Genomic DNA, 72089 nt, shown 5'->3' on the forward strand with positions numbered 1-72089 from the left:
GAAAAAAACCATGCAGAAAAGAGTATCTGTTTTGAAAATGTGAAGTTAGTTCATATCTTGCTTCATGTTGTAAATATATTGAGCTTGAATTTGCACAATGACTGGATTTGAAAGGAAAAGTTTAAAATTATTATTCCATTTCTTAGAATCAAATGAAAAGAAAAAATTTTTTTCTTGTACAATTGGGAGTGGGAGATGCATGAATGAACTCTTTCTAAATTCCTTTTTAAATAATTTTTCAATAAAATTTATGTAAAATTCACACTCAGGAAAAAATCAAACGTGAAACTGTGTGGAAAAATTAAGTGAAATGGGAAATATGGAAACCACGATTTCAAAGTTCTTTAGTGACACTGTATAGAAGGTGTATATAAACAAATAATGTGTAATGCTTTGTACTAGTATATAGCTCTAGGAGTATTTTGATCCAAAAAAGTCCTTGTTTTATAGAAATCCATGAAATTTTTACATTTGAGTTCTGCTTTAAGAAATTTACAGTGAAAACCTTGAAATTGCCTTGAGGATGAATTAAATTAATTCATTATGCCAAAATTTGAGGAAGAGATATCACAAATGAAACAGGAGAATTCATTTTACTTATTTTACTGGCTCAGAAGAACACACACATGAATTTTGAAAATTTGAATGACAAGAAAAATTGTTTCTTTGAGAACTCACTTGACCTCCTCTTTCTTTTTGATTACTTTGGAGACCTGATATAAATTCACAGACATATTTTCAACCGTAAAATCCATCTTTTGATAGATTTCTTAAAGTGGCTTCCAGTTTATGATGAATAATTTGTGCCTTAAAATGTAATGTGTGAAGAGACAGTTTTGGCCCCATGCAGGGCAGTGGAATTGGTTGTTTGGTAGACTTAGGGGTGAGCGGTGCAGAAGGGATGTTCAGAAAGATCTTGAAAGCTGTTGGTTGTCAAGTAAATGCACACATGGTCTCACCACCAGAGTATCACGTGCCTTGGTGATCCCTGACACCTGGAACTGGAGCTGGTGTTTCAGCCATTTTATTCTAATTCAATATTAATACATTTCTTCTTCTGTTAGTTTGATTTTTATGGAGTTGTGATTTTTTTTCATGCAGGACAGATTGATCAAGTAGATATGAGAGAAGGGCGGAGTCAAGATGGTGTACTAGGAGGACACAAAATTCGCGTCTCCTCACAACTAGGGCACCTACCAGGCACCGGTGGGGGCCACGGACACCTAAGGGGATGGGAGGAGCCCCCAGTGGCCGGGTAGGATGTGAGGCATGGAGGGAGTGAGGGAGGAGGAGAAGTGGAGGCGAGTCAGGGCTGTCGCCCCTGAGGGGTGGCTGGGGGAGGGGAAGGGATCCCATGCCCAAAGGGGGACATTGGAGGACCATTGGGAGGGAAGAAGATCAAAAGAGAGCATGGCCAGGTTTCCCCTGCCCACCGCCTGGGCCCCTCCAGTCACGCAGGTCCTGAGGGAGTGGGAAGGAGGGAAGGGGGAGCAAAAGTAAAGGCCGGACCTCTGGGACCGGCACCCCTGAGGGGCGGCTGGGGTAAAGGAGGAGTTCCTACACCCAGCGGGACCCACTCACAGTTAAGGGTCCAGCAGCGATGGGGGGAGACCCTGGGGGAGACAATGGGGAAGGGGCACGAAGGAAGGGAAGGGAACTCAGCTGGTGCTTTCCCTGTACACTTAAGCACCAGGAAGCCTGTTGGGCTCCCAGGCCTAATCCTCTGCCTTTGGAGCCTCCCTCCTGCGGCGCAGAGCCCAAGCCCTGCCCCTACACCCCCACCCAGGGCCATACCTCTACACTCAGAGACCTCCTCCAATGAGCTGGGCCTAAACCCCACCCACACACCCTCATTCAGGGGTCTACCTCCAAACTCCGGAAGCCCACAATCCAGAGGCCCTCCTTTCCACATGCTGCCTCTCCCCTTCTGCTCAGGTCCTAAGCAGAGGCCCCGCCCCACACTTGAAAGTCACCCCCCCCACCCGCCTGGCCCTGCCCCATGCTTGGACATCACCCCACCTAGGTCCCGCCCCACACTCAAATGTCACCCCCCCACCCTAAACACCGCCCCCTCCTAGAGTTCCCCCCCAAACTCCACCCACATAGCCAAGGTTGTTTTTCTTTTATTTTTTTTCTTTTCCTTTTTGCTCCATTAGATTGGGGTTATGTTTTACCTTGTTGATTCATTATTGTTGATTCTTTTATATTTTTATTTTTCGTAATAAACTTTTATTTTTCTAATTTTATTTTATTCTTTATACTTTGTTAGTGATCTCTCCTTTTGGCTTGTTCCCCCCCAATTTTTTTTTTCCTTTTTCTGTTGTGTATCTATTTTACCTTGTTGCAATTGTTTCAATTATAGTTTTATTTATCCTAATATATTTTTTATCTTTCTAATTTTATTTTGTTTTTTATTCTTTTATATTGTACTGCTCCTTTTTTTCTTTCTTTCTTCCTTTATTTTTTTTTTTACTGTGCCACAAAGCTTGGGGGATCTTGGTTCCCAGGCTGGAGGTCAGGCCCGAGCTCCAGTGGTGGGAGCTCTGAGTCCAAACTGCTGGACTAACAGACAACCTCAGAGCCCAGGGAATATCAATTGGAGTGAGGCCTCCCAGAAGTCCTCATCTCAGCACCAAGACCCAGCTCTATCCAAGTGCCTGCAAACTCCAGTGCTGGACGACTCAGGACAAACAACCTGTAAGACAGGAATACAAAACCACACACACACACACACACACACACACACACACACAAAAGAAATGACAAAAAAATATGTTACAGACAAAGGAGCAAGGTAAAAACCTACAAGACCAAATAAATGAAGATGAAATAGGCAACCTACCTGAAAAGAATTCAGAGTAATGATAGTAAAGATGATCCAAAATCTGGGAAACAGAATGGAGAAAATACAAGAAACATATAGCAAGGATCTAGAAGAACTAAAGAGCAAACAAACACTGATGAACAACACAATTACTGAAATTACAAATACTCTAGAAGGAATCAATAACAGAATAACTGAGGCAGAAGAATGGATAAGTGAGCTGGAAGATAAAATGGTGAAAATAACTGCCACAGAGCAGAATAAAGAAAAAAGAATGAAAAGAATTGAGGACAGTCTCAGAGACCTCTGGGACAACATTAAACAGACCGAATTATAGGGGTCCCAGAAGTGGAAGAGAAAAAGAAAGGGTCTGAGAAAATGTTTGAAGAGATTATAGTCAAAACTTCCCTAACATGGGAAAGGAAATAGTCAATCAAATCCAGGAAGCACAGAGTCCCATACAGGATAAACCCAAAGAGAAACACACCGAGACATATATTAATCAAACTATCAAAAATTAAATACAAAGAAAAAATATTACAAGCAGCAAGGGAAAAGCAACAAATAACATATAAGGGAATCCCCATAAGGTTAACAGCTGATTTTTCAGCAGAAACTCTGCAAGCCAGAAGGGTGTGGCAGGACATATTTAAAGTGATGAGAGGGAAAAACCTACAACCAAGATTACTCTATGCAGCAAGGATCTCATTCAGATTCTATGGAGAAATAAAAATCTTTACAGATAAGCAAAAGTTAATAGAATTCAGCAACACCAAACCATCTTTACAACAAATGCTAAAGGAACTTCTCTAGGCAGGAAACACTAGAAAAGCAAAAGACCCACAAATACAAAACCAAAACAATTAAGAAAAGGGTAATAGGAACATACATATTGACAATTACCTTAAATAAATGGATTAAATGCTCCAACCTAAAGACCTAGACTGGCTGAAGGGATACAAAAACTAGGTCTGTACATATGCTATCTACAAGAGACCCACGTCAGACCTAGGGAAACATACAGACTGAAAGTGAGGGGATGGAAAAAGATATTCCATGCGAATGGAATTCAAAAGAAAGCTGGAGTAGCAATTCTGATATCACACAAAATAGACTTTAAAATAAAGACTATTACAGGAGACAAAGAAGGACACTATATAATGATCAAGGGATCAATCCAAGAAGAAAATAAAATAAGTGTAAATATTTATGCCCCCAAAATAGGAACACCTCAATACATAAGGCAAATGCTAACAGCCATAAAAGGGAACATTGACAGTAACACAAAAATAGTTGGGGGCTTTAACACCCCACTTTCACCAATGGACAGGTCATCCAAAATGAAAGTAAATAAGGAAACACAAGTTTTAAATGACACATTAGACAAGATGGACTTAGTTGATATTTACAGGACATTCCATCCCAAAACAACAGAACACACTTTCTTCTCAAGTGCTCATGGAACATTCTCCAGGATAGACCATATCTTGAGTGACAAATCAAGTGTTGCTAAATTTAAGAAAATTGAAATCATATCAAGTATCTTTTCCTACCACAACGCTATAAGACAAGATATCAATTACAGGAGAAAAACTGTAAAAAATACAAGCATATGGAGGCTAAACAATACGCTACTAAATAACCAAGGGATCACTGAAGATATCAAAGAGGAAATCAAAAAATACCTAAAAACAAATGACAATGAAAACACGATGACCCAAAACCTATGGGATGCAGCAAAAGCAGTTCTAAGAGGAAAGTTTATAGCAATACAGTCCTACCTCAGGAAACAAGAAAAATCTCAAGTAAACAACCTTACCTTACACCTAAAGCAATTAGAGAAAGAAGAACACACACACAAAAAAACCCAAAGTTAGCAGAAAAGAAGAAATCATAAAGATCAGATCAGAAATAAATGAAAAAGAAATGAAAGAAACGAGCAAAGATCAATAAAACTAAAATCTGGGTTTTGAGAAGATAAACAAAGTTGACAAACCACTAGCTAGACTCATCAAGAAAAAAAAGGGAGAAGACTCAAATCAACAGAATGAGAAATGAAAAAGGAGAAGTAACAACTGACACTGCAGAAATACAAAGGATCATGAGAGATTACTACAAGCAACGATATACCAATAAAATGGACAACCTGGAAGAAGTGGACAAATACTTAAAAAAGCACAACCTTCTGAGACTGAATCAGGAAGAAATAGAAAAAATAAACAGACAAATCACAAACACTGAAATTGAAACTGTGATTAAAAATCTTCCAACAAACAAAATCCCAGTACCAGATGGCTTCAGAGATGAATTCTATCAAACAATTAGAGAAGAGCTAACACCTATCCTTCTCAAACTCTTCCAAAATATAGCAGAGGCAATAACACTCCCAAACTGATTCTATGAGGCCACCATTACCCTGATACCAAAACCAGACAAAGATGTTACAAAAAAAAAAAAACTACAGTCCAATATCTCTGATGAACATAGATGCAAAAATCTTCAACAAAATACTAGCAAACCGAATCCAACAGCACATTAAAAGGATAATACACCATGATCACGTGGGATTTATCCCAAGAATGCAAGGATTCAGTATACGCAAATCAATCAATGTGATACACCATGTTAACAAATTGAATAATAAAAACCATATGACCATCTCAATAGATGCAAAAAAAGCTTTTGACAAAATTCAACACCCATTTATGATAAAAACTCTCCATAAAGTAGACATAGAGGGAACCTACCTCAAAATAATAAAGGCCAAATATGAAAAACACACAGCCAACATCATTCTCAATGGTGAAAAACTGAAACCATTTCCACTAAGAAGAGGAACAAGACAAGGTTGCCCACTCTCACCACTATTATTCAACATAGTTTTAAAAGTTTTAGCCACAGCAATCAGAGAAAAAAAAAGAAATAAAAGGAATCCAAATTGGAAAAGAAGAAGTAAAGCTGTCACTATTTGCAGATGACATGATACTATGCATAGAGAATCCTAAAGATGCTACCAGAAAACTACTAGAGCTAATCAATGAATTTGGTAGAGTAGCAGGATACAAAATTAATGCACAGAAATCTCTTGCATTCCTATACACTAATGATGAAAAATCTGAAAGAGAAATTAAGGAAACACTCCCATTTACCACTGCAACAAAAAGAATAAAATACCTAGGAATAAAGCTACCTAAGGAGACAAAGGACCTGTATGCAGAAAACTATAAGACATTGATGAAAGAAATTAAAGATGATACAAACAGATGGAGAGATACACCATGTTCTTGGATTGGAAGAATCAACATTGTGAAAATGACTATACTATCCAAAGCAATCTACAGATTCAATGCAATCCCTATGAAACTACCAATGGCATTCTTCACAGAACTAGAACAAAAAATTTCACAATTTGTATAGAAACACAAAAGACCCCGAATAGCAAAAGCAATCTTGAGAAAGATAAACGGAGCTGGAGGAATCAGGCTTCCTGACTTCAGACTATACTGCAAAGCTGCAGTAATCAAGACAGTATGGTACTGGCACAAAAAAAAGAAATATAGATCAATGGAAAAGGATAGAAAGACCAGAGGCAAACCCACGCACCTATGGTCACCTTATCTGTGATAAAGGAGGGAAGAATATACAATGGAGAAAAGAGAGCCTCTTCAATAAGTGGTGCTGGGAAAACTGGGCAGCTACATGTAAAAGAATGAAATTAGAACATTCCTTAAAACCATACACAGAATAAACTCAAAATGGATTAAAGACCTAAATGTAAGGCCAGACACTATAAAACTCTTAAAGGAAAACATAGGCAGAACACTCTATGACATAAATCGCAGCAAGATCCTTTTTGACCCACCCCCTAGAGAAATGGAAATAAAAACAAAAATAAACAAATGGGACCTAATGAAACTTAAACGGTTTTGCACAGCAAAGGAAACCATAAACAAGACCAAAAGACAACCCTCAGAATGGGAGAGAATATATGCCAATGAAGCAACTGACAAACGATTAATCTCCAAAATAGACAAGCAACACATGCAGCTGAATATCAAAAAAACAAACAGCCCAATCCAAAAATGGGCAGAAGACCTAAATAGACATTTCTCCCAAGAAGTTATACAGGTTGCCAACAAACACATGAAAGGATGCTCAACATCACTAATCATCAGAGAAATGCAAGTCAAAACTACCATGCAGTATCACCTCACACTGGTCAGAATGGCCATCTTCAAAATATCTACAAACAAATAAATGCTGGAGAGATTGTGGATAAAAGGGAACCCTCTTGCACTGTTGGTGGGAACGTAAATTGATACAGCCACTATGGAGAACACTGTGGAGGTTCCTTAAAAAGCTAAAAGTAGAATTAGCATATGACCCAGCAATACCACTGCTGGGCATATACCCTGAGAAAACCATAATTCAAAAAGACACATGCACCCCAATGTTCATTGCAGCACTATTTACAATAGCCAGGACATGGAAGCAACCTAAGTGTCCACTGACAAATGAATAGATAAAAAAGATGTGGCACATATATACAATGGAATATTACTCAGCCATAAAAAGAAACAAAATTGAGTTATTTGTAGTGAGGTGGATGGCCCTAGAGTCTGTCATAGAGAGTGAAGTAAGTCAGAAAGAGAAAAACAAAGACCATATGCCAACACATATATATGGAATCTAAAAAGAAAAAAAAGATGGTTCTTATGAACCTAAGGGCAGGCCAGGAATCAAGACACAGACATAGAGAATGGTCTTGAGGACATGGCGTGGGGGAAGGGTAAACTGGGAGGAAGTGAGAGAGTAGCACTGACATATATACACTACCAAATGTAAAATAGATAGCTAGTGGGAAGCAGCTGCATGGCACAGGCAGATAAGCTTGGTGCTTTGCAAGCACCTAGAGGAGTGGGATAAGGAGGGTGCGAGGGAGACGCAAGAGGGAGGAGATATGGGGATATATGTATGTATATAGCTGATTCACTTTGTTATACAGCAGAAACTAACACAACACTGTAAACAATTATACTCCAGTAAAGATGTTAAAAAAGAAAAACATTAAAAAAAAAAAAGTAGGTTTCAAAAACTGCCTTTAAGGTAGGGATTTTCAAAAACTGCCTTTAAGGTAGGGATTAACATATACACACTACTATATATAAAATGGATAATCAGCAAGGACCTACTGTATTGCACAGGGAACTCTACTCAATATTCTGTAATAAGCTATATGGGAAAAGAATCTGAAAAATAATAGATATGTGTATATATATAAATGAATCACTTTGCTGTATACCTGAAACTAAACTGACACAACATTGTAAATCAACTATACTCCAAAAAAAAAGAAAAAACAAAAAAAAAACTACCTTTATACCTAACTGTTGCAATGATTTGTATAATTAGTTCAGTAAGATAATTTTTTTTCTTCCTCTTCAGAAGCTTAGTCATTAGATCCAAAGTCACATTTTTCTCACTCTTTTCTCCTCAAATGAGGAAGGTTTCATCTATAGTTTTTTCATGTTACCCTGTGTCTCACATTTGACCTAAATATTACCCTTACATTTTACCAGTTGGATTCTTTCAATCTGTCTTCTTCTGTAAATAATGCTGATTTTTCAGTCATGGTTCAGTCAGGAGATAAACCATGTGGTACGTGGGGTGCAGTTTATCAAAAGAATTCATACCTAGTAACAGGTGAATGGAGTAAAGAATGCAGTAATACCTAAAGAGAAAGCAGCCACTACTCTTAGGGGTGATATCAGTGCAAAAGTTCCTCCCTCACTCCCACCCCCAAAACGCCACCCCCCGCCCCAAACTGAGGCTCAGACCCCCCTGGTGGCGCATGGCTGTAGCCCAGCAGATAGTGGAGACGTTCACTGAAGTTCCATAGGAGGATGCCAGCAAGCAGGGAACTGCCTCCTATATGTAGCGGAAACTCATGGGGAGCTACATTTGGGGTGGGCGGGGTGGGTCCTGAACTCGCAGGGAAGTGGCTGGAACACCCATTGGGATGTTGCTTAACTGAGGTCCCACAGTACTTGCTGGGAAACTGCCTGCAGGATGCACTGAGGCTCACTCCAACTTTATTATTTAAAATTTTATTTTTGGTTACAAATGCAATATGAGGTCAATATTGGAAAAAAAATGGAATCAGAATAGGATAAAATAGGGAAAGACACAGCTCTCAAAAGTGTTTAAGAGTAACTTTTACAGAGTATATATATCCTACATGTAGATTGTATAGATTGTACAAAAATTGTATTTTAGAGGATGATAACACAATAGGTATTTATATTCAATAATGTAAGTCATTCCATTTTTTTTTTCTATTTAATAAGGTAGTCTTGGCTATGTTCGGCTACTTGATTTTTAATATAAATATTATATTCTACTTGTAAGTTTTCACACATACCAACACACAAACACAACTGGATTTTGAAATGTCTGGCACTTTTTGGTCATTTAACATTAAAGGAAATATATTTGATGGACTTTGTTTTTTTAAACACTCCTTACATATTACTTTAATAACATTATGGACTTTGTTTTTTTACACACTCCTTATATATTACTTTAATAGCATTAGAATAATATACTTTGTGAAATAAAAAATTACTAATTCCTAGTTTTGAAATTCTGTTTCCAGGTTTTCATTTTGTAGAACTATGATGAACAGTTCTATGCATAAAGGTGATCTGAACTGTTTTTAAGATTCTTCAATATAGTGTGTATAAAGTTGAACTGAGAGACAAAAGGCATGCATTATCAAAGCTCATAGAAAATTGCTGTCTTGTGTATCATTTAAAAATATTTTACATTTTAACCATCAGTATGTGTGAGTATACCACAGACTATCTCTAAGAGAGTATGCCTTAGCATTAATTTTTATTTTTTGTTGTTGTTTGAAAACATCATGTAAGTATAATCTTTCAGACTTTGAGTAAAAAAGGTATTGCAGTTGTGTGTGTGTGTGTGTGTGTGTGTGTGTGTGTTTTCTGTGCTTGTGAGAGCAAGAGAGACAGAGACAGAGACAAAGACAGAGAGATACTAAGGATTGTAAAGGCGGCACGACTCTATCTCATTTTCAGTTTTTAGCTATATAAAGAATCAAAATACTAATTATATTCTGAAAAATCAAAATTATGCCCTAAATGATACAAATTATAATTTCATAAATTTAATATAGTTTATTATTTTTACTGTTCTCAATTCACTCAGATAATGCACATATAATTATAGGGCTACTATGCAAGGTTCTTTTCAGAACAGCAAGGACTAGATGATTTCATATCAACTAATTGTAATGCAATAATTCGGGAAGTTTTTCTGAAAGCACAAATTTGAGTATGTTAAAATAGTTTCAAATTTTATTTTCCTTGGATGAAAGCTTCTTTTACAGTGCAAATGTATTTTAATTATAAATCTACACTTAAAAATCATATTAAAGGGAAGCTATTTTTACTGATACATGCCAGGGGGTAAATAATATTAATGCTAAATACATACCTTTTAAGAAAAGAATAAAATGGACTACCATATGTCTTTGTTTAAGCACAAAGTTCCAGTGCTCTCCAGCTGCCCTTTGGATGAAAGATGAATCACATTTTCTTTACTATAGAATCAAATCTGAGCATTTCAAGAGGTAAACAGTGATTCTTTGATGCTTTACTTCAAAGCATTCAGAGGAAATTAATCAAATTAATCCCTCCTTCTTTCCACTGGTAACAAAAATTATTCATTGCTTTGGACTCAGGGCATTTCACAAGACCCTAATGAGTATTGAGAAGGAAAACAAAAAGTATTAAATGGTGGCATTAAGGAGGAGATTGTAAAACATTCAAAATTCTTTTTTTTAAATGCCAGATTGGAAATGTAATTGAGTGAAGCAGGCCCCGGGTGGTTGGAAACATTGCAAAAAGTGCATGGCCCGCCTAAAGGTGGCAGCTGCTACCCAGCAACCGTGGGTCATTGCCACGTTGGAATTCAGAACCAGGTTTGGCAGATATTCCAGTGTTTGTGGAAAAGAAAGAAATTCATATTTTAATGTGAGCTCTCTGAATTTTTGAGTGTTGATGTTAACAAAAACAAGTCCTTGTGAGCTGAATCAAATAAGTCAAGAAGTTCCTTCTTATTAAATGAACGGAAAAAGCATTATGTACTTGACCTTGGTCTTGCCCCTCCCCAGTTTTAATCAAAGTCCTTAAAAGCATTTAGAAAATATTTAAGTGACAATTATTTCTTATGCCAATTTTTCCTTGAGGAGCATCAAGAGAAAAATTTATTTCCTTCCAAAAGCCATTGGTTGAAGACCAAGCAACTCTAATCATTTGGCTAATATGATTGTCTATATATTCCCAATAATCAAATAATTGTTTCTCAGTTGATAAAGGGGAAGAGTATTTAAAAGGTTATTTTTGAATTACAGCAATACAGGTATTTTTTGAAACAAAGGGATATTGCTTTCAATACATTTTTTGCCTAAAATAGATGGTCTCTTTCCATATCTCTTCCAAATCTCTGAACAAATTCTCACGGTTTTTCAAAATTGTCGCTGTAAGCATGGTTAAATTATATCACTTCTATAGCCAGATTCTCATATTCTGAATCCAGTTCTGATGTTACTAGCTACTTCACCTTGTGTGTCTTACCCAGATTTCTTGAGTCCCAGGTTCCTCGTCTAGAAAATAACGGTCATTTTGGGATCAACTTCAGAGGCTTACTATGAGGATTTTGTAAGGAAATCTTTAAAGCTATCAGGGATAGAAAGTGTTCCATACATCCTAGTTATCCTTATGTCCTTTGAAGTCATTCTTTTTTCCTGGTTTACATGGAAATACTGCTGCAGATGTCAGAAGACACATTTTTCTCCCAACTGAAACATTGCACATTTGTAGCAACCATCTTCATAGAGGAAAATAGAATTCTTATTCACTGCTGCACATATTTAAAGTATTTTTGAGATTACTCTACCCCCTTTCTGGTCTTTTTAAAGTTATCATAAAATTATGTGTCTTTGACAATTATCTAGTTACTAGACACAAAAGTATCAACACATGGGAACTCAGAGAGATTGAGTGATTTGCCTGGGATAAATAAATAAATAAATAAATAAATAAATAAATAAATAAATAAATAAGAAAGTGGCAGAACTGGGACTAAAATTGTGTTTGCTTGTTTGTTTTGCTTTCATTATATATTTCTATCTAAATATATTTAAGTTGCAATTATAAATATTAAAAAAATTTGAATGCCTTAATTCATAGACTTTCTCCATTAAATTGGAAAGAAAAGGCTACATTAACAAGAGAAAACCATTATTTTTATAGGGAAATTTTGTCAGTTAAGCTGCAGTATGCCAAACATCTGTGTACCTGTCAACCAATTCTACATGATTGACATAGTTTGCATTCATATACAGATATTCCTGAATTTTGAGATCTAGTTTTACACATTGACATTTTAATATAAATGATCAATAGAAAATCATATTCCATGGGCATTATGAATGAGTCAACAAATTTATTTGGTTTCCTCTAACTAAATATTTCTTAAATGTCACACTTGCACAGCATTAAAAGTTTTAAGCAAATACTTGTGGATCATGCCCCTGTGACACTGATGATTGAATATATTATCTTGTCTCTTTCTAATGAAGAAAACAGTGTAGTTGCCAACTTTATATGAACTAAGGGAAGTTCTCTGACCACATGAGATGTCATTTCAAAATAGATTTCCTTTGGAAGGATGATATTGTGCTAAAATAATATGAGATTTATTTTTATTGCCCACTAAAGAAATAAGGAAAATACAATGCCATGGAAATTGTTATTTTAATGCTGTGTTCAAAAGAATAAAAGTTAAATATAGAACTTTGAATTGCTTTTCTTCTCTCCTCACTAGTAGTATATGTTCGTATTCTGGAGATTGGGAAATTCAACTTCACACAACACATCCAGCTAATGAGATTGCAGAAACATTGTGCTCTCCATCATTTCCTTATCAGTGACAGTCAGTCCATTAAAAGCTCTAACCCCATGAAGTGAATTTCAGTTTTAAACTTTTGCATTCTGAAAACGGTCTTCCCAAGACCATTAATAGATAAGATGGATGCCGCATTTGGTGACAGTTCAAGATACTTTAACCCTACTAGAACTGTTTTGAAACCAACAACAGACCTATTATCTTCTTCTACAAAGAAATTTTATAGTGCTATTTTAGTGAATTGCAAAATTCTGAAGGAAATTTTACTTTTATTTACCTGTGTTTTTGTTTCCTTACACAATGCATTATAATATGTACAATACGTGTTTGTAGTCTACATTTTAATTGCATCCTTTCAGAAAACTTGAATAGGTCTACTAAAAACAATTTTCCTTTCGAGTGTGGCACTCTTTGTCCTTCTGAGAACAGAAAGATGATGATTTATTCCTGGATCCTTAATAGTTTTGGTTGCAATAAGTTAGTCATGCTCACAATTGAATGTCAGGATTGTAAAATAATCAAAACAGCCTTTCCAAACTTAGTGTGGAGAAACTGAACACACGCAAGCACAAAGATATGACTTCACCTCCTGACAAAGAAAGAGGAGGAGATTCCTGCCCAGACTGATGTCCCAAAGAAACAACCATGATTGTGAGGCATGGCATCCAGGGGGAGTTAAAGTCTTACTATTTGAGGTAATTTTTAAAATTGAAAATGCGTACAAGCTTCCTTCTTTGAATATAGTCAGAACATGTCAAAAAAGAACGGAATTCAACTCTCTGAATTCAGTCTCAGGTTTCAGAAAATAGTAGGGATAGTCACCTGAAGCAATTAGGCTTTTGAGAAGAATGGCATATAGGCCACTGTTCTAGCTGTCCCTGAATGGGAATTGGAGACAAGGGCACAAATCTAGGTTTCTGGAGCTGTCCAATCAATAACTAGTGCCTTTGAAACACAAAATTCAGGAAACAATCAATGTATACTTAGGATCATTTGGTGATACAAAAAGTGCAGAAATAAATATGCCTGGAGATGGAGATACAGCTACTGATCTACAGTGCACAGAAAACTGGATACACTGAGTAGAGTGACAAATACATGGTGTGCTGAAGAGAAGAGCTGTGTTGTCCTGTCAGGTACTGAGATTAAAATCTGTTTACAAAAAAAAATAAATAAATAAGAAAAAATAATCTGTTTACAACATTCAGCAAAAGAGGGTTGGCTCCCTTTGGAAATTTATTTGTACTTCAAAGGATGCTAAATAGAAACAGGATTGAAGATATATTTGAATAAAATATGCTGTATTTGAAGTGGAATCATCTCCCATCTTTAGTGAAAATAGCTCTCATAATATCCCAGAAGCCAGGAGCACTATAGAGAGATTGTTTGGGTGGAACTACCAAATACAGTTACTTATATTAAATTAATATCAATAGTAGTCAATACACTTTGATCATTTTCTATGTGGAGTAGTATGCTTTATGAGGCTTATGTTATTTAATCTCTTCAATTAATCTATGAGGAGTCACTCAATGTTTGTCAATGTCACAGATTAATAAATTGAGTTTAATACAGATTAGGTATCTTTTCTCAAGATTATGAAACTAGAAAGCATCAGAATAAGAGTTTTCAAACCCTTATTTAGCAAGGCAGTATATACTTCCTAATGCATATGATTAAGAAACAAATTATCTCATACTTTATGTATATGTTATTTGATACTAAGAGACTCAGTCAATCCTTCTGAGGGTACAGGTAACGGTAAATGCTTTTTCTTTCCACCCAAAATCTTCAGATAAAATGTTTTTAAGTGAATTGACTGTAAATAAAATTTTAATTTTATCTTAACAATATGTTAGAAAGATAGTTTAAAAAGTTTTTCATAATTCAAGATGATTTATATAATTTATATAATGTTCACATTAATTAAAACATGGTAACTGGGGTATACATATGGATAATTAGAGTAAGTTGGTAAGCTAAATTTTCTGTGTCTAACATAGATTATAAATTTGAGTGGACAAGAAAAATATGTTGCAATATCCATTTAAGCAACAGCAGCTTCTTATTACAAACACCATGCTTAATATAATCATCCCCAGATATAAGTGAAAAATATCCGATTATCACAGTTTTGTTTTTGCTTTTTTTTAGTAAACAAAAGAGATATTAAGCTTCAGAATGATGAGCTCAAGTTTCTTATTCCATGTGTCATTAGGATAAGTGGTATATAAATATTCTCCAACTTTGTTCTACATCTTCACAACAAAGTGCAATGATAAACTGATGCTTTGCAATCTGAAAATCATATTTGTCACTTTTTTCCTCTAAGGGCGTCAGATTGAAAAACCTTTCTGATTTATGATCTGTGCTTCAATTACAGTTGAATTCAAGACTACATGAAAGAACTTGGTGCTGACAGTATTCAATTTTCACATGTATATGGTTTTCCAAGACACCATAGTTTTCTGCTCCTTGTCCTTACTCATCTGTCTACTTGCCTCTTAGATTAAATATTTTCAACCAATATGCTCATTTGAAAGGGCCTTGTTTGAATTTTAGTGTTATTATTTTGCTGCCCCATTTATACCTTATACTTAAATAAATTGCTACTCCCCACTCCTATAGCTTGTTACAAAGTCTCCATTGTGGATTACAAAAATGTTTCATAATATCTGACCCTGAGGTGGCTAACATGATTCCAACATAGTGTCTACAGGATAAATCCAAGCACCTCAAGGATAGATAGGTGTAGAAAGATCAAGTTAACAAAAACTAACACTTATAATATGAAAAAAAAAAAAACACTAGAACAACATGCAGTGCTTAGCAAACAATATACTGTGAAGAATATGAATATTACAATGTCTATATTTGTTGTCACTCACATAGAAGTGTGGTGATATCATTAGTCATTGAATTAGCCTAGCTAGATTTTGATGGCTAAGAACACTCTCCAAATAGGCATCTTGATTTTTTCCACTGAGATGGGATTGGAATTTCAGTTCTCCAACTAAGAGATGTTTTATATCAACCCAACTTGACATAATTAGCCAATTCTCAATTTAATGTGTCATCCAATCTCTCCCCACTGATGTTCATAAATTTTGTATACACTCTGATTTCATTGGATTATTCATTATTTTTGACTTGACTCTCTATTCCAAGGCAAAAATAAAAGGTTTTATAGTACATTATAGTAGTTGCTAGATCAAATACCTAAATTTTAGCTTCTTTTCACATTTATAATCATAAATCTATTAAATTAATTTCCAGAATATTTTGAAATATAGGTGGATTGAGATACACATTCTTGTCATGTTTAGATACGTCTGTTGGTACTTATGCTTTCTTTGAATTTTATTAAACATTGAACTGATTTTATCCAGTATAAAAATATATTCTCTCTTAAGATTTAATTGCTATTTACTAGTGATATTTGAGATTTGCTTTTTTTAAAATAATGCAAGTCAGTCTGTGGTTTGACACAGCAAAGTCCATTTCAACTTATAGCTCAGAACTATTTAAATAATATGAGAATTAGTTGATTTTAGGTATATGAAAACTTCCTTTCTAAAGACCTGTGATTCTTGTACCTTTCAACATGGTAGTTTTTGTAGATTTTTAAAAAAATTTCTTCATTATTATGGTACTATTCAGTATTCTTCTCATACATTAATCAATGATGCTAATGTATCTTAATATAAATAATCAATTTTATTTAGTAATTAAATAAATTAGCATTGAATTATTTTTAAAATGCCTTATGATTTTACAATGTTTATATTAGGAGCCATCAAGCCCTAAAATATTTTTCCTGAAGAGATATGACAAGATTTTATATAAATTTTGAGTAAATGCTTAGTTTTGCCTTTTTTCTACTTTATTTCATATTCACACCACAATAATGACTCTTTTAATTTAAAATATAAACCATAGAGGTTTCCTTAAAGGTGGCAGGGGAGGACCAGAACTGTCAAAGACTGAGTGACAAGTGGGGTTGGGAATCACTGAACGGTCTTGACGGACTCAAAGTTGCTGGCGGCTTGGAACTGCATCTGGTAGGACAGTGGATGAATCTTGCAACTGTAGACTTTGGACATAAACTGGTTAGTGGGCTGTTTGGGCCGGCATTCAGCGTGCACCGTGAAGAGCATTGTGAGGGAAACTGGTACCCAAGTAGGGGCCTTCCGTGTGGTGCTTCCTCGATGGTGTCTTAGGTGTGGAAACGTCCATGCACTTGGGGCAGTAGAGCTTCACCAGGGTCTCACCTGGGGTGTCAGAAAGGCTATTGGAAAGCATTGGCTTGTTCTCACAGCGCACATGTGGCAGTAGCCAAACTCTCCCTGCTAGTACTTTTCCAACATCTGGGTGGTGCCATGGTTTGTGAGGACATAGGTGGTCTGGGTGAACCCATACAGCATCTTGGCTGACTGCTTAATCAGGGTTCTCTGGTTGGGGTTGTCTTCCAGCTCTTCATCAGGCTCCAGGGCCAAGATCATGTCTAGAGCTTGTCTACAGTGAGGCACCTGCTCATTGAGTTGACTGAGATTAAATTTGTCCTGGATGGAGTCTTCATCCACTTCACAGAAGAATTCATAGTCATGGAGCCCACAGAACCAGTATAAATAACACTTCCTGATGTTTAAATCATTTTTTTAAAATTTATCATTTATTTTTCCTTACTGATTTCCTGATGCTTCTTTGTCTCTGTAATTTTGTTTTCTTGAGTGATCATAAAAGTCTTTGAAAGTTAGGGGTCTTTTTTTTCTTTTGTTTTGCAAAGTATGTCATGATTAAAATGTGTTTCTACTTATTTTAATGAAGAAATAAATAAAAATATCATGGGAATGACATTTTTAATTTCTATGTACTTTTAAGTGTTTATTGAGCATAGTATCGGTAAAGACTAGTGACCACATCAAAAGAGTTCAGCTCAATGGATTGATTTCACATGTCAGAAGATACCTGCTGGGCTTCCCTGGTGGCGCAGTGGTTGAGAGTCTGCCTGCCAATGCAGGGGACGCGGGTTCGAGCCCTGGTCTGGGAGGATCCCACGTGCCACAGAGCGACTGGGCCCGTGAGCCACAATTACTGAGCCTGCGCGTCTGGAGCCTGTGCTCCGCAACAAGAGAGCCGCGACGGTGAGAGGCCCGCGCAACGCGATGAAGAGTGGTCCCCGCTTGCCGCAACTAGAGAAAGCCCTTGCACAGAAACGAAGACCCAACACAGCAATCAATCAATCCATCAATAAAATAAATAAATAAATAAGAACGTGAATTTCTTAAAAAAAAAAAAAGCCCTTTAAAAAAAAAAAAAAAAGAAGATACCTGCTTAGTCAGACTCAGATCAAAAACAGAATACCAATAACCTAGCACATTCTCATCTCAGTAAAAACTGTTCCAGTTAACTGCTCTCATGACTTCTTTTTTTTTTTAATTAATTTATTTATTTATTTTTGGCTGCGTTGGTTTCTTTGTAGCTGTGTGCGGGCTTTCTCTAGTTGTGGCGAGCAGGGGCTACTCTTCGTTGCAGTGTGTGGGCTTCTCATTGCAGTGGGTTCTCTCATTGTGGAGCACAGGCTCTAGGCTCGTGGGCTTCAGTAGTTGTGGCACACGGGCTCAGTAGTTGTGGCACGCAGGCTCAGTAGTTGTGGCGCACGGACTTAGTTGCTCCACGGCATGTGGGATCTTCCCGGACCAGGGCTTGAACCCGTGTCCCCTGCATTGGCAGGCAGATTCTTAACCACTGCGCCACCAGGGAAGCCCTCTCATGACTTCTAAAACCAGAGATTAGTCCTGTCTTTTTTTGTACTTAGTATTAATAAATTATGCATTATGTACATTATAGATGATCAATTCCCATTGTGTGAATATTCCACAATTCTTATGGCTTCTCCTATGAGTGGACATTTATGTGGGTAGCTTCCAGTTTGGGCTTACAAATAATGCTATAATGAATATTCTAGTGCATGCCTTTCAGTGAACTTATGAATGCACTCTTGTTGGGTTTAGGTATATATGTAGGAGTGGAGCTGATTATCTTTGGAACAGTGTATCTTCAGCTTTTGTAAATGCTACAGTTTTTCGAACTGTCCTTATGCTTGAGTTTTGGGTTTTTTTCCTATTGATACCTTTTTTTTTTAGTACATCTTTATTGGAGTATAATTGCTTCACAATACCATGTTAGTTCCTGTTGCACAACAACAGATTGTTGCACAATCAGCCGTATGCATACACATGTCCCCATATCCCCTCCCTCTTGAGCCTCCCTCCATCCTCCCTATTCCACCCCTCTAAGTCATCACAAAGCACCTAGCCGATCTCCCTGTGCTATGCTGCTGCTTCCCACCAGCCAACTATTTTACATTCGGTAGTGTATATACATCAATGCTACTCTCACTTTGACCCAGCTTCCCCCTCCCACCCCATGTCATCAAGTCCATTTTCTATGTCTACCTCTTTATTCCTGCCCTGCAACTAGGTTCATCGGTACCATTTTTTTTTTTTTTTAGATTCCATATATATGCCTTAGCATACGGTGACATACTTCACTCTGTATGACAGACTCTAGGTCCACCCACCTCACTACAAATAACTCAATTTCGTTTCTTTTTATGGCTGAGTAATATTCCATTGTATATATGTGCCACATCTTCTTTATCCATTCCTCTGTCAACAGACACTTAGGTTGGTTCCATGTCCTGGCTATTGTAAATAGTGCTGCAATGAACATTGGGGTGCATGTCTCTTTTTGAATTATGGTTCTCTCAGGGTATATGCCCAGTAGTGGGACTGCTAGGTCATATGGTAGTTCTATTTTTAGTTCTTTAAGGAACTTCCATACTATTTTCCATAGTGGTTGGATCAATTTACATTCCCACCAACAGTGCAGGAGGGTTTCCTTTTCACCACACCCTTTCCAGCATTTATTGTTTCTAGCTTTTTTGATAATGGCCATTCTGACTGGTGTGAGGTGATACCTCATTGTAGTTTTGATTTGCATTTCTCTAATAATTAGTGATGTTGAGCACCTTTTCATGTGCCTCTTGGCCAACTGTATGTCTTCCTTGGTGAAATGTCTATTTAGGACTTCTGCCCATTTTTTAACTGGATTGTTTGTTTTTTTGATATTGAGCTACATGAGCTATTTGTATATTTTGGAGATTAATCCTTTGTCTGTTGTTCTATTTGCAAATATTTTCTCCCATTCTGAGGGTTGTCTTTTTGTCTTGTTTATGGTTTCCTTTGCTGTGCAAAAGCTTTTAAGTTTAATTAAGTCCCATTTGTTTATTTTTGTTTTTATTTCTGTTACTCTAAGAAGTGGGTCAAAAAAGTTCTTCCTGTGGTTTATGTCAAAGAGAGTTTTTCCTGTGTTTTCCTCCAAAAGACCAGTGTCTGGTCTTACATTTAAGTCTTTTATCCATTTGGAGTTTATTTTTGTGTATGGTGTTAGATAGTGTTCTAATTTCATTCTTTTACATGTAGTTGTCCAGTTTTCCCAGCACCACTTATTGAAGCAGCTGTCTTTTCTCCATTGTATGTTCTTGCCTCCTTTGTCATAAAAATAGGTGCCCATATGTGCATGGATTTATCTCTGGTCATTCTATCCTGTACCATTGATCTATATTTGTTTTTGTGCCAGTACCTTACTGTCTTGATTACTGTAGCTTTGTGGTATAGTTTGAAGTCAGGGAGCCTAATTCCTCCAACTCCATTTTTTTTTCTCAAGATTGCTTTGGCTATTCGGGGTCTTTTGTGTTTCCATACAAATTGTGAAATTTTTTGTTCTAATTCTGTGAAATATGCCATTGGTAGTTTGATAGGGATTGCATTGAATCTGTAGATTGCTTTGGGTAGTATAGTTATTTTCACAATGTTGATTCTTCCAATTGAAGAACATGGTATATCTCTCATGTGTTTGTATCGTCTTTAATTTCTTTCATCAATGTCTTACAGTTTTCTCCATACAGGTCTTTTGTCTCCTAAGGTAGGTTTATTCCTAGGTATTTTATTCTTTTTGTTGAAATGATAAATGGGAGTATTTCCTTAATTTCTCTTTCAGATTTTTTGTCATTAGTGTATAGGAATGCAAGAGATTTATGTGCATTAATTATGTATCCTGCTACTTTATCAAATTCATTGATTAGCTCTAGTAGTTTTCCAGTAGCATTTTTAGGATTCTCTATATATAGTATCATGTCATCTGCAAACAGTGACAGTTTTACTTCTTCTTTTACAATTTGGATTCCTTTTATTTCTTTTTCTTCTCTGATTGCTGTGGCTAATACTTCCAAAACTATCTTGAAAAAAAGTGGTGAGAGTGGGAAACCTTGTTTTGTTCCAGATCTAAGGGAAATGGTTTCTGTTTTTCACCATTGGGAACAATGTAGACTGTGGGTTTGTCAAATACGGTCTTTATTATGTTGAGGTAGGTTCCCTCTATGCCTACTTTATTGAGAGTTTCTATCATAAATGGGTGTTGAATATTGTTCAAAGATTTTTCCACATCTATTGAGATTATCATATGGTTTTTATTCTTCAATTTGTTAATATGGTGTATCACATTGATTGATTTGCATATAGTGAAGAATCCTTGCATTCCTGGGATAAACCCCTCTTGATCATTGTGTATGATCCTTTTAATGTGCTGTTGGATTCTGTTTGCTAGTATTTTGTTGAGGATTTTTGCATCTATGTGCATCAGTGATATTGGTCTGTAGTTTTCTTTTTTGGGCACATCTTTCTCTGGGTGATGGTGGTCTTGTAGAATGAGTTTGGGAGTGTTCCTCCCTCTGCTATATTTTGGAAGAGTTTGAGAAGAAGAGGTGTTAGCTCTTCTCTAAATGTTTGATAGAATTCACCTGTGAAGCCATCTGGTCCTGGGCTTTTGTTTGTTGGAAGATTTTTAATCACAGTTTCAATTTCAGTGCTTGTGATTGGTCTGTTCATATTTTCTATTTCTTCCTGGTTCAGTCTTGGAAGGTTGTGCTTTTCTAAGAATTTGTCCATTTCTTCCAGGTTGTCCATTTTATTGGCATATAGTTTCTGGTAGTAATCTCTCATGATCCTTTGTATTTCTGCAGTGTCATTTGTTACTTCTTCTTTTTCATTTCTAATTCTATTGATTTGAGTCTTCTCCCTTTTTTCTTGATGAGTCTGGCTAATGGTTTATCAATTTTGTTTATCTTCTCAAAGAACAAGCTTTTAGTTTTATTTCTCTTTGCTATTGTTCCCTTCATTTCTTTTACATTTCTTTCTGATCTGATCTTTATGATTTCTTTCCTTTTGCTAACTTTGGAATTTTTTTGTTCTTCTTTCTCTAATGGCTTTAGGTGTAAGGTTAGGTTGTTTGAGATTTTTCTTGTTTCTTGAGGTAGGATTGTATTGCTATAAACTTCCCTCTTAGAACTGCTTTTGCTGCATCCCATTGGCTTTGGGTCATTGTGTTTTCATTGTCATTTGTTTCTAGGTATGTTTTGATTTCCTCTTCGATTTTTCAGTGATCTCTTGGTTATTTAGTAGCATGTTGTTTAGCCTCCATGTGTTTGTATTTTTCACAGTGTGTTTCCTGTAATTGATAATCTAGCCTCATAGCATAGTGGTCGGAAAAGATACTTGATACAATTGCAATTTCCTTAAATTTACCAAGGCTTAATTTATGACCCAATATATAATCTATCCTGGAGAATGTTCCATGAGCATTTGAGAAGAGTGTGTATTCTGTTGTTTTTGGTTGGAATGTCCTATAAATATCAATTAAGTCCATCTTGCCTAATGTGTCATTTAAAGCTTGTGTTTCCATATTTATTGTCATTTTGGATGATCTGTCCTTTGGTGAAAGTGGGATGTTAAAGTCCCCTACTATTATTGTGTTATTGTCGATTTCCTCTTTTATGGCTATTAGCATTTGCCTTATGTATTGAGGTGCTCCTATATTGTGTGCATAAATATTTACCATTTTTATATCTTCTTCTTGGATTGATCCATTGATCATTATGTAGTGTCCTTCTTTGTCTCTTGTAATAGCCTTTATTTTAAAGTCAGTTTTTCTGATATAAGAATTGCTACTCCAGCTTTCTTTTGATTTCCATTTGCATGGAAAATCTTTTTCCATCCCCTCACTTTTAGTCTGTATGTGTCACTATATCTGAAGTGGGTCTCTTGTAGACAACATATATATATATATAGGTCTTGTTTTTGTATCCATTCAGCCAGTCTATGTCTTTTGGTTGGAGCATTTAATCCATTTACATTTAAGGTAAGTATCAATATGTATATTCCTATTACCATTTTCTTAATTTTTTGGGGCTTGTTTTTGTAAGTCTTCTCCTTCTCTAGTGTTTCCTACCTAGAGAAGTTCCTTTAGCACTTGTTGTAAAGCTGTTTTGGTGGTGCTGAATTCTCTTAGCTTTTGCTTGTCTGTAAAGCTTTTAATTTCTCTACTGAATCTGAATAAGATCTTTGGTGGGTGGAGTAATCTTTGTTGTAGGTTTTTCCCTTTCATCACTTTAAATATGTCCTGGTACTCACTTCTGTCTTGCAGAGTTTCTACTGAAAGATCAGCTGTTAACCTTTTGGGAATTACCTTGTATGTTATTTATTGCTTTTCCCTTGCTGCTTTTAATATTTTTTCTTTGTACTTAATTTTTGAAAGTTTGATTAATATGAGTCTTGGCTTATTTCTCCCTGGATTTATCCTGTATGGTACTCTCTGTGCTTCCTGGACTTGATTGACTGTTTCCTTTCTCATGTTAGAGAAGTTTTCCAGTCTAATCTCTTCAAATATTTTCTCAGCCCCTTTCTTTTTCTCTTCCTCTTCTGGGACCCCATAATTCGAATGTTGGTGTGTTTAATATTGTCCCAGAAGTCTCTGAGCCTATCCTCAATTCTTTTCATTCTTATTTCTTTATTCTGCTCGGTGGCAGTTATTTCCCCTATTTTATTCTCCAGTTCACTTATCCGTTCTTCTGCCTCAGTTTTTCTGCTATTGATTCCTTCTAGAGAATTTTTAATTTCATTTATTGTATTGTTCATCATTGTTTGATTGCTCTTTAGTTCTTCTAGGTCCTTGTTAAATGTTTCTTGTATTTTCTCCATTCTATTTCCAAGATTTTAGATCATCTTTACTATCATTATTCTGCATTTTTTTCAGGTAGCCTGTCCATTTCTCTCATTTGTTTGGTCTGGTGTGTTTTTACCTTGCTCCTTCATCTGCTGCATGTTTCTCTGTCTTCTCATTTTGTTTAACTTACTGTGTTTGGGGTCTCCTTTTTGCAGGCTGCAGGTTCATAGTTCCCATTGATTTTGGTGTCTGCTCCCTGTGGGTTCAGTTAGTTCAGTGGCTTATGTAGGCTTCCTAGTGGAGGGGACTGGTGCCTGTGTTTTGGTGGGTGGAGCTGGATCTTGTCTTTCTGGTGGGCAGGGCTGAGTCCAGTGGATTTTTGGGGGGTGTCTGTGAACTTAGTATGATTTTCAGGCAGCCTGTCTGCTAATGGGTGGGGTGGTGTTCCTGTCTTGCTAGTTGTTTGGCATGGGGCATCCAGCACTGGAGCTTGCTGGCCATAGGGTGGAGCTGGGTCTTAGTGTTAAGATGGAGATCTCTGGGAGAGCTCTCACCGATTGATATTATGTGGGGCCCGGAGGTCTCTGGTTGTCTGATGTCCTTAACTTTGCTCTCCCACCTAGGAGGCTCAGGCCTGACACCCGGCCGGAGCACCAAGACCCTGTCAGCCACACGGCTCAGAAGAAAAGGAAGAAAAAAAAAATAATAATAAAATATAAAAAATGTTAAAACATCAAAATAAAAATATAAAAAAGAAAAAAAAGAGGAGACCAAGCAAACCAATAAACAAATCCACCAATGTTAACAAGCACTAAAAACTAAACTAAGATAGACATAAAAATCAGAAACAAGTCAGTCACAGACAGCAATCCCCAAGTCTACACTTGCTCCCAAAGTCCACTGCCTCAATTTTGGGAACATTTCTTGTCTATTTAGGTATTCCACAGATGCAGCATTCATCAAGTTGATTGTGTGGATTTGATCCGCTGCTCCTGAAGCTGCACAGAGAAATTTCCCTTTCTCTTCTTTGTTCACACAGCTCCTGGGGTTCAGGTTTGGTTTTGGCCCTGCCTCTGCATGTAGGTCGCCCTCAGGTGACTTTTCCCCCCCTAGACAGGAAGGGGTTAAAGCGGCAGCTGATTAGGGCTCTCTTGCTCTCTCAGGCCTCGGAGAGGGAGGGGTACGGTAGTCATAATTGGAATGCGGTGCGAACCTGCGGCGGCAGAGGCCAGCATGTCATTGCAACAGCCTGAGGCTCTCCGTGTTTTCTCCCAGGGAATTTGTCCCTGGACCTCGGGACCCTGGCAGTGGTGTGCTGCACAAGTTCCCAGGGTGGTGGGGGTGTGTGGGTAGTGAACTGCTTGCACACAGGATTCTTGGTGGCAGAGGCAGCAGCGTTAACGTTTCATGCCCATTTCTGGGGTCCAAGCTGATAGCCAAGGCTCACGCTCATCTCTAGAGCTTGCTTAGGTGGTTCTCTGACTTTTGTGGGTACATGGGGAAGGAATCCCCTCTCCTTGCACACCCCAAAACAATGGTCCCTTGCCTCTTCAGAAGGTTCAGACTTTTCCCCTGACTCCCTCCCAGCTAGTTGTGGCGCACTAGCCCCCTTCAGGCTGTCTTAACGCAGCCAACCCCAGTCTTCTCCCTGGGCTCTGACCTCCAAAGCCTGATCCTCAGCTCCCAGCCGCCACCCACCCTAGTGGGTGAGCAGACAAGCATCTCAGGCTGGTGAGTGCTGGTCAGCACCAATCCTCTGTGTGGGAATCTCTCTGCTTTGCCCTCCGCACCCCTGTTGCTGCGCTCTCCTCTGTGGCTCCTAAGCTTCCTTCCTGCCCACACCCACCCCCCATCTCCACCAGTGAAGGGGCTCCCTAGAGTGTGGAAAATTTTCCTCCTTCACAGCTCCATCCCAGAGGTGCAAGTCCCATCCCTATTCTTTTGTCTCCGTTTTTTTCTTTTTTCTTTTGCCCTACCCTGGTACATGGAGTGTTTCTTGCCTTTTGGAAAGTCTGAGGTCTTCTGTCAGCATTCAGTAGGTGTTCTGTAAGAGTTGTTCCACATGTAGATGTATTTCTGATGTATTTGTGGAAAGGAAGGTGATCTCCACATCTTACTCCTCCACCATCTTGAAGGTCCCCTCTAAAAGTTGGTTCTTAAAAGTCAAAAAATCTTTCATTTTCTTAATAGATAGTTCTGATGTGACCTATAGGTAGGTCCCTTTGTCACAGCTATTGTGTGGAAAGTGGGTCTTTCTAGGTCTCCACCTGTAATAAAAAGCAGTGCTCTCTTTTGTTGCTACCTGTCATGCACCAGCTTTGGGACAAATTTCTCAATGTTACATAACATGGGTTAAGAAATAAGCTTTACTGAAGAAATGAAAACTTGCATAAAGAAACGACTGCCAAGGTAAAGGAGGCTAAATCAATACCACTGTGAGATACCATTCTGTACCATTTAGGATGGCTATAATAAAAAACAAAACAAAACAAGCAAAACACAAAAACACAGAAACAAAAACAGAAAATAACAAGTGTTGGTGAGGATGTGTAGAAATTTTAACCCTTGTGCATTGCTGGTGAGAATGTAAAATGGTGCAGCTGCTGTGGAAAATTGTATAACTGTTCCTCAAAATTGTAAACATAGAATTATTGTATGTTACAGCAATTTCACATTTGAGCATATACCCCAAAGATTTGAAAGCTGGGATTCAAAAAGATATCAGCACACCTATGTTCAGAGCAGCATCATTCACAATAGCCAAATGGTGGAATCAACCTATGTGTCCATCAACAGATAAATGAATAAACAAGGCATATATACAATGAAATATTATTCAATCTTAAAAAAAGAATGAAATTCTGACTCATGTCACAACATGGATGCACCTTGAAAACGTTATGCTCAGTGAAATAAGCCAGTTACAAAAAGATAATTATTGTATTATCCCACTTATATGAAGTACCTACAGTAGTCAATTTCATAGAGGCAGAAAGTGAAATGGAGCTTGTCAGAGGAAACAGGGAGGGGGACTGGTGAGTTATATCTAATGTTACAAAGTTTCAATTGGGGAAGATGAAAAAGTTCTGGTGTTATATATATTTTATCACAATTATAAAAAAAAAAAAAGATGCACAGGTCTTCCTTCCCCCACTACCACAGGGAGAGATGTATGGTAAAGCTGGTGGGCCAATATGGTCAGTCTGATTTTCATTGGAAAGACCAACCCCTAGTTACTCTTTCTTTTTATAGTTCAAACTTGAAAGTTTGTCACTTTGGGATAAACAGACTGCTTGGTGTCAAGAAGTCTAGGTGCCAACCACTAACAGGAGTTATTTGGACAAGTGAGTTCCCAGCATCCAGAGATATTTTGGGGCCCAAAGGATTTTTATAGATATTCTTGTCATGAAATAAAGCCACACTTCCCATAGGAAGAGCTGAGCAAGGGAATGGGAGACCCTGGTCCCAGTGGACTCAATGTCCCTTTCTCCCAGAGTGAGTTCCTTGAGTTTCTCCAGATAATTCTACTCCTTGTATTACATGAAGAGAGGAGAATATTTCCTAAGGGACATGACATGTAGCCTAACAAAATTTTGTTTTAAAATTATAGCTTCTTGCCAAAATAACACATGAAGGTACTAACAAGCTCATCACTTTTCTATTCTTATTTTGTTATTACTCCTTTCTCTCTTCTCTTGATTTTAATGCCAATACAAACTCCAAATTTTCTCTATCTGATTGTTCCTGTTGGTCACTTTTCTCTTATAACCAGTTCCTAAATATAAATATGAAGATCTTTTGTTATCCATCCTCATGTTTTTCTCTTTTTTTATGCTACCGTTATATTTATAGATTTAGATATGATAAAATCATAAAGATATGTTTACCCAAAGTGATGACCCTAACACGTTTGTTTTATCTTTTTTTCAGACATCCCAATACAATGATATTCAGTACTAAAATGATACAAACTTACAATAGAAAGAGAACAGGAGTGGAAGAACAGTGGACAAGATAATAAAAGATATTATAGACACAAAGCTGATAGAAATATACTGGCTGAGGAAGTAGAGAAGAAAAAGTTTCCTTTTAGAAGAGACATAAAGGAATTCAGATTTGGGAGCTAAATAAACTGTAATTTTATTGTCATTAAATATCAGAATATTTTTAATGCAGCAATAAATAAAACAAAACACTTACAGAGGGAAGAAGAGCAGACATATCAGAAATAGGAAAATTATAAGGCAGTAGTTCTCATACTTTGGCTCTGGGACCAGGAGTATCAGCATCAATTGGGAACTTGTTAGCAATGCAGATTCTCAAGACCTACCCAGACCCGTTGTTTCAAAACCTGAATCAGCAACCCAGGGTTGAACAGGCTCTCAGGTGATTCCCATTGCATGTGAGAACAATGACCACAGTGAAGTCTTTACCTAAGTGGTAGAGTCAGGGATGTTCACTAATGGATTGGTATATTTTTCAGTATTTCAACTCTAGTTTACCACACAGATATGACAGGAGATAAGATTTTCATTTTAAAAAGATTACTTTTACAGTCTTAACAGTGGGTGGATTAAAAACGGAAGTTTACTAAGTCAGGGACTTTTATAGTCCAGACAAAAAATGCTAAACACAATCAAGGGTGCAATTGGTAAATCTGTATTTTACATTTACTTTTTTCATTAACCTAAAAATAGTCTCTAAAAATAGTCTATTAATTTAAAAAAATTAAGAAAAAAATTACTGCATTTTAATCTGTCTTTAAGAGGCAGACTTGAGATACTTAATAAAGAAAAGTCATTTAAATCATTTATTAGGTTTTTAAAAAATATACATATGTAATAAGAGTTCTCCATCCTAAAATTTATTTTTTCCTGGAGTGAGGACTGAGCTGTGTAACTTTTGAAAATTTTAGTGGATTATGTTTAAGTTACTAATTTCTAGTACTGAATCCTCTCACTAGATCTTTTTAGAACTGTATTAAGTTTTTCGTTGTTGTTGTTTCTTTTTTTTTTTGCATATTGCCTTTATTTTGCAGAAAATGTTTTGCTGATTGTCTTTGGCTATTTTTTTCAGAAGAAAAATATTGCCGTTGTAGGTTTAACAATACAAGAGGCAATTACATATGCTCAAAATAAACACATTCTAGTGGGCAGAACAGTGAAATTTCCATTTCAATTAAAGTCCTCAACTATGAATTTATTATTTTGTCCTTAACAGCTCAACTATAAGTATGATAGCTGTCACAAAAGGGACCTGAAAACGACTCCGAAGCAACAAGGAATGCAATTGAAAGTATGCTTTTTATTTCACTAAATAAGACGAGTTGAGTTTATTAATTCTAATGTGTCAAATCCTCTATATGCTGTATGAGACACAAAAAAATAAGTTTCTGGATCTTAGTAAACAAAATTTTATTATGATCAAGTAATGGTGATTTAATAGTCCAACTGAGTTTTGTTTCCATACTTAAATTCATCTGTAGCATATAAACACAACATAGGACTACACTTGTGTTGCAGATGATGGGTGGGGTTATTTTTTTGATGAACAGCAGAACGTATATTCCTTTTCATGTTTTAAAGTGAAGTTAATAAGATTTTTTTTCTTTCTTGACCTATGAGACTGTCATTTTGTACCTAGATTAAATCAACACTGGTAGACATAAAAAAAATAGTGTATATTTTAAGGAGAGGCTTTGGTTTACATGGAAGGTGGTGACAGGGATATCCATGAGGTTATGAGACCAAGGTGTGATATTGGCTGTCAGGAATATCTGTGGCCATGACATGGTTCTTATAGAGTGAGAATCCTGAGGAGAAGGGACCTGAGATTATTTGGATAAGATAGTGTTCACTGGGAAGAACTGGACTCCCAGCCCATTAGGCAGCTATGCTGTCTGAGACCCTGGTGTGAAGGTGCCCTGCTAGCTGACCACAGGTTGGGGCACTGATGCAGTCCTGTTGTGCTCAGGAGTAACATGATAGTATGTACACACATGCTGAGGCTGGGCTAAGTTCATGGGATCAGGTCATGGACAACTTGTAAGTGAATTGTCAGAATAGGTTGGAGAATTTTTCCAGTGAGTGTATGGGCTAAGTATGAGCTTGTCCAAGTGGGAAGGGGGCCTAGGCACAGCTTTGAGGACAGGGACAGGGAAGGGTGAACTGTGGTTCCTCAGCATAGAGCATTTTTCACAGCCATGCGTAGAGAAAAGTGAGACAAGACCTCCAAACTGAAGGTGGGGGTTGACAGCAGATAGAAGGAACTGATTCCAGGGATAAGCTACTTCCATTAGTAATACCCAGGTTGCTGTTTGTCTCTGGGCTCTTCCGTCTTATCTTTGTGATCCCTGCTTCTTTTTGCATCGCAGCAAGCCCTTGCAAATCAGTTGTATTTAGTTTTAAGAGCTGTAATCTCTTTCTGGTAAGCCTTGACAGATATGCATTGAGTCTTGAGAATGCCGTGGCTGGTAGTCATCCCCTGTAGACCCTCAACTCGTACTATATGAATTTAGAGTTTTTATTTATGTAAGGAGTTCAATATGCACATATGGCTTGGACTGACCCCCCAGGCACCCACTTTCTGTTCACACACTTCCAGAAGTGGTTGCTCTCCATCACAAAGTCCAAGATGAAACAACACATGGTGTTCGGGTCCAGGCCAGAGATACTCAACTTCAGCACTGGGAACATCCTCCTGCTGTTATTGGTGACCCTCACCTGGTTGGTGAGCTCTCTGAAGTTCAGCCTCGTCTAACTTTTCTTGGTTGGCACTGGGGTCACCCTTCTCCCTGCCAGCCTGTAGCTCTCACTCCAAGGAGCTCAGCTGGTGGTCCACTCTATTGCAGGCTATTCTACAAGTTCTGGACACCAAGGGAGCTTGTCCTCTAGCTGACCCTTCTTCATGGCCCTCCAGCCCAGACTTACTTACCCAAGAGCCATGTTTAACTCCTTTCAACAGCCACTCTTCCAAGAAAAGGAGCAACAAAGGTCCGCAGTTCCCAGGCAGAGACCTGTGAGAAGGAGACTTGAAGGTAGGGGAGGGGCAGAGGGGTGAAGATAGAGGATATTCCCCGTGAACTCCTGCAAGGCATGACTAAAGTAGCTCTTTGTGGCATTGGATTTGCTTTAAACCATTAAAAATCAGACTATTGACTAGCACACAAATATTTATAAAATATACAAATAAAACTATTGATATCTTTGAAGCCATTTTTAAACAAAAGGAACATTTTAAATGTGTCAGGATATAAATTATGGGTACCTGGGATTATTATAACTTTTCTATAACATTTTATTAGATCTTTATGCTGCTTTTAAAAATGTTGGCCACTGATATTTGAAATTTGATAGGTATTTATAAAGTTTCCTCAAAGGATTCTTATGACAGCTGAAATTTTTGACTATTTAGACAAGACACTTTTGGCTGGCTACTCGGTAAAGTACCACATGCTGTGATTATTACTTTTTGTGCTTTCCAAGTCAACAACCGAATGCCTGTGAACCTGACCTGCACAGAGTAGTTATTTTGGTTCTTTAAACTGCCTGCCAAACTGTTGCAGTAGCTTTTTGATATGAGCAGATGGCCACTTCAAAACAAATCAAAATATGATATTTGGTCTCTGAACTTACCTCTGAATTCAAATCTTTGAATATGAATGCTAGCTCAGATTGAATTTTGGGTCTGACTAATTGTTTGGATGTTCTTAGGCAGTTGCATGAAACATATTTGATCAAATAACTTAACATGGACTTCACTTCTTATTAGTTGTATAATATCCTTTCTGGTGTGTTAAATGCAATAAAAATTTTGAGGATATATACTAATATGTAGCTCCTATCCAGCATATGATGAACAAAATATGTATTAACAAGAGACATCAATCCATTTCTGAGATTATGCACGTAGTTTACTGCTGAAATGCGGTAAAACTTTAAAATTTGTAATTTCTGGTCAGAGTTTATAAGAAACATGAATATGAGCAAAATAGGTAAATTTAGTGTTTTTTTAAACAAGGTAGGTATGGCACAGACTTCAAACTATAACACAGATTTCAAGCAAACAAGGGTAATTACATTGATTTAAGCAGTTCTTTCCCATTTATTCATATATTTTTTGGTCTTAATTCAGACCTAGCTTAATTCACCCCTCCCTCCCTCCCTCCTTCCTTTCCTCCCTCCCTTCCTTCCTTCCTTCCTTTCTTCCTTCCCTTTCTTCTGTTCTGCCTTTCTTTCTCCTATCTCTTTAAACTGCAGTCCTGAGTAAAACGGATGGTTTCAGATTAAACTACTTAATTACAACTAAATAGCCACTTATGTCATTAACCCAGCATACTTCCCTGGGCTACTCAGATCCAAATGTAGATTTCATATTTTCAATGGAACAATGTTTGTTAGAAAATATATTTCATATTGTATTATAATCTTTATAATGAGAAAAATGCTAATTAAAACCAAAACCATTAGTCACCTCTAAGATTTGAAATATGTGAAAAGTTTGATAACACTCTGTTTGTGAGGCTAAGGAGGAAAGAAGCAGTCTAATATTTTGTTTTTCAAAATGTAAAATGGGACAACATCTATGGAGAGGATTTTATCAATATCTAACAAAATCATAGCTGTATTTGGCCTTTGACCTATCAATCCCTCTTCCAGGAATCTGTTCCAAAGACCCAAAAAGTACACTGACATTAGTTTGAAATGACATGTGTCAAATGTTCTTCAATGTAACATTATCGGTACTAGTAACAAAATTGAAATCACCCCCAAAATCCAAACTTCTAACATCAAAATCCAACAGTTGTATAAACTGCAATATATCTACACAGTGGATTACTATGTACTTGTGCAAAGCAGTTGGGAAGATCTCTACAAAATGGATTAAACGGATTATATATTGTATATTTTGGAGTATAAATTGTTAAGTGATAAAAGGAAGTTGCAGAAAACTGTGTATAGTATGTCACCTTTTGTGTAAGAAACCCTCCCTTCCTTCCTTCCTTCTTTCCATCCTTCCTTCCACCCCTTTCTCTCTCTTTCATCTCTGTTTCTTTTCTTTCTTTATTATTTCACAGTTTGTGCTTTTTTTTATATTTGCAAAAATAAATAAGGGAAGGAGAGAAGAAAAACTCAAAAATCGTTCCCTATAAAGTAACTGTCTCTCCATTCTTAAAAGTGGGATGTTGAAATCGTCTACTATTATTGCACTTCTGTCTATTTTTCTAGTCAATTCTGACAGTGTTTGTTTTATATATTTAGGTGCTCTGAAGTTGCATGCATATATATTTGTAACTGTTATATCTTCCTTGTGATTTGACCTTTTATTATTATATAATGTCCTACTTTGTTTTTTTTTTTAAACATCTTTATTGAAGTATAATTGCCTTACAATGGTGTGTTAGCTTCTGCTTTATAACAAAGTGAATCAGTTATACATATACAATATGTTCCCATATCTCTTCCCTCTTGCATCTCCCTCCCACCCACCCTCCCCATCCCACCCCTCTAGGTGGTCACAAAGCACCGAGCTGATCTCCCTGTGCTATGCGGCTGCTTCCCACTAGTTATCTATTTTACATTTGGCAGTGTATATATGTCCATGACACTCTCTTACCCTGTCACATCTCACCCCACCCCCTCCCCATATCCTCAAGTCCACTCTCTAGTAGGTCTGTGTCTTTATTCCCGTCTTGCCACTAGGTTCTTCATGGCTTTATTTTTTTTTCCTTAGATTCCGTATGTATGTGTTAGCATACTGTATTTGTTTCTCTCTTTCTGACTTACTTCACTCTGTATGACAGACTCTTAACTCTATCCACCTCATTACAAATACCTCCATTTCATTTCTTTTTATGGCTGAGTAATATTCCATTGTATATATGTGCCACATCTTCTTTATCCATTCATCTGTCGATGGACATTTAGGTTGCTTCCATGTCCTGGCTATTGTAAATAGAGCTGCAATGAACATTTTGGTACATGACTCTTTTTGACCTATGGTTTTCTCAGGGTATATGCCCAGTAGTGGGATTGCTGGGTCGTATGGTAGTTCTATTTGTAGTTTTTTAAGGAACCTCCATACTGTTCTCCATAGTGGCTGTATCAATTTACATTCCCACCAACAGTGCAAGAGTGTTCCCTTTCCTCCACACCGTCTCCAGCATTTATTGTTTCTAGATTTTTTGATGATGGCCATTCTGATCGGTGTGAGATGATATCTCATTGTAGTTTTGATTTGCATTTCTCTAATGATTAATGATGTTGGGCATTCTTTCATGTGTCTGTTGGCAATCTGTATATCTTCTTTGGAGAAATGTCTATTTAGGTCTTCTGCCCATTTTTGGATTGGGTTGTTCGTTTTTTTGTTATTGAGCTGCATGTGCTGCTTGTAAATCTTGGAGATTAATCCTTTGTCAGTTGCTTCATTTGCAAATACTTTCTCCCATTCTGAGGGTTGTCTTTTGGTCTTGTTTATGGTTTCCTTTGCTGTGCAAAAGCTTTTAAGTTTCATTAGGTCCCATTTGTTTATTTGTGTTCTTATTTCCATTTCTCTGGGAGCTGGGTCAAAAAGAATCTTGCTGTGATGTATGTCATAGAGTGTTCTGCCTATGTTTTCCTCTAAGAGTTTGATAGTGTCTGGCCTTACATTTAGGTCTTTAATCCATTTTGAGTTTATTTTTGTGCATGGTGTCAGGGAGTGTTCTAATTTCATACTTTTACATGTATCTGCCCAATTTTCCCAGCACCACTTATTGAAGAGGCTGTCTTTTCTCCACTGTATATGCTTGCCTCCTTTATCAAAGATAAGGTGACCATATGTGTGTGGGTTTATCTCTGGGCTTTCTATCCTGTTCCATTGATCTATATTTCTGTTTTTGTGCCAGTACCAAACTGTCTTGATTACTGTAGCTTTGTAATATAGTCTGAGTCAGGGAGCCTGATTCCCCCAGCTCCATTTTTCGTTCTCAAGATTGCTTTGGCTATTCGGGGTCTTTTGTGTTTCCATACAAATTGTGAAATTTTTTGTTCTAGTTCTGTGAAAAATGCCAGTGGTAGTTTGATAGGGATTGCATTGAATCTGTAGATTGCTTTGGGTAGTAGAGTCATTTTCACAATGTTGATTCTGCCAATCCAGGAACATGGTATATCTCTCCATCTATTTGTATCATCTTTAATTTCTTTCATCAGTGTCTTATAATTTTCTGCATACAGGTCTTTTGTCTCCTTAGGTAGGTTTATTCCTAGATATTTTATTCCTTTTGTTGCAATGGTAAACGGGAGTGTTTTCTTAATTTCACTTTCAGATTTTTCGTCATTAGTGTATAGAAATGCAAGAGATTTCTGTGCATTAATTTTGTATCCTGCTACTTTACCAAATTCATTGATTAGCTCTAGGAGTTTTCTGGTAGCATCTTTAGGATTCTCTATGTATAGTATCATATCATCTGCAAATAGTGACAGCTTTACTTCTTCTTTTCCGATTTGGATTCCTTTTATTTCTTTGTCTTCTCTGATTGCTGTGGCTAACACTTCCAAAACTATGTTGAATAATAGTGGTGAGAGTGGGCAACCTTGTCTTGTTCCTGATCTTAGTGGAAATGGTTTCAGTTTTTCACCATTGAGGACAATGTTGGCTGTGGGTTTGTCATATATGGCCTTTATTATGTTGAGGAAAGTTCCCTCTATGCCTACTTTCTGCAGGGCTTTTATCATAAATGGGTGTTGAATTTTGTCGAAAGCTTTCTCTGCATCTATTGAGATGATCACATGGTTTTTCTCCTTCAATTTGTTAATATGGTGTATCACATTGATTGATTTGCGTATATTGAAGAATCCTTGCATTCCTGGGATAAACCCCACTTGATCATGGTGTATGATCCTTTTAATGTGCTGTTGGATTCTGTTTGCTAGTATTTTGTTGAGGATTTTTGCATCTATGTTCATCAGTGATATTGGCCTGTAGTTTTCTTTCTTTGTGACATCTTTGTCTGGTTTTGGTATCAGGGTGATGGTGGCCTCGTAGAATGAGTTTGGGAGTGTTCCTCCCTCTGCAATATTTTGGAAGAGTTTGAGAAGGATAGGTGTTAGCTCTTCTCTAAATGTTTGATAGAATTCACCTGTGAAGCCATCTGGTCCTGGGCTTTTTGTTGGAAGGTTTTTAATCACAGTTTCAATTTCAGTGCTTGTGATTGGTCTGTTTATATTTTCTATTTCTTCCTGGTTCAGTCTCGGCAGTTTGTGCATTTCTAAGAATCTGTCCATTTCTTCCAGGTTGTCCATTTTATTGGCATAGAGTTGCTTGTAGTAATCTCTCATGATCTTTTGTATTTCTGCAGTGTCAGTGGTTACTTCTCCTTTTTCATTTCTAATTCTATTGATTTGAGTCTTCTCCCTTTTTCTCTTGATGAGTCTGGCTAATGGTTTATCAATTTTGTTTATCTTCTCAAAGAACCAGCTTTTAGTTTCATTGATTTTTGCTATTGTTTCCTTCATTTCTTTTTCATTTATTTCTGACCTGATCTTTATAATTTCTTTCCTTCTGCTGGCTTTGGGCTTTTTTTGTTCTTCTTTCTCTAATTGCTTTAGGTGCAAGGTTAGGTTGTTTATTTGAGATGCTTCGTTTCTTGAGGTAGGCTTGTATTGCTATAAACTTCCCTCTTAGCACTGCTTTTGCTGCGTCCCATAGGTTTTGGGTCGTCGTATCTCCATTGTCATTTGTTTCTAGGTATTTTTTGATTTCCCCTTTGATTTCTTCAGTGATCACTTCGTTATTAAGTAGTGTATTGTGTAGCCTCCATGTGTTTGTATTTTTTACAGATCTTTTCCTGTAATTGATATCTAGTCTCATAGCGTTGTGGTCAGAAAAGATACTTGATACGATATCAAGTTTCTTAAATTTACCAAGGCTTGATTTGTGACCCAAGATATGATCTATCCTGGAGAATGTTCCATGAGCACTTGAGAAAAATGTGTATTCTGTTGTTTTTGGGTGGAATGTCCTATAAATATCAATTAAGTCCATCTTGTTTAATGTATCATTTAAAGCTTGTGTTTCCTTATTTATTTTCATTTTGGATGATCTGTCCATTGGTGAAAGTGGGGTGTTAAAGTCCCCTACTATGATTGTGTTGCTGTCGATTTCCCCTTTTATGGCTGTTAGTATTTGCCTTATGTATTGAGGTGCTCCTATGTTGGGTGCATAAATATTTACAATTGTTATAGCTTCCTCTTGGATCGATCCCTTGATCATTATATAGTGTCCTTCTTTGTCTCTTGTAATAGTCTTTATTTTAAAGTCTATTTTGTCTGATATGAGAATTGCTACTCCAGCTTTCTTTTGATTTCCATTTGCATGGAATATCTTTTTCCATCCCCTCACTTTCAGTCTGTATGTGTCTCTAGGTCTGAAGTGGGTCTCTTGTAGACAGCATATATATTGGTCTTGTTTTTGTATCCATTCAGCCAGCCTGTGTCTTTTGGTGGGAGCATTTAATCCATTTACATTCAAGGTAATTATCGATATGTATGTTCCTATTCCCATTTTCTTAAATGTTTTGGGTTTGTTAGTGTAGGTGTTTTCCTTCTCTTGTGTTTCTTGCCTAGAGAAGTTCCTTTAGCATTTGTTGTAAAGCTGGTTTGGTGGTGCTCAACTCTCTCAGCTTTTGCTTGTCTGTAAAGGTTTTAATTTCTCCATCACATCTGAATGAGATCCTTGCTGGGTAGAGTAAACTTGGTTGTAGGTTTTTCTCCTTCATCACTTTAAGTATATCCTGCCACTCCCTTATGGCTTGCAGAGTTTCTGCTGAAAGATCAGCTGTTAACCTTATGGGGATTCCCTTGTGTGTTATTTGGTTTTTTTCCCTTGCTGCTTTTAATATGTTTTCCTTATATTTAATTTTTGACAGTTTGATTAATATGTGTCTTGGCGTGTTTCTCCTTGGGTTTATCCTGTATGGGACTCTCTGTGCTTCCAGGACTTGATTAACTATTTCCTTTCCCATATTAGGGAAGTTTTCAACTATAATCTCTTCAAATATTTTCTCAGTCCCTTTCTTTTTCTCTTCTTCTTCTGGGACTCCTATAATTCGAATGTTGGTGCGTTTAATGTTGTCCCAGAGGTCTCTGAGACTGTCCTCAGTTCTTTTCATTCTTTTTTCTTTATCCTGTTCTGTAGTAGTTATTTCCACCATTTTATCTTCCAGGTCACTTATCCTTTCTTCTGCCTCAGTTATTCTGCTATTGATCCCATCTAGAGTATTTTTAATTTCATTTATTGTGTTTTTCATCATTGCTTGGTTCCTCTTTAGTTCTTCTACGTCCTTGTTAAATGTTTCTTGCATTTTGTCTATTCTATTTCCAAGATTTTGGATCATCCTTACTATCATTATTCTGAATTCTTTTTCAGGTAGACTACCTATTTCCTCTTCATTTGTTAAGTCTGGTGTGTTTTGACCCTGCTCCTTCATCTGCTGTGTGTTTTTCTGTCGTCTCATTTTGCTTATCTTACTGTGTTTGGGGTCTCCTTTTCACAGGCTGCAGGTTCGTAGTTCCCGTTGTTTTTGGTATCTGTCCCCAGTGGCTAAGGTTGGTTCAGTGGGTTGTGTAGGCTTCCTGGTGGAGGGGACTAGTGCCTGTGTTCTGGTGGATGAAGTTGGATCTTGTCTTTCTGGTGGGCACATCCACGTCTGGTGGTGTGTTTTGGGGTGTCTGTGGCCTTATTATGTTTTTAGGCAGCCTCTCTGCTAATGGATGGGGCTGTGTTCCTGTCTTGCTAGTTGTTTGGCATAGGGTGTCCAGCACTGTAGCTTGCTGGTCGTTGAGTGAAGCTGGGTCTTGATGTTGAGATGGAGATCTCTGAGAGATTTTTGCCGTTTGGTATTACGTGGAGCTGGGAGGTCTCTTGTGGACCAGTGTCCTGAAGTTGGCTCTCCCACCTCAGAGGCATGGCCCTGATGCCTGGCTGGAGCACCAAGAGCCTTTCGTCCACACGGCTCAGAGTAAAAGGGAGAAAAAATAGAAAGAAAGAAAGAAAGAGGCTATAATATAGTGAAGTAAAATAAAGCTATTATAAAGCAAAGCTATACAGACAAACTCTCACCCAGAAGCATATACATATACACTCACAAAAAAAAAGGAAAAGGGGAAAAATTAATATATCCTGCTCCCAAAGTCCACCTCCTGAATTTGGGATGATTCGTTGTCTATTCAGGTATTCAACAGATGCAGGAACATCAAGTTGTTTGTGGAGTTTTAATCCGCTGCTTCTGAGGCTGCTGGGAGAGATTTCCCCTTCTCTTCTCTGTTCCCACAGCTCCTGGGGTTCAGCTTTGTATTTGGACCCGCCTCTGCGTGTAGGTCGCCTGAGGGCGTCTATTCCCCGCCCAGACAGAACGGGGTTAAAGGAGCAGCTGCTTCGGGGGCTCTGGCTCACTCAGGCCGGGGGGAGGGAGGGATATGGAGGAGGCGGGGCGAGCCTGCGGCGGCAGAGGCCGGTGTGACGTTGCAGCAGCCTGAGGCGCGCCGTGCGTTCTCCCGGGGAAGTTGTCCCCGGATCACGGGACCCTGGCAGTGGCGGGCTGCACAGGCTTCCAGGAGGGGCGGTGTGGAGAGTGACCTGTGCTCGCACACAGGCTTTGTGGAGGCGGCAGCAGCAGCCCCAGCGTCTCACGCCCGTCTCTGGGGTCCGCGCTGATGGCCGCGGCTCGCGCCCATCTCTGGAGTTCGTTTAGGCAGCGCTCTGAATCCCCTCTCCTTGCGCGCCGCGAAACAAAGAGGCAAGAAAAAGTCTCTTGCCTCTTTGGCAGCTGCAGACTTTTTCCCGGACTCCCTCCCTGCTAGCACTGTAGCCCGAGCCTCAGCTCCCAGCCCCGCCCACCCCGGCGGGGGAGCAGACAAGCCTCTCGGGCTGGTGAGTGCTGCTCGGCGCTGAGCCTCCGTGCGGGAATCTCTCCGCTTTGCCCTCCGCACCCCTGTGGCTGCGCTCTCCTCCGTGGCTCCGAAGCTTCTCCCCTCTGCCACCCGCAGTCTCCGCCCGCGAAGGGGCTTCCTAGTGTGTGGAAACCTTTCCTCCTTCACGGCTCCCTCCCACTGTTGCAGGTCCGTCCCTATTCTTTTGTCTCTGTTATTTCTTTTTTCTTTTGCCCTACCCAAGTATGGGGGGAGTTTCTTGCCTTTTTGGAGGTCGGACACTTTCTGCCAGCGTTCAGTGGGTGTTCTGTAGGAGCAGTTCCACGTGTAGATGTATTTCTACTGTATCTGTGGGAAGGAAGGTGATCTCCGCGTCTTACTCTTCCGCCATCTTCTCCTACTTTGTTTTTGTGACAGTTTTTTGTTCAAATTGACAATAAATTTTAAGCATAATTAACTGTCATTAGCACAAATTCATGAACTGTATCTTCACTTTTCTCATTTTTTGAAACCTTATATTTATAATTGTAGATGTTCATATTTGATAAATAAAATTATTTATAAGGAATTCAAGTTATAAATAAATGGAAATGTATCATTCAATTTTTTTTCTTGCTAATGGAGGAAATTAAGCAAAACTAAGATTTTTAATTCATAAATATGGCAATAAAATTGAACACGTATTTAAAGTATTGAAATAGTATAACTGAAGAATAAAAGAAACATTATAATAAATGCTTTATTATCATTAATGTTAAATTCTTTTGATTACTGATTTTAATTGAAGATTTAAGAAATACACTATAAAAAATAAAAGTACATTGTGAATATATTTGCATTATAAATCTATATTTAAAACTTGTAAATGTTGATAGAACTAATTGTCCTGTTGAATAATGGAATAGAGTTCCTCATCTAATTATTTAATTTTTATGATCCTTGTGAAATAACAGTTAACTATTTGAAACGTGCTATTCTTTTTGTATGTGTTTTACAGAAAGAAATTGTATTCTGTCATAGCTTACATTTCTAAATTCAAAAAGGCAAATATTTCAAGACCTTTATTATCTTGATCATTTTGACACATTTAAAAATCATCCAATTTTAACAAAGATGTCCTTACCAGGAAATGGTAAGTTCTACTGACAAGTTAAAACAAATGATCAATTATTATTTTTAATTATATTTGTTACTGGGAAAAAGAAATTGTAGAAAACTAGTCAGAGAAGAAAGATTATATCCTTTAATTTGTAATAAATTTATTTGTAAAGATGGGTGATGTGATGCCTAGCTGTGAAAATAAGTAACATGTCAAGTAAATATTAAAGCCATGGAGGTGATCTAAAAATACTTGGATAATTATTGCAGATTATATAATTGTGGGTTTCTGGGGTAGGATTGGAGGTACCAGCCACTTTCTACTGGAAACAAAACTTCAGTGACTTATATTCTATTGCCAGAAGAACTGGGGAATTTAAACATAGAAATAGAGTAATTGGATGATTTATTTCATAAGCATACATTTTTAAATGTTGCTGATGACTTTTCTTGAAAGTAAAGCCAGAAGGATTTTAAGATTCTTAACTGTGAATATTAGAAATGATTATTATAATAGTTTCCATGATAAAATTATTTGAAACTTACTCTTGTATATTCCCAATGAAAGGTGATTCTTATTTTTTATTGTGGCTAATTTAATGAAATAATATTTTATACAAAACACAATTTTCCTAACTTGGAAATTATAATTAATTAAATTAAGAACACATTTGAGTTTTGAGTGTGGTCATTTAGACTGTGGGCATTATCAGGGCACAATAATCCACTTGGTGAAAATTTAGTCTAGTTGAAGGCCAATTATTTTACTTCCTTGTAATTCACATGATATGTGCTTGCAAATAGAAGCAGCCGCTAGCCAAGTAACTAGGGAGATACAAAGAGCCTTGGGTGGGTGATATTTCAAATTCAACAGTATAAAGCAAAGAAAAATAACATATTTTAACACATAAAAAATGCTAGAAAAAATGTTTATATGCATGATTCCAGTTTGATAATTGTTTCTACTCTAAATTTTTTCATATCAATTCAACAATAAGTACCTTCCTATCATATAAATCACTATCACTTATAAGTAAGTAGGGTTGTAGTTTTAAAATATTTGTTTTTATCAAGTAATATATGCTCATTAAAAAAAATCACATGTTAAAGAATGTTTTATATTAAATATCAACAGAGTCAGACCACTTCTTCACTTCTAAGTCTACCCTCCAGATAAGTTCTTCAAAATTGTTTATATTTTGGTTATTTCCCTTCTCAAACAATATATAAGATATTTTCTGAATTTATTAATATCAGATAACATTTATTATTCCCCCAGTATCAAATATAAATATTTAACTCACTCAGGTCCTCTTCTCCAACTGTTTCAGTCAATTATGTTATTGTTTTGGTTTTTCTGTCAATTATCTTTAGTATAAACAATGTAATTAAACTCAATCATTTTCCTATAGTCCTTTAATTCAGTTTTCATACTTTATATGACAATTTTAATGCCCTTGCTTCTCTATCCAATTTTCTTCACAATCTACTTTGTGTAAGTTACACTTTTATCATAGTTCTTGGATTTTCATTCCATCCTTAAACATAGAATCTTCTTTCCATGGCCTGAAGATTGACTCAAAATTGAAAGTCAATAAACAATATTTTCATCATTATGGTTGCAAACATATTGAGCAATAAAATACCAATTATCTTCCCATCTTTAGGAGTTCAAATCCAAATGCCCCTTGAGGGAGAATGTTAGGCTGAAAGAATTTCCTCAGTTGGTAAAAAATCATTTAAAATTATATTTGGAAAATAATTTCCATCCTCAGTTTCTGTCAATTTTGGAGGTTATATTGGCCATTTAAAAATTGCATGTACTGCTTTTATTCTCAACATTTTTCAGTTCTAAATCATGCTTATCATTATGTTCTACTACCTTTATTTCTTAAAAGTACCTGTAATGATCTCCACTGGAATTTTATTACCTTCTCTGTTGGGTTTTCTCTTTGTCTTTCTTTTATTATAACTTTCTTTTGCTTAATTTACATATTAGTTCCTTTTCTTCCCTTAAGCTCATAATGAAAGATCTTCATAAACTATGAAATTAGCAAGTAACATTTCTGAGTCCTAAGCACTATAGTGTTGATTTTATAGCTTAGGAATTTCTTTAATCTCCTAAAAATGAAATATATACATATATATAGACAGTATGTGTTCCCCCAGCTGATTGGTAAATAGGACTGTCTTCTAGTTAGGTCTATACTCAAGTGGGGTATTATAGGATGAGAGGCTACACACAGTAATCTCTTTTTTTCACCTGATCATAGCAGTCTGTCTTGCTCTTGATAGCACAAGCACCAAACTGACAAAGGCTTTACTATGAATCAACGTTCAGACTATTGATCTTATTTAGGATTTAAATGTTGTATTTAAATTTTTAAAAAAGTTTCATTTTGAAGTAATTGTAGGTTCATTAGCAGTAATAAGAAATAATGCAGAGGAATCTCATGTACTCATTTCCCAGTTTCTCTCAATGGTGACATCTTGGATTATAGTACAATATCACAACCAGAATATTAATTTTTATGTAAGATGTGTGACTTAAGTCAAGGCTCAATGTTTTTTTAACCTATCAGATTGCTCTAGTACCATTGGTTTAAAAGGCTATCTTTTCTCCATTGAATTTTTCCTTTCACTTTTGTCAAAAATCATTTGGGCATATTTGTGAGTTTATTTCTGAATTTTCTGTTCTCTTCTATTGGTCTATGTGTCTATTCCTCCACTCACACCACACAGTCTTGATTACTAAAGATAGTATAAGGATGAATTGGGAGATTGGGATTGACATATATACACTATTGATATTACGTATAAAATAGATAACTAATGAGAACTTACTGTATTGCACAGGGAACTCTACTCAGTGCTCTGTGGTGACCTAAATGGGAAAGAAATCCAAAAAAGAGAGGATGTATGTATGCATATAGCTGATTCACTTTGTTGTACAGTAGAAACTAACAAAACATTGTAAAGCAACTATACCCCAAAAATTAAAAAAAAAAAAAAAGCAGTAATAAAAAAAAGATTAAAAAAAATAAGGCTTAAAATTGGGTAGACTGGCTCCTTCTACTATATTCTTCATTTTCCAAATTCTTTTAGTTCTTCTAGTTCCTTTGCTCTTTTCCATATATATTTTTAAATAATCTGGTCTATACAAAAATTCTTGCTGATGTCTTGATGAGAATTGTTTTAAAATTACATATCAATTTTGGCATAATTGAAATCCTTACTGTTATGAGCTAAATTGACTCTCCCCAAAATTTATGTGTAGAAGTCTTAACCCCCAGACTTAACAATATAAGAATGTGACTATATTTGGAGATATGGTCTTTAAAGAGGTATTTAAATTAAAATGAGGTAATTAGGATGGGCTCTAATCCAGCCTGATTTGCAATTAGGACACAGACACACATAGAGGAAGACTCTGTGAAGGTACAGAGAAGAGATGGCCATTTACGAGCAAAGAAGAGAAGCCTTAGGCAAAATAAAACCCTGCTGACATCTTGATCATGGACTTTAAGCCTCCAGGATTGTGAGAAAATATATTTATTTTATTTATCCTACCCAGTCTTTGATATTTTGTTATGATAGCCCCTGCAAAACTAACAGTTACCAAGCTGAAGCTTCCAATCTATAAACACTGAATGTCTTCCATTTATTTAGAACCTCTTTGATTTTTTTCATTAGTATTTTATAGTTTTTTGATGACAAGTCTTGTAAATATTTGATTATTTGGATATATTTCTATATTTCATTTTTTGAGTGATTATAAAAATCTCACTGCCCATATGTTAATTCCTAGCAAATAGGTTTACAATTAATATTTTATGTTTGTTTTATATCCTGTATCCTTGCTTAACTTATTAATTCTAAAAGGGTATTTTTTTGAGTATATGTGTATTCCTAGACTTCAGTTTGTATATAATCATATCATCTGCGAATAGAGACAATTTTATTTCTTTCTTACCTACATATCTGTCTTTTAATTATTTTTCTTGCCTTACTGAACTTGCTAGAACATCTCATACTATGTTAAATGAGTGTGGTGAGAGTGAATATCCTTGCCTTGTTCCTGATCTTGAGGAGGGAAATAATTCAGTCTTTCACCATTAAGTGTAATGTTAACTTCGGGATTTTTGGTTTTGGTTTTCTTTTTGTTTTTGATTTCCATAGATGTTGTTTATCAAGTGGAAGAAGTTACTCTCTATTCCTGTTTTTCTGAGAGCTTTTTGTTTGTTTGTTGTTTTTACAACATGAATGGCTGTGAAATTTGTCAAACCCTTTTTCTGCATTGAATTATATGACCATGCAATTTTTTTTTCTTTAGGATTGGGTAAATTAAACTGATAATTCTTGAATATTGAACTGGCTTTACATGCTGAGAATGAATATCAATTGGTAATGGTATATAATTATTTTTATATATTGCTAATTCTATGTATTAATATTTTGCTAAGGATTTCTACATTTATTTTATGATGGAAATTGGTCTGTAGTTTTCTTTTTGTGTATTATCTTTTTCTTGTTTTGGTATTACTGTAATAATACCGTCATAGCAATAGAAATAAAAATCCAGTATTTTACTTCAAAAACTGTGATCCTCATGAACAAAATCTGTGATTTCTGTCATTAAAGGTGTGGGGATAGGGAACTAACAAGCCATTATTTTTAAGTTTAACACTCGTAATTTATTCTCTGGAATGATATGATCATTTATCATATGTGATTACCAATAGGTGCATTTTACAACTACAGTAAGGGGTGGTGGGGAAGTACAAAGAGATTCTTCTAATACCAGACACAAAACTGAATTTCTCTGTAATTTAGAACAAATTGATTTAACCTAATGGAATTGAAATTTCTATGCTGTAAAATGGGAATTATGATGCCAACTATTAACAGTATTGGGGAAATCAAATGAAATAATATAAGTAACATCTTGTAAGAAAATAGATTTCTAAATTTCTCGGTGAGAAATTAACTATATCTCTATTCTCTATCTATCATCTATAGAAATAGAAAAAAATAGAAAGATGGATGTGGGCTGGGGATAAACAAGATTTCCATTTCCAACATCCATCATGTCCTTAAAAGAGAATGTACACTAGGTTTTGGTGGGTTTGACAAGAAAGTCAGAATCCAAATTGCTCATAAATATTTCACAGGAAGGACATAGATGCTGCTTAAAGTTCTTTCTGAATGGTGTTAGGTGACTTGATTCTGAAAAAGCTTTGAGCTTAGAAAAAATGAGCTTTGCATATTGACAAGAGTCCTCACATGGGAACGGAGTCAAAATTAACAGACTCTGCAACCCAAAGGAGGCTGGTTGAATATTCCCGCCACCTTTGCTCTGATCATGAGACCACCTCACGTTTCTGTCACTTTCATTAAATAAAAATTAATCTTAACATATTTGGGCAGGAGAGGGAGTGGGTTGGCATGGGTGTCTACTCTGTCAATTTAAAAAATATCCTTTAGTTCTCATCACCTAATCTGTTGATTTCAGCTCCATTTCCCCCCTTTTCTTTCTTTATCACTGCCTAGCCTTGTCCCCTAGGAGTTTCAGACCTTGTTATTCATAAATGGCATAACTTCGTGCACACTTTTCCTTTTTACTCAGAAGTTTTCTTTAAAATCAAAGGATTACTTGGCTGATTATAAAATTCTTGCATCACATATTCTTCCTCTCAGTATATTCTATATACTGATCAAACTGTCTCCTTGCATGAATACTACTGTGAAGATGTCGAATCCATCTTGATATTTCACACTAGTAGGGGGCATGATTTTTTCTCCTCCTACTCCTAGGATTCTTTCTTTGTACCTGAATTTTAACATCCTTACCAGAATATGCTTTGATTTGGAATGGTAGGTATGAATGTTAGGTTTCATTATTTCTTGGAAATCTATGAGCCCCTTCAGTCTACACATTCAACTTGTCTTTATTTCAGAAAAATGTTGAAAAAATTATACTTTAGACTCTTTCTATATTTTCATTTGCTTAGTTCTTCTTAAAAATATCAATAATGCATGTTAGATATACCTTTTTAAAGTCTAGCCTTCCTTCCGTGATCATGTTTACATTCCTCTTTCTCTCTCCCCGCTCCACCTCCCTCCCTCCCTCTCTGTCTTTCTCTCTGAGTCACCCTCATAACTACTTATAAACATGTAACTTTTTCCACCTATAACGGGCATTTATTCTCTACACTGGCTTTTCATTTTTTGTCATATTGTGACATTTTGCAACTCAATTCCATATTCTTTGGACATCCTATAAAGTCTCTTTGGAATATATTTTTCTCATTTTTCAAATTTCGCTTATTACATATAAAGATGATATTATCTATAAATTCTGTGAGAATAATGAGAAGCATTTCTTTCATTCCTTTGTTTTACTGTAACCATCTTTTCATCGGAAATGGCCGTTTACTGATTTAAAGAAAAATGTTTTGTGCATAGAGCACATATCATTTTCTTCCCAAGTATGATCCATCTTTGAATTATTTTTGCTGCTTGCCAGAGATGTTGGCAGCTGTGGTAACTGGGACTATCTGGGGCGTGGATTCAGAGGTGTTGACTCCAAACTTTTCCTCAACAAATTGCTTGGGTGACAGAAAAATCTTCTTTGGTATTCAGCGTACATTTGGTGGATGTGAAAACCATTCAGTATTTAAGAATGGGGAAATTTATAGCTGATCACGGGTGACTAGAGTGATGGAATGGCTAAAGGTGTTAAGGGAAGAGGAGGGTTGTTTTTCATAGATCAAGAAACTGTCACGCCCTTAGGCTACAACTCATGCGACCGTTTTCGCCCCAGAGCTGCTGACAGCATGAGGGGGTAAGCTCTCTGTCTCTGTCTGCTACTGTTAGAAATGTATTTTGCTGTTAAGCAAAAACCAGGAGCCCACTCTCCCATTGCTGCTAAATTACTCTCAAAGTTGCTGACATTCAATGCTGCCTAAAATCACCTTTAAAAAAACAGCTTTATAAAATATAGGTTAAATATTATAAAATTCACCCATTTTGTGAGCATTTAATTCAATAAATTTTTGTATATTGCAGAGCTGGTCTGCCTTTCTTTGCCTCCACCCCTGCATACTCTTCTCCTAGAATGGAGGTTCCATGCCAAGAAGAACATGAGCAAGATGCCTTCTTTTGTCGTTATGGTACTGCTACTGTCACAGCCCCTAGGTGCTGAAAGAAACTGAAATAGCAAAGTAATATTCTGTTTCTTCTTTCTTCCTTCTAAATTCTGTCTAGTGCCTCCAATTGGCAGAAACCAAGAGAAATTCAGAAAGCTAGGGTGTCTGAAATATGTGGCTTGCAGGTTTATCCCTCAGAAGTACAGAAAAAAGTGCAGAAAGGAAAGTGTAACATTGAGAGCCCATCATATTGAAAGCTAGAGTGTCCAGAACACCCCTCAACTTATAAAATCATGGATTGCCTCCTCTATTCCTGCCTTAGCCCATTCAGGCTGCTATAACAAATTACCGTAGACTGGGTGACTTATAAACAACAGAAACTTATTTCTCACACTTCTGGAGGCTGGGAAATTCAAGATCAGGTGCCAGCAGGTTTGGTGTCATTCATTCATGAGGGATCTGCCCTTATGATCTGATCACCAACCAAAGGCCCCACCTCCAAATGACATCCCACTGTAAATTAAGTTTTAACATATGAATGGGGGCACTAACATTTAGTCTATGGCAATGCTTTTCCTTCTCTCCTCTATTCAGCTTTCAGTGAAGCGACTTTCAGGCTAGGAAAGAAAGTGTACAGATGGTTTTATTTATTTTTATTATTTATTTATTTTTTATTTGCCAGGTATCTGTTTTTCTGTCACAAATATCTGGGTCCCAACAGGATATATTCCACAGTACCCAGAGCCTTCCTATAACTCTTGAAGTCGTAACTGTCATTTTGTAGAGATTATGCAGAATAAGATACTTAATTTTTTGGAAATGTAGAAATATCTTGGAGACTGAGGAAGTTTGTGAAAATAAATATCATGCACTCTTGTTTAGGTTAATATTTCACATTTTTTGGCTAGTATAATTCTATTTGTATCTTGAAATTTTTTTTTTCTGTTATATTAAAGCTTGAATTTTCTACTATTCTTTTGTTCTTTGGGGCATTTGCCAGGGGTTGAAAAGATGAGATTGAAATAAAATGCTTTTATTCCACTGATTTTTAACAGAAAATTTGCATTCTCCACTTCCAGCCTGTCTGAAACCAGTTTCTAATTGTCTCTCAGGAGAAACAATACTGTTCCTTCACCAGTACTTTTTGTTGTTGTTGTTGTTGTTCCAAAGTTCATATCATGGGTCTGTCACAGAAGCAAAATTATAAATTGCCAGTCATTAAGGTATGGTGAATGCCCATCTGTGTAAGAACATGTCAAAGAAATGTTTACCCAGTTGGAATATCACTGGCCAATCTACTATCTACTACTGTATATAGTATGTGTATTAATATCCTAGGGCTGCTATAGCAAAATACTACAAGTATATGACTTAAAGCAACAGAAATTTATTTTCTCACAGTTCTGGCAGCTAGAAGTCTGAAATTGATGTGTCAGCAGTGCCAGGCTCCCTCTAGACACTCTCGGGAAGAATCCTTCATTGCCTCTCCCTAACTTCTGATGATCACTGGCAAACACTTGGTGTGCCTTGACTCGAAGTTTCATCCCTCCAACCTCTGTCTCCACCATCACATGGCCCTTTACCCTGTGTGTCTACCTCTCTGTGTCTCTTTCTCCTTATAAGGACACTAGTCATTGGACTTAGGGCCCACCTCAATCCAATACGACCTTACCTTAACTTGGCTAAATCGCAGAGACCCCATTTCTAAATAAGGTCACATTCACAGGTGCCTGGGTTCAGGACTTCAATATATCTTTTGGGGGGACACAATTCAGCTCACAACAGTACTTGATATTATTAGTAGCATGGAGCTGGAAGACCTGGTAGAGTTTTAGACCAATGGCAGCCAACATATAGTATATTGATATTTATATCAAACTGACTAAAATTACCTAAAAATTTCCAAAAATGAATAAAACTTCAACTTTGAAACTACTCACCTGCTTATTCCATTTTCTATTCAAAATAAATATACAAAGTATGATGTGTGTGTGTGTGCATGTGCTATATGTATCTACATGGATTTATGTGTAGGACTTTTCAAAATCCTCATTTCTAATTTATAACTGTAAAACTGAATTCTGAAGCTTAGACTAGAAAGAAATCAGGGCTTCACGTTGAGGTGGTAAAGTTACACATATATCAATTCTGATAACTAAATAATTCAACCAATTACTTTTTTTCTTTTTTTAATTGAGATACAATTGACATATAACACTGTGTAATTTTAAGGTGTACAATGTGTTGATTTGATGCATTTATATATTGCAATATGATTACCACCATAGTGTTACCTAACACCTTTAATGTGTCATATAATTATCACTTCTTTTTTTGTGATGAGAACAATTAAGATCTAGTCTCTTGGTAACTTTGAAGTTCATAGTACAGTATTGGTGACTATAATTACTATGCTCTACATTAGAACTCCAGGACTTATTTATCTACTAGTTGTAAGTTTGTATCCTTAAATAACATCTCCCCAATCCCCCAACCTTCAGCCCCTGGTAATCACTATTCTACTCTGTTTTTACAAGTTTATCTTTGTTAGAATCCACAAATAAGTAATATCATACAGCATTTAATCTTTCCCTGTCTGACTTAGCTCATTTAGTATAATAAAACAGGGCCCATCCATGTTGTTGTAAATGGCAGAATTTCATTTTATCTCATGGCTGAATTATATATATATATATTATAATTATAATGTTAATTATAATATAATATAATATAATTATACATATACTTACATATATATTTTACATCTTATTTATTCATCCATTGGTGGACACTTCAGTTTTTTCATATCTTGGTTATTCTGAATAAAGTTGCAATAATGACAGAAGTGCTGATACCTCTTTGATACCTTATTTTGATGGGAAAAGAATACTCTCTTCAACAACTGGTGTCTGGAAAACTGGATAACCACATGGAGAAAAATGAAATTGTACCTCTATCTTATACTCCTCATAAAAATTAACTCAAAATGGGTTAAACACTTAAAGATATGACCTGATACTATAAAACGTCTGGAAGAAAACATATAGGGAAAGCTCCTTAACATTGATCTTGGCAATGATTTTTTGGATTTGACACCAAAAACACAAGCAACAAAAGCAAAAATCAACAAGTGGGACTATATCAAACTAAAAAGCTTCTGCACAGCTAAAGAAACAATCAACAAAATGAAAAGGCTACCTACAGAATGGGAGAAAATTTTTGCAAACCATATATGGAGTAAAGGGTTAATGTCCAAAATATATAAGGAACTCATACAACTCAATACAAAATAATCCAACTAAAAAATGGGTAGAAGAACTAAGTAGACATTTTCCTAAGAAGACACCCAAATGGCCAACAGGTACATGAAAAGATGCTCAACATTCAATCTGGAACAATTCTTGAGTGTACAAATCCTTCACCTCCTTGATCAAACTTATTACCAAGTATTTTATTCTTTTTGATGCAATTGTAAATGAGATTGTTTTCTTAATTTCTCTTCCTGATAGGTATTATTAGTGTATAGAAACACAACTGACCTTTGTATATTGATTTTGTATCTTGCAACTTTACTGAAACTGTTTATTAGTTATAACAGTCTTTTGGTGAAGTCTATTATAAATATTATATCATATCATCTGCAAGCAGAGACAATTTAACTTATTATTTTCTGATTTGAATTTTTTAATTTCTTTTTCTTGACTAATTGCTCTGGCTAGGACTGCCAGTACTGTGTTAAATAATAGCGAGAACAGGCATTCTTGTCATGTTCCTGATCTTAGAGCAATAGCTTTCAGCTTTTCATCACTGATTATGATGTTAGCTGTGGGCTTGTTATATAAGGCCTTTATTATGTTGAGATAAATTTCTTCTATATCCACTTTGTTAAGAGTTTTTTATTATGAAAAGATGTTGAATTTGTCAAATGCTTTTTCTGCATCTATTAAGATAATCACAGGATTTTATCCTTTATTTTGTAATGTGTTGAATCACATTGATTAATTTGCAAGTGTTGACCCATCCTTGCATCCCAGAAGCAAAGCCCACTTGATCATGGTGTATGATCCTTTTAATGTACTGTTGAATTTGATTGACTCATATTTTATTGGGTAATTTTGCATTTATGTTCATCACGGATATTGACCTGTAATTTAATTTTTTTGTATATCCTTGTCTGGCTTTGGTATCAGGTAATGATGGCCTTGTAAGATGAATTTGAAAGTGTTCTTTCCTCATCTATGTTTTGGAGAAGTTTGAGAAGGAATTGTATGACTTCTTATAATATTTGGTAGAATTCAACAGTGAAACCATCTGGTCCTACAACCAAAGATAGGAAATCTGAGAGGAATGAAATATTATGATAAAACATCATATCCTAATTAGAGAGCCTAATTGAAGTTGGGGGACAAAGTCTTGGTTTCTGTGGCAGTAAATTACTCTTAGTTTGAGTAAGAGCTTCTCACATACCACTATGTTCTATTTAAACATGACTAGGATTTCAGGTGATCTTATGACCAGAGCTACTCATCATCAACTGGGCATAATCATATCATTAAGCCATAAAGTCAAGTGGGCACAGCAGAAGTTGACTATATAATGAAAATGATACATTCAGAATTAGGCCAAACAGTAATGAAAGGATCCAACCAGCTGCATGTATAAGTCACCTAGATTCCTGAGACACCTACAACAGTGTGGACTGTTGCTTTTTCACTAACCCTCTTGCCTTGTGTCCATTCAAAGATTGTGGATGGATACTAATTTTAAATGGTCTCCATGATGGATGGTACTCGTACTTCCCCTCTCTTAGAGAAGAAGTGATGGCAAATTTTTCTCCCAACAACGCAGGACCCATTTTGTGACATGAGAGCTAGAACTACTGGAGGAATAAGATATCTTAGTGTTACAAATGGTGGACTGTTTCTATATACCACTGTAGGAGCTCTGTTTTACTCACTTTCATTCCAGCCACCACTGAAGGGAACTGTTCTTCAGCATACAAGAGTCTTGCCTCAAATCACAACAGTTGACTTTTGCCCCTCACCACGTGGTTTCTCTGTTGACTCTAAGGCATGAGGTAAGATATAACCAAAGGTGACTAGACCAACTCATTTCAGTATTTCCTAGTCTTTCCCATTTTTAGCACCAAAAGGCTCTCAGGACCGCCTCAGTCCCAGGAATACCAGGATATTTAATCATTCTAAATACAACCTGGCTGCCTCACATATGCAACATATTATGCAGTAAATCTTTGAAAAACATGCAATGGGAACTGATGGATCAATGATTTTTCTTTTTGCTCCTTGGTCCTGAAATACACTTCACACTGCTTCTCAGTCCCTTGGAATCATGGAAGTAGCAGACCCTAGTGATGGAAATATTTGGAATATCTTTCTTTCGGCCCTCCTTCAGTTCTGTTTCCTTCTACTATTTTTCACCATTGTTCCCTGAGATCACCTCCCCAATAATGTATTCACATATACCTTTATTTAAACTGTTCTTTCTTAGCGAGTTGCTATAAGATGCATGCTGTATTAATAAAATACAGTTATACTTGGATTTGAAGTACTAAAGGAAGCTGAAATGATAGTGAAAGGCATGGTGAATTTTAGATACGAATGTACGTTTTTCAGATATAAGTTTCTTCTAAATGTTACTTTGAAGTTAAAAGAAAGTAGACTATGAAAAAAAATTTAAGAGTTCAGAACATTATCTTTTTATATATATAAAATGATGCATAATTTGAATTGGGATTGAATCCTTCTTGAAAGGTCAGAGAATTAGATCACCTACCTTTCCTCCCACATTTCCACCCATTCTCTTCCAACTTTCATCATTTCTGTTACTTAAATTTTTCTGCTCTAGCCTTAAATTCCACAGTTGTTTTATATAAATTATATTTTAAAATAGACTAAAGTCCTTTCACCATATAAGGTCAAATAGAGATTGCTTTAGGATCTACATCACTTCATCCACAGCTGTTTTAGAAATATTCTAACAATTATAATAAGCATCAAAAATGCCAGAATGTTTCTGATATTTCCTGTTATTATATCAATATCAATTCAAATGTACTGAAGTCTTACATTTCTTAGTTTTCCTTTGTAGTGAACATGTTGGGTCCTTATCATAATTCAGCAGGACCACCAGTTTCTTTGTCAAAGCTTCTCCAGTCATGAGTTACTTTTTCACATTTATGTCTTAGTTCATTGGATTTAATTGTCTAGTTTTTTTTCCCTCTTTGTTTTTAATATTTGTGAAAGCCATTTGCAGGTGTCTGAGTTTCTGCATGTTTGTGAGTGCTTGAGTGTTGCTTTTACCCAGTTTAAAAAAAAAAAAGGCTGGGTAGAAAATTTTTATTTCACACTTTCTCTCAGAAATTTTCAGACATAACCCTTCTGTCTTCTGTGAAGAAATATCACATTAGTCCTTTGCTTGCTTCTCTATGAGTTTTTTGTCTGGTTGGATTTTGTCTTCAAGAAAGACCAGTGGGTGTTAGGTCTTATTTTTTAGCTTTTCAGCTTTGACAATGTATATGTTCTGGTTTCATAGTTGAACAACACCTTAACTAGGTATAATATAGGGTCATATTTTATTTACCTGAAGAAAATGCTAATGGCTCCTTTATCTTCTGGCTCTGAATGGCACTCACAAGAGATCTGTGCCCAGTTTGAATTTCACCTCATGAAATCATATCGCTTTTTTCTGCCTGGTTGCTTAAATTATTTTTTATTCTTGAACTTCTACAACTTAAAATGGATATGTCTTGGTGTCAATTATCTGTATCATTTCCCAGTGTGCTCTTGTAGGCTTCAAATTCAGTTATTTCCTTCTTTTATGAATTTCCTTTCAGAAAAAAAATGTTATTTTAAAACATTTTCTTCTCACTGTTAAGGTGTCTAGAAATAACAATTATCTTTCAATTAGATGATTTTTTCTGTCCTCATTATCTGTTACCTCTTCCTAATTTCTTCAAATTATATCATTTTGTAAGTTTTTACCTTTCTTTTTGTCAGTGATTCCATTTCAGCTGCATCTATTCTCTTACTTGCCATGTCTAATCATTTATTAGTTTTGTGTGAGATTTGCTTTTTTCTCCATGGGCTTCCTTTTCAATTTTGAGCCCCTGTTTATTGGGTTTATTTTATCATTAAGTCTCTATGGAAATATTTCTTCTGTACCTTGAATTAGGTTTTCTCTAATATCTGGCTCTTTTCTGTCTTTTTCATGCTAGGGTTTCTTAAAAAAAATTGAATGAATATTTTTCTGTAGTTGTCAGGCAATTTCTCTTCTCCTTGGCCATACTTGTGGAAAGCTCTGTTTGTTACTTAGTAGGAGTCTAAGATCCTACTATTTGCTGCAGGACAGGTGAATAAATCAAGAGACCAAGTGTTGGGGCAAGGAATAGCAACTTTATTCCAAAAGCCAGCAGACTGAGAAGATGGTGGGCTAGTGTCCCAAAAAATCATCTTACTCGAGTTATAATTCAAGAAGGTGAGGGTGTGTGGTGGTTGTGCAAACTTCTTGGTGCCTGAATCCTTTGTTCTTGCAGCTGTCCACCCAGATCTGGTCACAGTGTTCCTGTAAACTTCCAATACGACAAATATTATTCTCTGCTCTGCAACTTTTTAAACTCTACATGAATGGAAAAGTGTTATACCTTTACAGATCAGAGCCTTGAGAATGGGTTATCATGTATATTTCAGGCTCTAAGCAACATTCTTTTAGGTAGCAAAAGCAATAGAACACAAAGGTTAAAGTAAAAGAAATAGATCCAATATGGAGTCAGATTTGTTCTTTCTTATTACATGTTCACAGGTTCCATTTGCTAGCATATTATCATTAGTTTTCCTTGACCCTCCTTTTCTATCTTAGCTGAGACCTATCCTTTATTCTGTTTCTGATTCATTCTGAAACTTACTTGGAAAAGCTGAGCATTCCATCTTTTGTGATACTGTTAATTATTTTACTAGTATTGTGAGTGAATTAATTTTTTGCATGTGTTTTAAATTTCCTGTATTGTGGATACACTGGGCTCCCAAGACTCTTGCCTTTGTGAGAGAGTTCCTTCTAGTTCCTCAGTGAACCTTCCCTGCTCTCTGTTCACTGCAGCCACTTACATTTGCACTCCCCCTCACTCATCCTTGCATGACTGAATGGTAAGGATAACCACGGGTATAGCAAATCTTGTTAATCAACCACAGAGAAAGTGGGGATTTTCAGTATTCTCTTCATGCCTCTATCTCCACGCAATGTCTTTTCTGCTCCAAATAGCTCTTTAGATTAGAAACGGTCTACCTGCCCCACTTGGAATATTTGAGTAACACCAAACCTCAAGTGACTAAGAAATTATAAATTGGAAATATTATAATGTAGCAAGTCTATAAGTGTTGAAACAAAATTCATTAAATACAAATATTCTCAGTTGGAAACTCATAAGAGGATGTCTAATTTATCATGTTATAGAGAGGTAAACACTGATAATAACAAAGGGCAAAAATGGTCACTTGAGTCCCAGCCAAAAGGCACTTGTTTTAAATATTAATTGAAGCACATGAACAAGTAAACATTAATTGAATAATAAAAGTTATCTTTGAATAATTGGTTTGATGAAATAATAGATTATACTTTTTGGTCTAGAGAGGGCTTGTGCTTACATATCTCATCTCATTTAAGCCTTTATCACCTCTCAGGCACATTTTACAGATTAAGATATTTAGGTAGAGAAAAGTAAGCAATTTGGTCAAAAGCACCCAGGTAATTAAATGAAGTCAGGTTTCCAAGGAAGCAGGTTAATTCCGGAGTCTGCACCTAGTCTTGCACCCCTTCTCCAGCCCCTTTGAGAATGGATAGATTTATCCCCAGCCTTTAGCCTCATGTCTTACCTCATTATTCTTTTCCTCATATATTTCTATAGAATCACTGCTGTATAAAACTTTCCTTATATGCATGTGGGCTAATATTTCATAGTTTGACTTTTATATATTTAAGTTTCTTAATTTTTGTTCACATTCACTATACAGTTTAGGCGTACACTCCTTGAAACTCAAAGGGGAGATAAATCCACTCATTTTAAACTCCCCAAACACAGCTTTTTATTTGTCTGTTAGCGTTTATCTTTTATTACACAAACCCATTGGCTCATGTGTAAATGTCCATCACTTATCTCTAATTTCCTTGAAGATACAGAAGATTTCTTAATCCTTGTTTTATTCCTAACCCAGCACTTTGCTGGTCACTTAGAACTCAGTTAATGTTCAGTGGATTTGATTAAACAACTGTGAGAAGGTTCTAAATAACAAATAATTTTATGTGACAAAGGAACACTTTGATATAAAGAATACTAGCTTGAAATGAGCCTAATAGTAGCAGTTGGAGAGGAAAATAAACATATATTTCTTTAGCAGCAACTTGAAGATTTATGTACTTTCCATATACTTAATTGCCCCCCTTTCTAGTCACCAATAGTCAGGAATTTTCAGTTACTGTCTCCACAGTTATTTGGTTCTAATTGTGACTTAAGATAACAGATTTGCTATTCTTCAAGAAAGGTTTGAATCTGCTTACCCAATAACGCAGTATTCTTAGTTGTTCGATGAAATGGATAAAGTAAGTGATCAAGATGCAAACCTTACTCATTATAAAATTGAGGAATTGGTCCCACAGTTACCTTTAATTTCAGTCACTCCACAATACAGGATGAAATGTATCATTATTTTCCAAAAATAGCAATATACAGAAATAGAGTGTGCCCTAAATCAATACTCATCTTAAAATATATTGAGAAGAGGGTGCTAAACTAATATGAATATTTATTTTACAAGGTTGCTTTGAATTTGACTTCCTATCTTCTAACTGTATTTTTTTTTTCTTTTCTATCATCATCCAAGATAATTTTCTTTCTCATGAGTAGTCCTAAATGGTTTCTTTACAAATCTATCATGGTAGTTTTGATATTAATTTGGGGGCTGGAAATAGCAATAATAATAAATGTATATAGGGCATTCCAGTGACTTCTGGAGAGACATGTTCTCCTGATCTGAAAGGCAACAGGAAAAGGAGAGAGAGGGCACAGCCTCTGAATGTTTTTATGTTTTTGCGGAAATGCAGTTACCATAGAAATTCAATGCAGAGTCACGTTAAGGGGTTAAAATATATAAGCAACCCATCTTAAACATACTACATAAGGAAAAATCTGAATTTTGTTATATCTAGTGTAACACATTTAAATTAACATTACCAACAAACCCTCAGTAATTTGGCATTGTAAATCTTGTAAAAACAAAATTATCATAAACTTCAAACAAGTCTTTCACAGCTTAAAAACAACAAACAAACAAAAAATGGGTCCTCAGGTTAGGATTCAATGTGACTTTTTTCAATTTTGAAAAACTTATGAGTTTAATAGGAGTTAAGAAGAGGAAGGACAGGGGAGAGATTGCTAAAGGATTTCTTCTTGGGGTGATGCAAATATTCCAAAATGAGGTAGTGGTGATGCTTGCAGAACTCTGAATATACCAAACAATGAACCCTTAACCACTAATGCTAAACATTGCACACTTTAAAGTGGTAAATGTATGGTAAGTAAACTATATTTCCATAAAGCTGTTATTTTGAGAAAAACAACTTATGATAGGCAGTCTCTTCCTGGGTGCCGGCATTGTATATAAAGATCATATACTACTTAGTTCCTGAAATGTGACCACTTTTCTCTCTAATCAAACTCAGGAGTATATTTTTTCTCTTTGAGTACAATTAAAACAAAATTTTTAAAAGTAAATGATTCAAAACACAATTTAATTTATATCAGAACATGAATTTTATTAATTTGTAATTAATTTTAAAAACTGATTAAGACTATAACTCTTAAATTTTTACCTAGATTTACTCATTCTGTTTCTTTATCCATAAAATGGGGGCATTTATCATATAATAAAAAAACATGTAAAGCAATTCAAATTTTTCCTAGTGCCTAGAAGGTGCTTTGTAAATATTTATTATTATTAATAAGTAATGCACAGGCCATATTCACTTCTCCAATATAATATTTTTATACTTTACCAAATAAATTTCTTATTTTCCAGTAAGTATTATTTTTTCCTCAATTTTTTTCACAAGTTGCCCACTCGAGAACACAGAATTTTAAACACCAATCTTCAGCTCAATTAGTTTATAAAGTAGGTGTGAAATCACAAAACGTCAAGATATTGTTTATTTTTTTCAGAAATCACAGGTCTTTTCAGGAATTAGGAGGTTCCCATCACATATGAAAACAAAGTAATATTGTTAAAAGAATACCATTCAACTGGCATAAACACTGAAACATTTTTTAAGATAGAATTCTTCAGTTTTATAATTTAGTGAATTCTAAGCTCCTATTTAACATTTCCACACCTAAAATCTTGATATTCATCCAATTCCTCATGCTCAGCTCAGTAATGATTATGCATTCTCATTATAAAATTTGGAACTTATCCTGTTGTACCTGTGAGTGGGTGAATGCAGCAACCCCAGCCAGACAGAGGGGTGATTGCCAAGGTCTCGGTCCCTTTAGAAATTTAAGTTTGGGCCACAACAGGGCCAGATTCATGGGCATTTGACCTGGGCAGTCCCACAGGTCAAATGAAGGGCCCCATACTTAAAAGAACCTCATGCTTGGTTTATTGCTCTGCTGTCACTGTTTTGAAATTCTTAGTAATTTTTGAACAAGGAGTCCTACATTTCATTTTGCACTGAACACAGCAAATTATGTAGCTAGTTCTGGGTCATAAAGCCAGGTAAGCTACCAAATCCTGTGGTAATAGTTAAGGGTAGGAGGAAATTAGTATAGGTGGTTGAGGAGGCAGAGGATGAGTATTAATGGTACCCTGAACCTACCTGCAGCAATGGTGTCTGTACCTCTTCCCACTAACCTCTCATAAGTTTCCCCTCAGAAACACGGACAAGAACTATGGAGGAGGGACTTCCCTGGTGGCGCAGTGGTTAAGAATCCGCCATCCAATGCAGGGGACACGGGTTTGAGCCCTAGCCCGGGAAGAATCCCACATGCCACGGAGCAACTAAGGCCGTGCGCCACAACTACTGAGCCTGCAGTCTAGAGCCTGTGAGCCACAGCTACTGAGCCTGCGTGCCACAACTACTGAAGCCCGCGTGCCTAGAGACTGTGCTCCACAACAAGAGAAGCCACTGCAATGAGAAGGCCGCACATCACAATGAAGAGCAGCCCCCGCTCGCCGCAACTAGAGAAAGCCCACGCACAGCAACAAAGACTGGACACAGCCAAAAATAAAAAAAATAATTAATTAAAAAAAAAAAGATTCTGGTTCAAAAGATAAAATGCATATACAAAGCTTTAAAAAAAAAAACAAAAAGAACAACGGAGGAGCTGTTTTCCAAACCTCATGCACAGAGAAGAGAATCTGTATGAAGCAAGGGATGGATGGGAGGTGTCTTGCTTACATCTCTATTCAAGGAAAACTTCTGTGGAAAGGATAGCTGGTTGACAGCCTCCAGCTGCCCCAAGATTGGCCAATGTGTTCATGCCAGACTGCTTCCCCAGTGACTAAGCACTTTGACGTACTAGAATCAGTATATTCCTGCCTACCCCTAGATTCCTGGAATCCCTGTAATGGTAGACTTTGCTCAGGGAGTCTAATTACCTAGTCAGCTAGCTAGTATCCTCTCTCTCTCTCTTTCAAATATATATATAATCACTATTGGGATCATGGGTAAATTTTTGCTTCTTTCACCCTGCTTTGCTTATGTGTATATTTTTTTTTTCCTGCAAATATATGTGCTATTTCAAGGACTTATAATATTGTTGGAGATCATCAAGAATAACACATTTTGTGATCTTTTTGAAAGGAATAAATGATTTCACCCACCTACATTTACTGACTACTCATGAAATGCAAAGCTTCACCTTACTTTACCCTATCATCAGAAAAATGATTCCAGTTTTGTTGCAAAAGGATACTTCCACGTATCGTTTCTGCAAGATTGTAGAAAAGCAATCTCATGTATATTACATGATAGCTTTTACATGAACTACTGCTGCTGCAAATCAGTGGGCAATGTATGTGGACAAATACTCAATGTTTTAATGTTTTTTTAAGTATAGTTAGATTGTATTGGTTGCACTTTTGCATTTCATAGTGCCTTTTAGAATTAACTATATCTTTTTTTATTTCTTCTTTAATGTCACAAGCTATGTTTTGAAATATTCAAACATATGAGAAGAAGACTTATTGAAGTAAATATTCTGCAATTAGTATTTCTCATGCTACTTATACCATGATTACATGAAATGTAAAATTACTGCTTTTGAGTATTAGGAAGAAAATAGAAGGAATCATAATTTATAGGCAAGTTTTATTAGGAGATGTTTAGGTTAACTCTGAAATTCAAGTATAAATAAGATTTTTTTAATCTCAGTTTATAGTTATTACAAGTATATGTGATAAGTTTTGATAACCAGTAAATTGGGGTGGTTCTTGAATCTTCCTTTGGCTGTTCCTCCCCTTCATTTCAAATCAATCAGAAAGTCTTACAGACTCTATGTCCCAAATCTTTCTGGAAGCCCTCTCCTCCACCCTGTTTCTGCTGGCATTGGGCTCATGCTCGTTATTTCTTCATTTGAGGGCTCACATTCTGGCCTCCCTTCTGACTCTCCTCCACATCGTTGCCATTGTGATTGTTCCGAAATGGAAATATGGTCATTCCTCTGCAATTCACATCTGTCATTGAGTTCCCAGAGCCTAGCTTGAAGTAAAGTACTTGTTGGCAATATATTTGAGAACTTTTGTCATCTTGCTCCTGCTTGCTTCTCAGACTCATCCCTGTCTGCCTACAAGACCTCTCTGCTCCAGCTCTGAACTCCTTGTCATCATTCAAAGGTTCCATGAGTTTTCACAGCCCTGCAAATTGCATCTTCCATTGCCACTGCCTGGAATATATTCCCCTCAGCTCAATCCTGAAAAATATAACTCATTTCTCTTTTTTCACCTATATTTTTTCTTAAGTTCATGATTAACATTGTCATTTTAAAAAACCTCAATGCAAAAAACATTGAATTTGCACACCATGAAATAATTTAATATTTCTGTATAAAATGTTTTTATTTCCCGTTTCAAAATAACTAAACCATAATATCACATGACAGTTTTTCTCAGCTGATTTCACTGATTTTCCCCCAGCAGATAAACAACTTACCTTGAGTTAAACACTTCCTCCTCTGCCCTTTGCTGCATGCTGAATAAAGCTCTAATAAACATCTTCAGGTATTGCATGTGGTAAACATTCTAACATGTCCAGGAAATTCTTAAAGCCAGAGACTTTCTTTGTTTGTTTCCATTCCCTAAATGTCTTGAACAATATTTGCTACATGGCAAGTAATATGTAATATTTGTTTAGAGAATGAAAAATGGCAAATAATTAAGAATAAAACTTAATTTTGATTTTTTAGTGTTATTTTGAAATTTTTTATCAAAACGACAGAACATAACTATTCAGTTATACATTTATCCTTGGTCATGTTCTTGCTTAAATCGTGTAAGTATTAACATACAGTTCACTCCAACAGCATTTTTATATTCCTATGTATTAGGTACTTTGTTGTTTGCTTGGGAAACTCAGATAAATACAACAGACTCTTTTTTTTTTTTTTTTTTAAGTTTATTTATTTATTTATGGCTGTGTTGGGTCTTCGTTTCTGTGCGAGGGCTTTCTCCAGTTGCGGCAAGCGGGGGCCACTCTTCATCGCGGTGCGCGGGCCTCTCACTATCGCGGCCTCTCTTGTTGCGGAGCACAGGCTCCAGACGCGCAGGCTCAGTAATTGTGGCTCACGGGCCTAGTTGCTCCGCGGCATGTGGGATCTTCCCAGACCAGGGCTCGAACCCGTGTCCCCTGCATTGGCAGGCAGATTCTCAACCACTGCGCCACCAGGGAAGCCCAACACTGACTCTTTATTCAATGTTTTCTTATTATAAGTGAGTGATGAAATAATAGTTGGTACTATTCACTGTACTCTGTGCCAGCTACTATTTAATCACCTATAAGATACTTCGAGGTGAAATTTAATCCTCATCAGTCTTATTTTGTGTATGTGTAAAATAATTTAAATGCATTCAAAATATGCATTGTGTTGTGGCAATATAGGTAAATTTATGTATAAAAATCATTGGATATAATGGTTATTCAATTAATACTTTTGGATTGATTGAATATATCACTAATATGAATGAGTAATTCATACTACTATAATCCTTTCGTTTCAGTTGAGCTCTCTATATTTTTTTCTTTTTTGAAGAGAATGGCACTTCAGTATAATCACAAAAAGAGTGAATAGATGGGATTGCATAGTCTCAATCTACCTACTTTTTACATGCAAAAAATTTTAAAACACATAATTATAAATTTCCTATATTTCACAGTAAACCATATCATAATATAGTTCAAATCTTAGAGTTACAACAATATAAAATGTTAGTAAAATCAATGTTTTGTTGAAATTATGTAATTCATGTAAGATTTTTTAGAAATTGACACTAGTGAAAACTATGAAGTAGTGTAGTTTTTTGGCATTTATTTTTCAAACTTCCAATGGGAAACCCACTCACAAAGGACCATCCACAGTGCCACACACTATCTACCCTGATTGCATCTCATGATCCTTACTTCCCTGCCTCCACTAAAACACTGAGTTCTTAGTAGTAATTTTTCAGGGTTCTGATCTCTGATCTGTGCCTTATAATTTGATGAAAGTAATTTTTGAAAGGTTAATATGTCAGGACATTTTTTGCAAATGTCCTAAACAGATTCTCTTGTATTACTATGATTATTAGTTTCATAATGTTGCCGTAACTAATTGACACAAATTTAGAAACTTAACACAGGCATTATCTCACAGTGCCTTCACAGTCTGAAGTCTAGCTTCCTTGGGTCTCAGAAGGCTAAAATCAAGGTGGCTACATGGCTGTGTTCCTTTCTTGATGCTTTAAGGTTGAATCCACGTCCAGGCTTGTGTGAGTGGTTGGTAGGATTCACTTCCTTGTGGTTGTAGGGCTAAGGTCCCTGTTTTCTTGCTGGTATTGCCTGTTGGCTAGACATCAGGGATTTTTCTCAGCTTCTAGAGGCTGCTAGCCTTCCTTGGCTCCTGGCCCCATTCCTCCATCTTCAAACCAACAAGAATGGGTCAAGTCCCTTTCATGCCTCAAATCTCTCAAGCTTCATCTCTTTGACTGACGATTCTGTCTTCCTCTTTAGCTTTTAAGGGCTCATATGATTACATTAGGTCCACTCAGGTAATCCAGGATAACCTTCCTAATATAAAGCAATTGATTTGTAACCTTAATTCCATGTGAAAGACTCTTCTCAGCAGTACCTGTATCAGTGCTTTACTGAACAGCTAGGGAACAAAACATCTTGGGGAGATATTTTTACAATTCTGTCAACCACATCATGTAATGATTTTTTTTTTTTCTTCTGGAAAGCATATTGAATAAGTTAACTAACTAAATATTGCACATTTTTTTAGCACTTTATCCTATGATGGTTTTCTTTTTCAAAGAAAGAGTACAAACAAGGGAAAAAACATAAAAGAACATTCTTCATTCTAAGTCTCTCTCTCTCTCTCTCTCATTCTCTCTCATCCTCTCTCATCCTCCTCTTCTCTCTTAGTTGTTTTGTTGCTGTTATAAGTTTTTCTTAAACATGCAGCTTCTGACCAATGCCATTGAAGGCCCAGGCACATTCTGTCTTCCTGCTTTGTCATTTTTAGCATGTGGATTCCATTCTCCCGTTCATAGAATGATTGATAATCTTCTAACAACCTGCCATTATTCCAAGCATAAAGAAGAAGAAAGGGTGGAAAAAACATAAAGTGCCTAAGGGCAAAAGCATAACTGCCTGCCTGTGGAGCCTCACCAGTCTTCAAAACATTCCCAAAAGCTCAACTCAGTGACTTGTTTCCATCTCATTGTTGGAACCATGCTACATTGCTTTCCCTAGATGAAAGAAGACTAGGAAAACAGTGGGGCTGAATAGATTGGGTTGATGAACACCATTGTATCTGACACACTATCATTAGACAGAAGATAGCATGGTTTATATTTGAATATTTCTTGTCTACCATTGAACAGAGAAAATAAGGAAATTTGTGCTCATCTGACTGAACTGTGCCTTGGTGCCCTGAAATTAATTTTATGTGGATTGAAGAAATCAATAATCACAAAATTTCAGAAAGGAATTTCAATTTTCATTTAGTAAATCCTAAACCATATGTAATATTTGTTTAAATTGTTAATCTTTCTCAAAATTATTGAAGTTTTTAATGTTAACTTTACGGGATTAAACCAAAGATATCAAGAGTGTTAGAAATTCCATGCCCTATATATTGTGAAGTGTGGAATGGTATGAATATATGATCTTTTGTCTTATCACAAATTATAATAAGCTTTTAACTTGACTTTCTGTTATGTTCTGTAGCTTTTCTAAAATTAGGATTAAGTTAAATTTGAGCTAATATATTCTAATCCATGTAAAATCTACATATCTGATTTTGTGACTTTTTGTGACTATCCTTCAAAACAGCATTTCTATAGCAGAGCCTATCTACCAGCAACAACAAAATTTAAGGCATGTTATTTTATACTTTCAGTGATCTTAGTCCTTGCACTTAAAAAAACTCCATATCAATAAACGTTAATGGGAAGACTTTCTAATGTAACCAAAAAATCAACAATGTTTTTTTTACTTCACTGTTCTCTTGTCTGGATGGCATAGTGTAGATGATGGGTAATAAAAAAAAAACAAAAATGAGATTCAAAGCAATTATTTTCCAAACTGCTGGCATTGAAAAAATTGTAGTCATTTGGAAACATTTAGGGCTCTGAACCAAATGAACTTACTATTATACAAAATGCAAGAATCAAAATACATAACAGTAATCCCTGAATTTCAAGGGCAAATCACTTAGCTATAATAATTTTAAGTCCTTGAGCATTTATTATAAAGCATACTGACAATGTGAATATACACCTGGCTATATATCTCCCAATAACACATTGATTTTCAGCTATTTCAATAATGGAATAGATCTCAGCATAGGACTATTCTATGATAGAAGCAATCATTCTAAGTGAGGTATGTATTTGAGGTTATGTCAAGTTGTGAGAAACTTACTAAGTACTTCTGTTTAAAAAGTTCCCTGTTTAATATGTTAAAACTTTGTTTACAATATTCCAAGGGTATTTTATTCCAAAGGTCTTTCATCATAAAATATTTTCAGTGTAACATTTACTATTATGTGACAATTCAAGCAGGTAATACATACTTAAGAATTTACAATTTGTCAGAGACATATGTGAAGTTGTCTTTCTTAGAAAGTGACATCTAAGAGAAGACTCATGTTCCAAATAATACAATAGTACTGCTATATACAGAAAAACACATGTTCTTAAAACAACACAAAACAAAACAAAATTGGTAGGATGCTAGAAGAGCAGATACTTGAAGAAGGATGATTTGCAGGCTGGCAATGCCATGTGAAACACTGCACTGAAGAAACCGGAGGAGTCTGCATGCCCTGAAGGACTCTTTCTTCATGAACCCCATTGGCCTCTCACAGCAAAGGGTCTGAAAAATCAACTAAGAAGTGCCTATGGCGATACAGACTGGAGAGGGGAACACATGTGGTTGGGACAAGTATATGCATCCTGATGCTTCCTCTTTATTTCCACCACAAGACAAAAGCTTTAATCAGAAAGAACAGTGACACTACTGGCCTTAGGGTATATTAAGGCCAGTTTTAAGGACCTTATATGGCAGGTGAAACAATCATTTGAAGGTAAAACCTGATTAATTAAAGGCATATTCATTAAAAATATAACAATGTATATTTTAAATTAGCAGGAAATCACTACAAACTTTATAAGAGATGTATAAGTAATAAGTCAATAGTGGAGGTAAAATGATATACTATATAATGTTTATTTAATGCCAAAGAAGGCAGAGCAAGAGTATATAATAAATTAAATGAATACAAAACAGCTAGCAATTTAGTAAAGTTTTTATCCAATGACATCCATAATCACGTTACTTATGAATGGCTTAAATATAACTTTCTTAAGACTGCAATTGTCAGATTGGATCAAACAGCAAGATCCAATTCTACTGTGTCTATTAGAAATGCAGTTAATATATACTGATAAAGATAAGTTAAAAGTAAAAAGATGGAGAAAGATATACCATGAAAATATCCCACAAAACCTTGAATAGCTATGTTAATATCAGAAAAAACCAGCTTCAGAACAAGGAATACTATCTGGAATAAAATGGGACAGTATATCATCATTAAGGGTCAATTCTCCAATAAGACATAATGACCATCAATATATATATTATTGATAACAGAGCATCAAAATAAATGAGACAAAAATGGACGTTAGTAAAACAAGTAGGGAGTTATAAAATTATAATTGGGAGACATCAACAATCCTTTCCCAGTAATTGATAGAACAAGTAGGCAGAAATACAGTAAGAGTATAGAAGATTTGAACACTATCACCCAAATAGTCCTAATTGACATTTATAGAACAATTCACCCAACAACAGTAGAATACACATTATTTTCAGACATATGAATATTCAACAAGATAGACCATATAATAAGCCATTAAAAATATCTCAAACAGGGCTTCCCTGGTGGCGCAGTGGTTGAGAGTCTGCCTGCCAGTGCAGGGGACACGGGTTCGAGCCCTAGTCTGGGAGGATCCCACGTGCTGTGGAGCAACTGGGCCTGTGAGCCACAGCTACTGAGCCTGCGTGTCTGGAGCCTGTGCTCCGCCAACAAGAGAGGCCACGACAGTGAGAGGCCCGTGCACCGCGATGAAGAGTGGCCCCCGCTCGCCGCAACTAGAGAAAGCCCTTACACAGAAACGAAGACCCAACACACCCAAAAATCAATCAATCAATAAATAAATTTATAAAAAAATAAAACTCAAACAATTTAAAAGAGTAGAAATCATAGCTACATTTTAATAATAGAATTTAGCTATAAGTCAAACAGAAAAAAATCTAAAAAATTCTCAAATATTTAGATATTAAACATCCCATTTCTAAATAACCCAGGGTTAAAGGGGAAGTCTAAAACCAATGAAAAAATAGTCTGTATGAAATACAGATAAAAATTTAGCACATCAAAATATGAGGGATACAGCTATAGCAGTGCTTTCAGGGTCATTTTTAGTATTGAATACTTATATTAGGAAAGAAGAAATGACTCAGAGCAATAATCTAATTTTTCATCTTAAGAAATTTTTAAAGAAAAATAGAGCAAATTAAACCCAAAGCAAGTAGAAAGAAGAAGTAATAAAGAATGGAGAAGAAATTAAAAATAGAAAAATTAAAAAATCAATGCAAATAAAAGTATATTCTTTGAAAAGTTCAATAAAATTGACAAACCTCTAGTTACAGTGACCAAGAAAAAAGGGAGAAGAGCATCACATAAGAATGAAAAATTTCAATATCAAGAATGGAAAATAAAGGGGCATTGCTACTGGCAACATCAGCTCCCAGAGGAGTCCCGTTTATTCCATGAATCTGCCTTAGGGACAGCCTGTGACCTCAGTATTATCACAGAGTTGGATTTCAGAGTGGTGGATTTGGAGCCTTAGTCAAGTTCATTCCTGGTATTTGGAAGTAAGTGAAGAAAATTCTCACAGTCACAACTGTGAAAACGTCCATGTTATAAAAATAAAAGGAATATGGGCTGTTCTAGATGACCAAAAAATTCAATCTGTGATCTTTTATTAGATATTGGATCAGAACTAAGAAATAAAAACAACTAGAAAAATATTCGGTGGCATATTTGGGGAAAATTGTTATATTGAACACATGACATACATATTAAAGAACATTTTTGTGTATCAGGCTTAAATTTTCTGGGTGTGATCATTACATTACAATTAGAAAAAATATCTTTTTTAAAAAATGAAATACAAGCTAAAATATTTGTGTGAACTCTCAGAAACTTAGTTTTAAATAATTGATAAATATGTAATCAAAATGTGTATTGTTGTGAGCGTAGGTTTAGGTAGACCGAGGGTGAGAGATGAAGGATATATAGCGAATAATGAAACCTGGAAACTCTAGGTAAGGGATATAGGAATGCAAACTTCTAATTTTTGAAGGTCACATATTTTTATACTAAAATTTGGGTTAAAAATAACAACGGTTTACAGTACATGCTTATGGTTAGCAGTTTATAAAAAGCCAACCCACTTCACAGTCCTTATAATTATTTTTGGCTGTCATACTGCTCAAGTGCCTTAGCCATTTTAAATCTGAACTCTTCACCTTCCACCTATACCTCATCCAAATGACAGATAAAATCTTTAGTGATTGTGCTGCTACATGGTGTTCTTATTGCTTTCAGTTGAGGGTAAAATTCAGTTCCGAAATTCCACCTTGAAGATTAGCATTCTAAGTACAAGCTGGTAGCTTAGTCTTTCCAGAAAGCTGAGCCTGAGGCAGAGGAGTTATGTTCATTTCTAGGGAGCAGAAGTGAAAGACAAAGTGGCAAGGAGGAAGAGAGAGACAATACAAGTACAGATTATTGAACTGCCTACCACTAAGTGAGACAGATTGCAGAATACCATGATTACTCTCAAAAATCCACACTGGCTTCATTTTGGGTCCTTCTATTGGAAGGGATAAATAGGAATGAATTTACCCACAAATTACTGAATCCTACTGTTCAAAGTTTATCCCTTGGGACATTACATTAACTCCCACATACTTTCAGGTTGTGCAAAGGAACGTGCCAAATGAGGTCCTGTAAAGGCTCAAACAAAGAAGTCGTCAGACAGGGAGTCGGAGGAGCACAGTAGGGGCATTTTGCAAAGCACTGCCAGGTTGTGCATACGTGACGATTTTTATGGTTCAGTCACAGCTTATGGTCACCCTGGGAACAGAAACAATAGACAGTGAGATGGAGAAGAGCGGAAGGGTGGAGTGTGCATGTGTGTGCGTGGTGGTGTGGGTGGGGGAGGGAGGGGCTGTGAGTGGTGGAGGCTGGACTTATGGAGTCCTCCATAACATAGAATAGCAGAAGGGGTGAGTTGTCATTTCCAGGATTAGAGAGTAAAAAGACTGGCTTCCATCTTGGCTGCTTTCTCTCATGCTTTCTTGGATTTGATCACCATGTTAGGCCACTTTGTCGAGCAGCCCTGTAGGAGGCTCATGTGTCGAGGGACAGAGACTTGCCAACAACCACATGAATGGACTTGTAACTGGATTTATTCCCCCTCACTCTGAGTCTATAGGTGTGACCAGAGCCCCAGGTGGCCTACAGACTATAATTTCAGTATTGATGTTAGACAGAGGCACTTAACGAAGTCACACTCTGATCCCTGACTCCCAAAAACTGTTAGAAAATACATTTTTATTGTTAGAAGCCATTAAATTAGGGGGTAATTTCTTACACAGCAGTAGATAATACACTCTCCTATCTCATCCCCTTTTGTGGTCTCTGCCCCAGTCACCAGGCCCTAGGCTCTCCATTGTGCCCTGTTTTCCCTCATGTCTGGAGCTTTCAAATAGTGCCACCCATGTAAAACAATATTCTGTAACACTTCTAGTTAACTGCAGCATTTCTCTAAAATCTGAACTGCTTATCACATGCCCCATGGGAAACATTAAAAGCTTTCTGTATTTTCTTGGGCTTCCCTGGTGGTGCAGTGGTTAAGAATCTGCCTGCCAATGCAGGGGACACGGGTTCTAAGCCCTGGTTTGGGAAGATCCCACATGCGGAGCAAATAAACCTGTGGACCACAACTACTGAGCCTGCGTTCTAGAGCCCGTGAGCCACAACTACTGAAGCCCATGTGCCTAGAGCCTGTGCTCTGCAACAAGAGAAGCCACTGCAGTGAGAAGTCCCTGCACCGCAACAAAGAGTAGCCCCCGCTCGCCACAACTAGAGAAAGCCTGCGTGCAGCAACAAAGACCCAATGCAGCCAAAAATAAATAAATAAAATAATAAATTTATTGAAAAAAAAACTTTCTGTATTTTCTTAATGGAACCTATCCAATTTGGAATTATATTTCTGTATGGTTATTTGGCAAATGCCTGAGATTACCAGTAAATTGTAAGTTTAATGAGGCAAGGTTTTGCTTTTTGTTTTTTTCACTCCAACACTCAACGCAGTGCTTGACACAGTTCTTGATTAATATGCATTTTTTCAAATATCATATGATTATATGAGAGGCATAAGTGGTGTAAAATTTTGACAATTTACAGATACATTACCTAGAAAATTTTAGTAATGTAACAAAAAATTAAAATAAGCAATGTGTTAAATTGGTGATCTAATTATATACCAAAATTACTTCTCCTAATAAAAATTGATAAGAAACATCATGGAAAGAAAAAAAAAAAAAACCTCTGTTGCAATAGAACAAAAATTTACATATTTAGAAATAGCTCATTCAACAAATTTTAGAAATTCAATAGATAAAATAGTGAAGCATCATGGAGAGTCTTAAAAAAAGATATGACTAATGGAAGTAAATAACTTGCTCTTGTATGGGAAGAATCAATATCAGAAAGGTGTCTTTCTATTAGTCATGTGATACACTAACATGGTACATAGTAATTATATAAATATATGTTGTTTTCAACTTGCACTATTAAAATTATAATTTTAAATAGAAGTGTCTAGCAGGGAGGATTATGGGAGAAGTCTCCGCTGTCAGAGAGTGCTGATGCTTGCTACTTACGGGACAGCAGACAAATAGCTTCTCTTTTCTTAGACTAAATTCTTTACCAGAAGTATGAACTTAATTTGTAGGAACTCAGATTTTTATAAGGATTGGTAGAAACCATTAAAAGAAAGTTCATAGCAGACTGACAACTATAAAGCTATTAATTTGTTTGCTCTTGTAATTGTTATTATTACTATTACTCTTACAGTTAGCATTGCTGCAGCATTATCAAATCTGATTAGCTATATCTGTTGAGCTCTTTTATTGAGTGGTAAAATGAGTACATACTCTCTTGGA

At 36.2% G+C, this 72089-nt stretch overlaps 2 pseudogenes; both read right to left on the reverse strand.

The window, feature by feature from the left end:
- Positions 1–16821: 16821 nt before the first annotated feature.
- Positions 16822–19063, reverse strand: LOC137758801 (casein kinase II subunit beta pseudogene; annotated as a pseudogene).
- Positions 19064–29711: 10648 nt separating this feature from the next.
- LOC137758802 (T-box transcription factor T pseudogene) lies at positions 29712–40177 on the reverse strand (annotated as a pseudogene).
- Positions 40178–72089: the final 31912 nt, after the last annotated feature.

This window comes from Eschrichtius robustus, chromosome 2, assembly GCF_028021215.1.
Source record: "Eschrichtius robustus isolate mEscRob2 chromosome 2, mEscRob2.pri, whole genome shotgun sequence".
NCBI classification, from domain to species: domain Eukaryota; kingdom Metazoa; phylum Chordata; class Mammalia; order Artiodactyla; family Eschrichtiidae; genus Eschrichtius; species Eschrichtius robustus.